This window comes from Watersipora subatra, chromosome 2 (assembly GCF_963576615.1).
Source record: "Watersipora subatra chromosome 2, tzWatSuba1.1, whole genome shotgun sequence".
NCBI lineage: Eukaryota > Metazoa > Bryozoa > Gymnolaemata > Cheilostomatida > Watersiporidae > Watersipora > Watersipora subatra.
In genome coordinates, this window is record NC_088709.1 from 24,841,469 (window position 1) to 24,913,557 (window position 72,089).

The window sequence follows — 72,089 nt, forward strand, 5'->3', positions numbered from 1 at the left end:
ATTCAAGAATATACCAGTGAGAGGTATAGATTCTTTTGTGTTTACACACAATTTGTATATTTACACAAGTAAACGAATGAAAATTTTCAGAAGATTAATGTGGGGGATCACTCCGACCGAAAATGACCAAAAATGCTTTTTTAGCGACTATTCAAAAACAATTATTGCTCCTAACATATAATTTGCCTTTGTTTCTGTTATTATTTCTGAATTTCCCCAAGCCTCAGCTATCCAACACTAGTCTCGTCTTCTCTGTAGATGCATCGGGTCTGCGTATAGAAGCCATAAGCCTGCAAGATTAACGTCTTAGTCGAAATACTGCAATAGCAGAGGTCCAGGTCAACTTGTGGTTTCAACAAAGTCACACATTTTTCTCATGTTTACACCACTTCACATATGCAGATTTTATTAAAACCTTCTAAAGTTTGTGTTTCATACTGTAAACCGCTTAAAATTGAGTTTCAAATGGCCTCCAAACACCTTTTTAAATCGCCTTAATTAAATGAGATGATCCCGCTTGTCAAGCTTTAACTTGGCTGATTATTATCCATTCATTATCAAATTTTCTGTTTTCTTTTGGTTTGTGATTGTGATAGTAATGAAGCTTGAATTATTTTATTAACATATATTCCTAAATGTTATCAATTGTTGTAGCTTCAAATGCATATGTTTTGCCTGAGTTGGTCGCAGGTGGTGGCACCACTGCCAATAAAAAACCGCTCTTGTGGTACCCAGCAGATGTCTTCTCGCTTTGATCATGTGAAATTGTTTGTTGAGCCTTTGCACATGAATCTCACATTAACATCATTGTTCTCTTGATCATAGCCAATTGCCATCCCCATATACTACCGACCATCATATATACAGGCCAGATATTGTCCAGGTTGAGGTGTTAAGGTATTGCTGGTAACATGTGAGTCATCAGTCTTCTCAACTTTATATCTTTGTAGCATACATTTTTTTCAACAAGTGGTGAAAGTTTTCAAACTTCAATGGCTTTCCTACTGAGTGGCTTGAACCAGTGCTGTTTCCTACAAACCAATGACTCGTTATGTTGATTTGAACCTTGGTTCCAAAATCGCTGCTTAATCTGCGGCTTCATCAGTGGGTACATAAAACACCTCCACCCCAGCAATGTTTTCCCTAGCATACTTGTACAGTTGCTCAGTACTGAGCAGTCTTTCTTTTCCTGACTTAAAGGTTGACCTGCAACAAAATTCACATTACAGTTATTTGGTATCAAAAGATTCACCATGTCTTACTCTGTTGTGGTGTAGGTGCCAAATGTGTGAAAATGTAATTACAAGCTCTTAAAAGCTCAAAAACGAAAAGCTGCCGTAGATTCGAATCTCTTTATTTCTTGGACGTAGACATGATATTTGGTTATTGTTTTGTCACGTGATGGTCTCATGTGAATTGAAAGGCCAATAAAAAGCTCAATATAAAACTTATCGTAGAACTGGTTTATGACAAACACTTCGGGTTTTACCGAAGACACCGTATCAAATATAGATGCTTGCTACTTTACCGTTTTCTTTTGGTTTGGTCTAATCGGCAAGTCGTAATCTGATTATGTGACCCAATACTTCGCAAACAATTTTTGCAGCACTTTTAGATTACAATCCAAAGCGTACAATCCGGATAACACATTTTAGATTGTATACATACATTCCAGAGAACGCTCATCAGATTCATTAAAAAAACCTACATCAAGTGACTCATGTGAATTATTTCAGCAATGGATCTGGCGCCCAATACAAGAATTACAAGAACTTTGCCAACTTATGTTACCATGAGCTTGATTTCAATCTTACAGCATCTTGGAGCTTCTTTGCCATCTCTCATGAAAAAGGTCCGTGAGATGGGATTCGCGGGGTGGTCAAGAGACTGGCCACCCGTCACTCCAAGCAGTTAGTTAAGTCAGGAAAAGAAAGACTGCTCAGTGCTAAACCACTGTGCAAGTATGCTAGAGAAAACATTGCTGGGGTGGAGGTGTTTTATGTACTCACTGAAAAAGTCGCAGAACAAGCAGCGAATTAAAAACTAAGGTTCAAGGCAGCACAACGAGTCATTGGTTTTCAGAACCAGCACTGTTTCAAGCCGCTCAGTAGAACAGCCATTGAAGTTTGCAAACTTTCACCACTGGTTGATGAAAAATGTACGCTACAAGAATACAAAGTTGGGAAGACTGATGACTCACATGTTACCAGCAATACCTTAACACCTCAACCTGGACAATATCTGGCCTGTATATATGATGGTCGATGGTATATGAGGATGGCAATTGGCTATGATCGAGAGAACGTTTGTGTTAATGTGAGATTCATGTGCAAAGGCTCAACAAACAATTTCACATGGCCACAGCAAGATGACATCTGCTGGGTACCACAAGAGCATGTTCTATTAGCTGTGGCGCCGCCATCTACCACCAACTCAGGCAAAGCATATGCATTTGAAGCTACAACAATTGATAACATTGAGGAATGTAAGTTAAGAAAATATTTTAGGCTCATTACTACCACAATCACAAATCAAAATTACACGGCATATTTGAACTTGATAGGATAATATTTTAATAATCAGCCAAGTTAAAGCTTGACAAGGGGGGATAACCTCATTTGATTGAGGCAAGTTTTGAAGGAGTTTGGAGGGCATTTGTAACTCAATTTTCAGCATTTTACAGGCTGAAACACAAACTTTTGATAGTTTTAATGAAATCTGCATATGCTAATTGGTGTAAAACATGAGAAAAATGTGCGACTGTTGAAACCGCAGGTTGACCTTGACCTTTCCTTTTGCAGTAATTCGACAAAGACCTTATTCTTGTATGGCTTCCAGACGCTGACCTGTTACATCTACAGAGAAGATGAGACTAGTTTTGGATAGCTGAGGCATAGAGAAATTCAGAAATAATAACAGAAACAAAGGCAAATTATATGATAGGAGGGATAATTGTTTTTGAATAGTCGCTAAAATAGCATTTTCGTTCCTTTTTGGTTTAAGTCATCTATCTCCCCCATTATTTATCCAAAAAATTTCAAACATATTTGTTTGTGTAAATATAGAAACTTTGTGTAGACACAAAAATCTAGATAATTAACTTGTATATTCTTCAGATCATATGAGTCTAAATTCAGCTACATGTAGATGTGCTATGCCCTCAAACTCGGGCTACAAATGGTCAATGTTGAAATCTTCTTAGCACCTGAACCAATGACCCTAGAATATCAAAATTTGGGATATAAGCGCTTTTCAATATGGTCAACAACATATTAAAAAAATCATCAAAATCTGAGACTATGAGGTTTTTTTAGTTAAACTTGGTAAATTATATGGCAAATATATTTTTGCAAAACTCCAATTTTTAAAATAAAGCCAAAACATGTGTGCTTAACTGAAATGGTTGATTTTTACAGTCTCATTTTTATTTAATGAGCTTCCAACATACTTTTAATTTGTCCATGAATGACATTTGAATGAAGATAGCAACAGGGATTCACACAAACATATATTAACAAGGGGACAAAAAGATTCTCACTTTTACCATATATCTGAAAAATATTAGGAAAACTTGGAAATGTTTATAATACAATAAATTCTTTATACTTCAAAGTTTAGTATGTCATAACTCAAATTATTTTAGAGTGTTTTTTATCATGACCATGTCTAATAGTTGTTGAGATGAATTGTTGAAAAAATGCAACTAGATGCAAAAATTCAATTATTATCACAATTTTCTTATTACACACGCTGTCTGTTGGCAAGTAGCAGCCACAAGTAAAAAGGCTTGACCTCAATATTAATTAACATCTATGGAGCCAGGTGCCCTTTTTGAGAACCCGCAAGGTTGGCCTTGGTGTCATGAAAGCAACCAGCATGAAGTTTTGGCCTTCAGTTACCACAGTTCTTAGATAGGTTATTTAAGAGACAGAAGTGGTTTTGAAGTATTTGACGGTGCGATTTATAAGATTTTGAAGCGATGTTGAGGCCTTCACCGTTGGTTTGCACCTTCTTTAAAAACTCCATGTATCAGGAGGGGAGGAGTCTACAAATGCTATAATATAGTTATTTTGATTATACTTCAACATTAGTCATATTGGATGATGTAGCAATGAAAATGTGAGTGAAGCCAAGATTAATTAGTATCATCAGCTTGCATTCAGCTCTGTATTTGGCCAGATCATCAAGCCAGTCCATAAAACAATGTTACCTAATCAACCTCAGAGCTAACCTTTAGAGCTAATTGTGGTGTACCAATTCATTGCCTATAGTTGCTGGGACAGGCACAAATTTCTGTCTGTTACTCCCTTTATTCTTAGCCCTGCCTAATTTAGGTGCAGGTGACCAATGGACTGAGAAATATGGGTCGGAGTGGTCAAGTTTCAGCTGATTGCCGGGTTTATCCTGCGGGCCTATAAATACACCTATTTATGAAGCAAGACTAACATTCACTATGTTTCCATGGTGCGCAGTGCTTCGGAGTTGCGCTATCTCCGAATCATGGAAACGGCGTCTTCCCACTGAAATCACTGCGCACTGATCAGTGCGAAGCCAGTGCAAATTCGCAGCAAAGAAACAGCGACTGCGCAGTGGCTGCGCATAGCTCTCATACCGTGGATAGGGATTCTTCGAAGGCCATAAACTAGTACAAAGGTTGTCCTGCTAATCTTGTTTTTTTTATTCTTCTGATCTTCTTTCACTTAAATTTAATTATGGTCTGCATTCACGAGGATGATGAGGTGATTACATTCCTGGACTTTGTTATCGATGCCAACACATTTCGAAAAATAGGTGGCAAGTCCTAAATTAACGTATAAATAATATATTACTTGAAAATACTTATTAAAAATATACTTAACATACTTTGTAAAAAGTGTGTTAAGGTTTGTAAAACCTTGTGAATGTGTATTGTAAATAAAAGTATAATGACGACAGAATCATAAAAAGACCGTTTATGACGTTCGGTATCCGTGATCGAATCTATTTCTCCATCAGGTGATTCGATTTATACAATTTCTCTTCTCTGTCTAATTTGCTGAAATTCTGAAAACCACTGCGCAGCATGGAAACGTACAATCCTCCCGACTTCGGAGGGGGGCTGCTTCGCAGTACTGCGCACCATGGAAACATAGTGATTAATCGTCACAGTATTTCTAGATGTGACAGATATGTTATTTACGGCTGCTGCAGTCAAAGCAAGGCCAATGTTATTACATCTGCTTATCTAGTATTTTGCAATATTATCACATACTCGTTATATACGCATTATGTGGCTCTCAGCCTGAAGGGCCAGGTTTGTAAGGCAGAGCTAGTTAAAGAGTGGTAGAACACACATGTGAATAATAAAGCCTGCTCTGTAACACTTACTAAAACCAACATGTACATTCAAACATAAAACATTAAAAATACCTATTTTTGTTACGGTATATGCATGCATGCTATATGCTGACCTTAGAGCAAATCAGATGATGCAGTTTACAGAAAGCTGTTTGGAAAATAGAACTGTCTGGGCCCTAGCTTGTATATTATTTATGTTAGCCGTTTGGCCTTGCTGCTAGAATTTTTAAGATAACACAATGGCAGTTTGAACAAGCTAGAATAAATAAATGCAGGGTTAAATCCAGATATATATATATATATATATATATATATATATATATACACAAATCTCAATGTTTGTCTGTCTGTCATTCATTCACCAAATTATAGCGATAAAGCTTTAGCAATGAGAAAATCGCCTTGCAGTATATTGGACTCATGACATTCAGACCGCAAGTCTACTAACAAGAGTGACCAACCACAAGGCTAAGCCATTCTTATCACTCCCATCACTCTTACCATATATAGTAAACGCTTATCTTATAGTAAACCCCATATCTTACCATATACAGTAAACGCTCCTATAACGTAGGCCTATACCTCTTAGAACTAAAGTCTAGACGAAATACATTTCTGTAAAGTTTTTGCTTCCGACTACCATAAAATTCCATATTACATGCTAAGTCGAGTAAGTTCTCAACTTTGATTTAAACGTTAGTTTATATTGATTGCTTCACATGTAAGAGAGAAGACTATGTGAATATAGCATTATACATATTAAGTATATAATTTTTGTAGCAATCTAGTTGGTTGTGACAGATTGCCAGATGTACCGACAAAACAGAGAATAGGGTAATTGTGCAATGTTCATAATTATAAAGGCGATTGATTGGCGCAGGTGTTACAGCGTAAGTCCACCAATGTGGATGTAACGAGTGGGAGTATCATCACTAGTTCTATTTTTTCCTAACCTTGACCTCTGAATACAGATAGGTGATGAGCAGGCAGAACAGCTTTTGTAAAATATTTTGTTGTTTTGTTTCCTTGTAGACATAAAATATTTGTTATTAGTTTTCCTTTGCAGATTATACATTGCTGTTTAGAAAAATTAGTAAATCGTTGTAAATGAACGTCGAAGATGTACGCTCCCCAAGTTATTGTGGAAGTACTGAAAAATGGTAGAAAACAAATGAGGTTGATCAAAAACAGAGAAAAGTTGTCAATGCACCCTGATATTACTGCAGTTACAGTACACCCCACATATTTAAAAAAAATTACGTCAAGTTTTTCCTCTTTGTATGCCCGAAAGGTCAGTTTGGAAAGGTCTTTGAATGGGTTGTGCAATTCACATGTATTTTATTGTTCTTATATTGTACAATCAATATATTGTAAACTTCACTGGAAAAGATTATTTATGCTGCAGGAGCTCGTAATGTAGGCCTACTGTATATTCTTTCAACGATTGGAAAAGCCAAAGTCGCACTTCCTATAGGTAGCTAATTGATATTACCTTTGGTGTTTTGTTTTTTTTTAAATCTAATTTTTACCATTATACATTTTTAGTTGGTAGTTTTCAATGGATTTCAATTTTTTCAATTTTCAATTTCAATTTCAAAGGTCCTGGTACACTCATGTTTCTGGTTTTCCTAAGATTCGATCACTAAATATACATATGACTAACAATATACAGTGTCGTATACGCTTTCACTGCCTTATGCTCATTTATGTGAAATATATGGTCGACTGCGCATTTTCGCGAACTTCCCAGTAATTGCGTAGTAGCCTGATTTTATTATCCGTTGACAACATAACCAATGATATTTAGGACTTTTATGGTATTGACAATGTTGTCCAAAATCTGTTGTATAAAATTAGCATTGAATCACAAGCTAATTTTAAATTTTTGTTTGGACATTTCCAACCGAAAAAACCAACATTATTGTGTAAGTTTTATGTAAGAACCTTCCGAGATACATGTGAATTGGATTACCTATCATAAGCAGAGTAGGATTAAGTCTGTCATTAAATATGTCATTAATATTAGTTTTAGCACTGGCTCACATTCAATCATCTGTTAAAGTATTCATGATGTTTTTCGTCATTAGTTAGTCTTGCCTAAGGTATGTTATGGTATGCTATTATAAAGCAATTATGCTGTGGTTTTTGTATCTGTTTTTGTCGTTGATGAGTTATGCTAGTAGCATTGTTTTGCTGGAGTCAGTGAGCTACGTATGCTTTAACAGTAAAGGAGAGTATCACAACAGAGCTGAAGATGAGAGGCATTTAGTGAATTTTAGTAGACCAAGATACATAACTTACATTAGACAACAGATAATTACTTATGTTGATGATATTATAGCTAATTCAGATTTACTTTTTTTTCATTAAACCGACAAAAAATAGCAGCACTGACTCTGATGGTAGTGAAAGTAATATTTTTGTAAGAGTAAGAAATATTGAGGAGGATTGTTTTAGCTTTGTAGTGATTGTACTTTACATCGCTTTATCAATGCACAAAAAAGTTATAAAAACAAACTGAAATATTGTTTCCAAGTCTATTTATAAAAGCCTTTTATGAAATTTTTTTATATCAAATATTCCAGATTTATAGGTTCATAAAATTATTGTTATGAAAATGAAATACAGATCAACAACAAACTATAGGGCTCAGCAAACGTTCAGAGTATGACATAGCAGAACGGTAGAACCTCAGCACATTTGCTATTACGCAATCTAGACAGAAACTGGTAGCCACTCCCGAATTGATTCATTATACCAACTACCTAACTGTATATGTAGAAGTGAAAGCATTAGCTCTTGCTACTATGCTTTTGAAATGCACAAAATGCCATTTATTTGCGTTGCAATTAAGTAGCTTGGCTATCTATCACAAACAACTCAAGAAAACATGTTTTTCAACTCTTAATGAAATTTTTGCCATAAAATTTGGCCAATATCTTATAATTGAGTTATACAACGTCTATAATAGATATATATATAACATCTATTATAGATGTTATATAACCTAATAATAAGATATTGGCCAAATTTTCTGGTACAATAATAATACATTAGTTACTTATTTGGCTTCAGCTGTTAGCCAAACCTAAAAAAACAGCAACCTAAATGGGCTAGGGGCGCTTATCGGATCCAATCATTAGTATTTACAAGTTTGGATTAAACCAAACAATGTTGTTCTGTTTTTTAGGTGTGAGCTGTCATCACAAACTTGGAGAATGATTAAGCTAGGCTCCTTTTTAACTTCCCAACCTTTCATAAGTTTCATTATCTTTTTAGACAGCCGTTGCCTGTTCAATTAGAACTCCTGGCATTCAAACTGTGGTTCATTGTTCAATTCTCAAATAAGCTCCTATGGATGGCCAGATCTACATCAACCCCTGAAATGTTCTCTTAGCCAATGTTCTCTGCTAATAACTGTTACTTGTTATTGCTATAATAGTTCAAACAGATTGTGTTGGCAGAAGATTGTTCCATCATAAGGTAGTTTTCAATTATTATCATGTATGTTTTAATAGGAGTTGCATAATTTCCAATTAGGGATTTTAAATGTTTTTCAATTTGATGAATCCAAACATCTATGTTTAGAATAATTGTGATTAGAAATAATCACTGCCAGAGCAACGAGCTATGGGGATCAGTGAATGTCCAATTTGGCGCAGCAGACCCTCAATGCGAGAGTAATTACGTAATACCTATGAAGTGTCTCCAGCTGGACAAAGGATGAGAGAAATTAACAGCAAATGACACAGCAAAAGTGTAGCAGTGCCCGGCTTTGATAGAGACACACTAATTAAGGCAATGCCATTTAACTGTCACTCTGAACTTTGACGTTCTTACTTACTCCAATGCTTTTAGTAAAAGGCTTTCAATAAATTTTAAAGATCTTGTATTTACTCAGATATCAAATATATTAAACTGAAAAAGAAAAGATTTAACAAAAGTTTTTACTGCCGCCTAATGTAGCAGTGTTTTTAAACTACTGTCATTGACAATCAGTTAGCCATGATGGATTAAGCATGCCGATAGCTTGTGAAAGGTATACTGTTTTAAAGCATTGCAGAAAGCCCTGCAGTCTTAAAATAAATTTCATAGACATACCAGATAGGTGAGCCTTCCAGAAAGCATTTAAAAAGCATTAAAAGGCACCTATATGCTTCAAATGAATTTTTTTCTAAAGCATTTTATGCACTATGCAAATATTGTTTTTTAAATTTGTGCTCAAATTCATCCCCGCTTTCATCATTGCCTTTTGAACTAATGATTTGGCAAGTCTCTTGCAGTTATTGTTTTAAAAATATAATGATATATTGTATATATATACATATATATATTATTGTGCACGTGGTAGCGTATAAATTAAAACCATCAAAAATTTACAAATCCTGTAGTGAAGTTTATCTTATTTTGAAATTATCAGTGTGGCACTCCTTTGTCTGCGCATGCTAAGGTGAGGCCGGGTTCAGACCTGGGGACAGCTCCGTAATCTCGACTCATTATGTATCCAACAGCAGGAAAGCAAACAAATTGTGTAGCTGCGTATGGGCATCAGATTAATTTAATTGCGCAAATGACGACATTTCTTTCTGTAGGACATAATAGTCGCGCACTCTGAGCTTGTAGTCCATGAGCGATCGCTTGCATAACAGGTACTCTGTCACACGTGTCTTAGATGCCATATTGGTTCGAACCAGGCCTAAGTAAGGCTGTAAATCTAACCCATTCCATCTCGTTACAGTCAGGCTTTTAGCTTTAGTTTCTGATTTAGACGAACAAGGATAGGCTAAAACTCTATTTAAGAAATAGGACAGATAGTGGAGGTAGCAGGTATGTGTGCTTATGCTTTAGCTCTGGCTTACCATGTACTTTGGAGATTACATTGAACTAAAGAATTTATGGTTGTCACTCATCCAAAGTAACAAAAAATTAGGACTTTTATTAGAAGCCTGAATGATTGTAGCCTAACATTTATTTCATATTCATGTTTTTAACGCAGTCATTCTGACTTTATATATGTGTTAGTCGTATAACAACTGAAAAGCAGAAAATCAAAGAAGAGAAAGGATGTTATGAATGCTTAGATATAAAGTTATAGGGAGCAAAAATATGCAGGTACAAAAACCCACCTGACCGCGCAGGCCAAGACAACATATGTAGTTTTAAAAGCTGAAGATAACTGTAGAAATGTCAAGTGATTTGTAAGAATTGAGAGTCGCTATCCTTGGTAATGTTTCCGTAGATATGGATTACAGAAAAATGTTGTCTTGCTAACTGGTTGCTAGATGCATGCTTTACATTAAAGCTTCAAGGTCGCGAATGATAAGTTTTTCAACTTTTTAAAGATTTCAAGGGATTCAAAAATGTACAGCAACTGTTTCAATAATATGGTTTACAGAAGGATGTTTAAGAACTGAATAGTGAAATGGTATATAATTTATATTGTAATATTCATACAAAAATTATTTCCGTACCATATGCTTATCAAAGCTTCCATTGCAAGGCAAAAGTTAGCAGTAGTTCATTTTTCAGTATAGAAATTTAGGACGAAAAATGGATGTAAAATGAGCAACATTGTATAATGCTAGAACTACATGTAGCATCAGCTTTGCTAACAAGGCTTTGTGAAGAATATTAGATACGCATGACATGAGAAAAATCTTTTACCATGGATGTTTATATTATTGAATGATATTATTAATATTCCCAGTTGCAGATATTACTTAAGAGAAAATGACTATTTTGCCATAAGCTTAGCTTTTGAACATTTTTTTGATTGGCTAATCAACCATGATACAGATACATGCAAAATAATTAAGCTCTCTGTATACACATTAATATGCTAGTTAGCAACAAATTTGTGTGTAGCATTAGCAAAATCAATGGCTAAAATTTGCTTTATAGTTTTCCAGTGTGCTGCAGGACACTTTTTGTCTCTTGTGAGCTTTAGCTTTCAGAGCCAGACATTACCCAGTTCAAGAACTGAAGGTCATAATCTAGTAGCTAGCATTATTTAAACATCCATTTGTGTATAGCTGAGTGTATGGCATTATGTAATAGCGTGGCTGGTGATTGTTTAGTTCAGAGAAATGGCTAATCCCATCAGCCACTGTCAACACCTCGCTGGCACTTGTTTACATGCGTTACTCGTGTGTCTTTGTCTAACTTGTGATGTACTGTCTAACTTATCTCGGTCAACATGAATGCATGGTCACCATCAATTGTCTTTTTTTCTGTAGATTCTGCAATCGTGTTTCGTAATGATGCTATGATGCCTGACTTGCTTTTGGTTGCAGGTATGTACTGACAAGATAAAACAGTGTGACTCTTTTTTCAATTTTATTTTCAGGGTTTAATTATATGGTCTATAATTTTGATAACAACTGTGTCTTAGTCTTTAGCTGAACGCCCTCTTTTCTTGTTATTTTGTTACTGTTACTCATGCCAACAAGAAATTTAAAAATCATATTGTTTTAACTAATTATAATAAGAAAGGGTGGAGTACTATTTAAGATAGCGTTTTTCTGTAGACCCACATTACAAAAATCATAATTAGCAATCAATATAGCTCTGGTCATGACATTAAAATTAACATTTTTGTGGTTTAGTGTCATGCTTAGCCTCTGAACATTGATTTCAATGTTTTCCAATGTTTCTAACTTGAAAGTTTTGAACTCTTGAGATTACACTATACTGACCCTCTTATAAAGCTTAACCCTGTCTATAACAAATATGATTTCATCTAGTTCTTAATAGCCTAGCCGACTAACCTTACCCATACTGTGTAGTACTGTCCTGATTGTATTGTGGCTGATTTTTGTTAGTACAAATTAGGGTTTGGCACTAGCAGTGAAACTCACTGAAAATTCATGGGGTTATCTTCTCTCAAATCTTGTAATTAGAAAGTTTGAGTATTTTTATCTTGTTGGCTAGAATTTAGACTGCTGCGTGTGAGATTTGGCGCTTGAATTATTTGAACAGAATGGATTTATGCTGGGTTTACTGGGACTGAAAGATGTGTGATATTCAACAACCAGGCTTGCTACGAACTAATGCAACTATGGAAATAATTATAATTGCATTTCAATATCATGATGACTAAGCTGGTGTCTTGTAATAATTTAGGTTGTACACATAAAACACCATAGATATAGCATGTTTCAGTCAGTTCTACTAGTACAATTGAATATGACATGGAGTCGTGTAGTGTTTTTATAATTTTAGTCTCCATTCTTCTTATTTGAGATTCTGACGCTTGTCGCCAATGTTTTTGTAGTTCTACCTGCAAAATGATAAAAAGTTATTTTCACCTGTAAAATTACAATTTAAGTATATATATTGAACAATACTAAATTGTTCTATGTACTCGAAGAAGAGATAGAGATAAGGTTTGAGTGATCAAAAAAGATATATGTGTATGCAGGGACAAGAACACTCCAGATGACCTAATCGCAAACCAAGAAAACCTCTGTAGTCATAAAAGCCGAAGAAACTGTAGAAATGTCAAGCGATTGGCAGTAGTCGAGAGTTGCTATAATTCATACTGCTTTGGTAGATATGAATTACTAAATAATTTTTCAGCAAGCTTAGCTTTTGAACCATGATACAGATACATGCAAAATAATTAAGCTCTCTGTATACACATTAATATGCTAGTTAGCAACAAATTTGTGTGCAGCATTAGCAAAATCAATGACTAAATTTGCTTGATAGTTCTCCAATGTGCTGTGGGACACCTTTTGTATCTTGCAAGCTTTAGCTTTCAGAGCCAGACATTACCCAGTTCAAGAACTGAAGGTCATAATCCAGTAGCTAGCATTATTTAAACATCCATTTTTGTATAGCTGAGTGTATGGCATTATGTAATAGCATGGCTGGTGATTGTTTAGTTCAGAGAAATGGCTAATCCCATCAGCCACTGTCAACACCTCGCTGGCACTTGTTTACATGCGTTACTCGTGTGTCTTTGTCTAACTTGTGATGTACTGTCTAACTTATCTCGGTCAACATGAATGCATGCTCACCATCAATTGTCTTCTTTTTCTGTAGATTCTGCAATCGTGTTTCGTAATGATGCTATGATGCCTGACTTGCTTTTGGTTGCAGGTATGTACTGACAAGATAAAACAGTGCGACTCCTTTTTCAATTTTATTTTCAGGGTTTAATTATATGGTCTATAACTTTGATAACAACTGTGTCTTAGTCTTTAGCTGAACGCCCTCTTTTCTTGTTATTTTGTTACTGTTACTCATGCCAACAAGAAATTTAAAAATCATATTGTTTTAACTAATTATAATAGGAAAGGGTGGAGTACTATTTAAGATAGCTTTTTCTGTAGGCCCACATAACAAAAATCATAATTAGCAATCAATATAGCTCTGGTCATGACATTAAAATGAACATTTTTGTGGTTTAGTGTCATGCTTAGCCTCTGAAGATTGATTTCAATGTTTTCCAATGTTTCTAACTTGAAAGTTTTGAACTCTTGAGATTACACCATACTGACCCTCTTATAAAGCTAAACCCTGTCTATAACAAATATGATTTCATCTAGTTCTTAATAGCCTAGCCGACTAACCTTACCCACACTGTGTATTACTGTTCTCATGGTATTTTGGTTGACTTTTGTTAGTAAAAAGTAGTATTATACTCACTGGAAATTCGGGAATTATATTCTCTCAAATCTTGATATTTAAAAGTTTGAGTATTTTTATCTTGTTGGCTAGAATTTTGACTGCTGAGTTTGAGATTTGGCACAAGAACTCTTTGAGCAGATTGTATAAGTGCTGGGTTTACTCCACTTGAAATATGTGCAATATTCAGCAACTATGCTTGCTATGGACTAATGCAACTCGGGAAATAATTATAGTTGCATTTAAATATCACACTGACTATGCTGGTGTCATGTATTAGGTTAGGTTTTACAAAAAAAAACACCGGAGATGTAGCATGTTTCAGTCAGTTCAACTTGTTCAATTAAAATGACGTAGAATGGTGTAGTGTTTTTATAATTTTAGTCTCCAATCTTCTGATTTGAGATTATCACGCTTGTTGTCAATGTTTTTGTAGTTGTACCTGCAAAACAAAAGAAAATTATTTTTCATTTGTTTTTACAATTTAGGTATAAGGAACAATACTAACCAAAACAGTAAATAATGCAGTATCTCATCAATGTTAGCCCTCTGAACCCTCACAGCTGGTATTACGGAATTGCGTAGGCTGTGGCAGAAACCTTAATGGCGGAATACAGGCTTCCATATGGTTCTGTTTACAAAATATGTTTTTAAGCAACAGCAAAAACTAATAAAATTAATTCTTGCGCAGGATGTTAGATTCTAAATTTCACTTCCATTTTTAACATTTTTCACTTATCTTTATCTACTTCTTTCATTATAATAACACATTTTATTAGAATGATATCGCGAAACAATCAATATGACTCATTCGTTGGTAGGTCATAAATGACTGTGATACAAATGTGGAATTTTATGATAATAAATATAAATTTCCAGTATATTTTGAGTCATGAAAAGATGATGAGTGTGCTATGGATGAATATTATCTGTAAATGTTTAATGAGTGTTTAAAATCATGCGAACTTTTATAGTTTTAGCCCGAATAATGGTGACATACTGTTTTTTTCTGTTTGATGACATCTGCTGTAGGTTGTCCGACTTTTTGTACTGCTGTTTCACCAAATATCATTGCATTGTTAGCACGTTTAGATATATTTGGTAAAAAATTAATAACTTCGGATTGCTGGACATATTGTCTAGGTTTACTGACAATCATTGATTAGATCGAGCAAGGATCAACGGGTTAAAACTCGGTTTCGTATCATGGATTTTTACAAGTTTGTATTTATATTTAACAACTATGATATTATCTTACATGTATTTACATAGCATTGTCTAATTTATTTGAAAATTAGAGCTTTAACTAGCAAATGTGGTTGCTGTCTAATGACACAGGCTTGGGTAATATTTCATACCAAGGGTTAGTACAAAGCCATTTGCATAGCTATTCATCCATAACATCTCGTGTATTGCTTTTCATTTGACCAGCACTTTATGTATTTCTATATCAAATTCATTGACATACAAACCGGTGGTGACTCACGGTTCTTTCATTTATATAGGCCTGGGCGGTCATCAAGGTCCTCTTCCTTGCATTGTCTTCCGGAAGATTTTGGCGATGAGTAGATCATAAATGTCAGTTGAACGCTTCTTCCCTGTCATTAGACACGTACCCAACCTAATTTTGAACAGCTGGTAAGTCATCATTGACTACTTGACTTGATGGGCTTTGTACTTAATGACCTCCCATATACTCTCAACACATTAGTCATAACTTATAATAAACTTTCATGGGTAGCAAAATCGTAAATGATACAGAATTTGAAGCGAACACTAGTCAATACCCAAACCGAACACTAGTCAATACCCAAACCGGCTATAGGAAGTCAATTGATTCTTCAGAAGATTGTGTCAGTCTACCCCAAACCTTCAAAATAAATATATTGTTATATATATATATAACAATAACCAACGAATAGATTTAAGAATTCAAGCAATTTATGTTTACACAAATTCTGTACCGTTCACTATCTCACTACCCACTTTCGCCTTGAAATTCTAGAAAATTAGAGATGCGAGCTTGCAAGGTGGTTTTTGATGTATCACTAAATGCCCAAAGATGCGAAAGGCCAGTTACGGAAACTACATCACTTGGCTTTCCCGTCAGGTCTGCTTCAGATTTGTTTTAAAAAGTTTGGCTGGAAATGAGAGTATAAGCAAATCGAGAAGTTTCCAGCCAGGAAGAGATGATTTAAAAATTAAAATGAAGAAAAAATAGAATTAGCTCTAATATAAGATCAGAACATTTTTTTCAAGAATTTTTTATTAAGCTGAATTCAGTTATATTAAATTTATACTTTAAGTTTTTTTATGCGATGCCACAAAAGTGTAGCGTACCAAGCGTGTTGCATCAGGTCTCTCTCTCACAATCATTAGTGCTATGATTCTCTGAAAGGTAAGAACTCCATACGGTATGCTACTGTATGGACTGCTGCATACTGCCACTACTCAAAATTATGTTGTGCATAATACTGCTACATTTTAATGCAGACCATAACCTTTACATAGGTATTTGTAGCCTTGGGGGCATGGGTATAGAGCATGAATAGATAAAATCATGTATTTTTTCATTGTAATATCTCTTATTGGTAGTTTTTTAGAGGATGGCAACACAATAATTTATCTTTAGTTAATTTATATAAAAAACATTTTTGAGATAGGACTTTAAGAAAATTAACTTGCGAGCTTTTGTCCCAGAATGCATTTTGCTCTCATATCAGACATGACTGTACAGTAGGCGCTGCTAAAATGAGATGATCAGTTCTAGGAACGTTTACATGATAAGGATTTTTCATTATAAGAATGTTAACATACATGTAAATTGTCTAAACCATTTCAGGACCTTTCCAAACTCACTCATGTGAGAATCCGACTTACATTCTTTTGAATGTATTGGCGGTGCCTTAACTGTATTATTGGTTTTCATCGACAACTTTTCATGATCAACCTCATTGGTTTAATAGACCATGATTGTGGTAATTTGACAATAATTTGATGAAGAGCGCATAGTTTGACGCGACAGCGACTTACAACAATTGACTAAGAAAAAATAGTTTCACTATAAAAAAGCGATAGTACCTTTTCGTCATCTATTCGTTCTTAAGAGCTCAAGATTGCAACTCCAACTCGTGACATTCAGATGCACCGACCAATAGCCTTAAAGTATTTATCAACAATTGCACTGCTATATGTACCTATTTTCTGTTCCGTTGTCACTTCAGACAAATTATCACAAGAGTCAGAATGTTATGGAAATTGTATGTATTATATGTATAATGCTTTATGTACAGTGTTGGGAAAAAATCTTTGTCTGCCTGTTTAAGTAAGTGTAGCACTGCAATAAATTCATCATAATTTGGAAATATTTTGCACTGCATACATAAAACCCTGTATCAAAACAATCCTAATGAGCTGAAAAATAGAAATAACTAGATTTTAAAATTGCCAAATATCTTCTATTGTATCAACCGCTGCCTACTAATTCACACTGCATACCAGAAAATATGTCATCGCAAATTTTGTTATTATCTCTTCTTTAATTATTTTCTAAATTGAAAATAACGGTCTTGTACTGTTATGGGCCCAGAAAAAAGCCATTGGTGTTGTTTTGCATTTTAATATTTTATCTGGTAGCCTTTGCAGACTATAACCATTCTGCAGCCTTAGGCATGCTGTGAACAAGCCTCACGAGCGCTAGAGTGTTCATAATCTGAAACCAGCAATCATGTTGGACAGCTGGTTTTTTCAAACGCCTTGATCATGGTAGATCTTTGGTGGTTTGATGCTGCATTCATTTCTTTACCACTTAATTTTCTTTAGATTGAAATACTCTAAGCTTCTTCGCTATTTTTCTATTGCTCAGATTGCCCATCGTATGCAGGCGAATGATGAGGTCGTTGACACATTTCTTATCCATGGTTGATGTTGACGCTGGTATGAATTCTGGGATCTCTAGCTGTTCCTCTTTTAACAAGCAAAACTGTAAACCTTTGCTGCACATGCTGTCCAACATGATCTCTATTGTTGTGATAATATTCCACTTGAAAATTAATAATGTCATATTGCGTTTGAAAATGAGTTAATAAGCACTGATTCACATTGATTGGCCTAAAAATGATTATTGATCCCTGATTAACCGTAATTTTATTACTGATGGTGTCAAAAAGATCTAATGTTAATTTACTTTTAAATGATGCATGGTTTGTCAGGAATCAATCCCTCTACATGACTACTACAACAAATTTACCTAAAATGGGCAGTGAGGTTTGAGGTGGACAAATACTTTCTGACACCGCTGTATGTCGCTTTCTTTTCTCGCAGGTGTGGCGAGACAGACTAACACTCAAATCAAACTTTAGAACTCGCCCGATGATACACTTTAAGTTATATGGAGATTTTTACGCGGTACGAAGCAAAAACTTCACAAAATTGCCCGACTTTTTCTAGAATTTATGCTATAGGAGGTATACGTTATAGGAGCATCTACTTTACTCTAAAAGACCATGTGAGTTTGTGAGGTACAAATATCATGTTTAAAGTGTGCAATAGCTCCCATGTAGGATACTTTTGCTCCCTCATCACTAATTGAACTTGAAAGTTTATTGTGTATTATCTAATTTTTATCACTTTTAGCCTTGCTTGTCCTCTAGCGCAAAGCCGACCTATTGCTTCTAGATGTGACTCTGGCACTTAATGGTATAAAAGTGCAAGCTGAGTTATCAGTAAAGATTTTGACAGAACTGTTCATGAAGTGAGTGTGAGAGTGCTTTAATTTCAATGCTGTAGTTGATCCCATTTTCTTTCCACTTAAAGAATAGAGAAAACATAGTATTATTATGCTTTATTATTCATCTTGAGGTGTTGACTGATGTTCTAAAAAAAGAATTAAGGAGATTGACCAACCAGAAGCTGAGATATAGCCAGCCAAACACAGGTCTACCAAAAACAAAAGTGTTTTGGTAATCATCAATATATGACGTATGAAATCGACTTGTGTGCCATTGGTCAATTAAGCCAACTAATGCGCTCTCCTATAACAATCACAGCGTTTTAATTGGTTTAATCCCTGGAAGTATAGAACAATCAAATTGGGCCTAACAATCATCGCTCCTAGAATTCCGAACCAGTCCCTCTGACGTGTAGATTAGTTTTAGCATAAAATAATTACACGCATCTATTATTTCGCAACATTTCGCTATCTTGCTAGTTCAGCTCAGTTTTGTTGTTCTCCTACTTAGCTTCCATATCCAGACTCATCTTTAGCGTTGTTCAGATTTTTTAACTATAGCTATAGCTAATAAATATAATCAATCATCAATCTCGGTTATCATTTGGAATTTTCTACAAATTATATTAGTTACATCATTTATTCTATACGCAGTTATATTATTATTTTGTATAATATGCATTATGAATATTATATAAATCATAAAAAATAATCATAGATAAGATAATAGATCAATAGAAAAATCAAAGCATAAGTTATCGTTTTCTTTTCTTATAGCAAGAGCAGCACGGTCAAGTTAGTCTTTTTAAGATTATGGCTGTAGTGAACTTCCAGTCTGTTAATAGTGACGATAATCATGAAAATCAACTGAATGCTGCAGTAGATACACAGTAGAAAAATGATGAAGGAACAAAAAGTCCCATTCCTATTTCTTATTCTAAACAAACTGCAATCGCGGATATCGCATATAGACTATAAACGTGCCGTTCGTTGAACAGATGATCTTTGGAGCATATCCGTGGAGATCGAGTTAAAATTTGAAGCTCAATAGTCAAAATCTGCTCTTCTGCTTTAAAAAATCATGGCGAGGGGTTGTGGGCAAATGCCTTTACCACACAATGTTTGGATGATTTTCCTGAGAAACCAGAGCTAGTATGTAAATTATTTACTATCGCGAGAAGCGTTTCACATCTCGTAGCCAAAACAATCCTTATACATAACGGCGGTAAGGGTGCGCAACTCCGGCTCATGACCATTAAGTCGATTTTATACGTCACAGTTTTCGGGATTTTCGAAGGGTTTTCCTCTGATTCTTTATTAGGTAGACCTGTGTTTGGCTGTCTATATCTCAGCTTCTAGGGGGTCAATCTCCTTGATTCCTTTTTTAGAACATCAGTCAACACCTCAAGATAACTAATAAAGCATAATAATATTATGCTTTCTCTATTCTTTAACATGGAATGTTTGATTAGTACGATATTTTAGGCAGTTTGAGGCCGCTTGTTTTTGGGACAATGTTTAATTATGACTGCTGATGTACTGGCGGTTAAGACATTTAAAAAGCTGATAATGGTGTTTTTATAAAACCCCGACAACAAATTCAGAGTAATTTTTTGCTTTGTTGCATATTTGACTCAATAGAACAAGTGTTATCGCTGAAGCATTCTCTTAAGGTGAAAACAAATTAGGCGATATTTAGAGCGATATTGCGTTAGAGCTAATCTGCGTTAAAATTCACTCAGCGTGTTCATGCAGAGCGATAAAGCTAGAATTTCTCTACACAATTTTATTGCTAACGAGATGCATTTCGATTGGTTAGTTCTTACCAGAATGTAATTTTACGGCGGGTAATTATTTCTTACCGATGTTCAACAACGTACATCAGCTCCAATTTTCTATTTTGTTACGAAACATCTTCAGAACGAACACTCAAATGTTCATGAATTTAATAATAGCACTCCCAGTTCTGTCCATCATAACAAAATTAAAAAAAATCCGAGTTGAAAACCAACATCCGGAGTCAATCGTTGCGCCGGTTGACCATTTTGCGAATGGTAAATATTTAATATATTAAATATGAAAAACCACTACAAAATAAAATATGTATAAAAAATTGTAAAAAAAATACAGCTAAAAATACAAGAATCGTTTTTCTTTGTCTTCTTGTAGTGTAGGCAGTGTACACTCTCTGAAAGGGAGATAGGTTTAATAACAAATGTGGAGGTTGTTTATGTTGTAGCCTAGACGACGACATTTTGACTGGCCTAAATTTATCAACAACTCCGAAAAAACTAATGATACGGATTTTTATTGGCAGTTTGTGAGCGTGCCCATTATATCATTTGCTAGTAAATCGCTCAAGTGTGTTTATGCACGCACCAGCGATATCTTCGCCCTCATGACGCTTGCAATAAAATCGCCTAGTGTGTTTGGACCTTAAAAGCTCCTTGCTATATTTTCACAAAAGGCAAATATACCTAAACCTATACATATACTGATAAGGTAACTTACCTCCTCAAATAGAGTTGGCGTTCATTAAAAAGATGGCGCTCGATTTTCAAAGCAATCTCCTGATGTGGTCCCAAATAGCGGTGCCAATCAAATCAAGGTGCATTCAAATATAGGTTTAACGGTAGCTCACTTTCAACATTTTTTCCAATACCAAATTGAAGGTGGTCAGAGACTCTGTGCATAAAGTCCTCATCAACTTATTTTTTATACAATGTTAAAATCTTTGTTCTTTTGTAGAAGTTGTTTAATCTGGAGAACGAAGATGAGCTCACCACGCAGAACTATTGTTCTTTAATCATGTTCTCACAGAACTAATCATATTGGCCTACAAGTGTTTTGAAAAACTGAAGGGTAAGTTGATGAGTCCTCTACTTTTTGTAGTCCTAATCTTCTGATAATTAAATTGGGCTTTGATGACTAAAGTGAGCTCTGGAGACTGCAGTCATTTCATTGGGTAGTTGGCTACACTAAAATACTATAGCACTGACAATCCGCAAAAACAGTAAAACTATAGTTATGAAGCAAAATAACCATGTACGGAGTTGCATGTACAATTGATATTTAAATTGTACAAATACAATATCAAAGTATTAAAATATTAACCATTTTTTAAAGATTGAATGTATTTCTTAATGAGTGTAGCCTGGGTTTTCCGAATGGAAAAAGTCTAAAACACAATCAGATTTTGGTCTAGTCCATTAACTGAGTGCGTACAACAGGCTGCGCAGTGCAGCTCAGCACAATGTACGCTTATAACCAAGAGCAATGCGCTAAAAAATCTTTGTACAAAACATTTCTTATTAGTGAGTAGGCAATTAGTTAGCCGGTCATATGTGTACCTAATAGGAAAAAACCAATCGCCATCCTGCATCTAACTAATAGAAAACATGTTAACAGCCAACAGCGACCAAAGTTTTTTGAGAATCATTTTTGTTTTTACAGTTTATTATTGCAATAAACAGCTGTGTTAGACCTTTACAGCTACCAAGGTTTTAGAAATGGGCAATAAATAAACCTTTGGAAAATGGACTACTGATTGCTACCTATTGTATCAGCAAAAGAGGATGAGAACCTGACCAAGCTCATACTGCAACACACTTTTTAGATTTTTTGTCGGTAACATTAGGCGTAAAACCTTCTGCTGATTAATGTGTATGTTAAAAAACTCTGATAGGCAGTGTGGTTCATAAATAAGGTCATCTTAATCTGAGGGCACCTTTTATTGGTGAAAATTAGGTCTTTAATAAGAGCCATCACATGTAGGACAAATTAATGTACCAATGTCTGTTCTATTCTAATAAAAAGTGTATTACGTTATTCAATAGAAAAATGATATGGTAATGATGCTACCACTACCAGGCACAATAACCTTTTGGCTTTTACTTTGAAACAATTTTTATTTACCCTTCATGGCCACAATGTTTGCGCTTTAATTCTGGAATTGTCTGTTTGTGTAATAATGTTCTATCTACCAATCTTTCATACAAATAAAAGTGTCCTCAAGAACCCTGGCCATCATTTTTAGCTGTTTTTATGAAATCTAGAGGCATTTGAAACGTTCTCTCTTCCAACAGCGTCAATAATTTTTTAACCTTGTCTTAGCATTTTACAACATATTGAAGGGTAAAGTAACAATTTGTTCAAAACTTCATGAACTTGTAGTATGGCTCTTACTCTGTTTTTTTTTACACTAAGCCTGCTTATAAAAATGCTGATGAAATGCAGTTGCATTTAAGTTCTGCATAAATTGTCTAAATTGTTTTTTATCACGGCTTCATTAACAAATTAAAGACTTGGTAAATTTTGATCTTGCAGCCATTTTTCCTAATTGTGCACGCAGTATGATGCTCAATTACAACAAGGCATGAAGTAAATGTAATACGAAGCAGTTTTTGCACTGATTTCTTATGTCTTAATTTTATGTTGAAGCTGTTTCAGTGTCAATTCTTAAACTACCAATAGTACAGCTCGTTTGGCAATGTGTTTCTGTATGGCCAAGTGCTGCATGATGCGGCTTTAGCAAGCTTTTGTACAAATTGTTTCCGATTACTGATTAATTAGTAAATTATCTTATTACATCTATACCTGATTGAAAAAAGCTATTATTTGCATATGTTGAGCAAATAAGAATGCGTTTACAACCTGAGCATAGTTTTGCTTTGCAAAAACTTGTTTTATGAAATCTTCTTACTGATGACCAGTAATTTCAGAAGCAATATAGCCATAAATGGTTACTAACTTCAGATCTATAGACTGAGCAACTTTATTGAGCAATAGTACTAATGAGAGTAATTATGTTCATCAGATTAATTAGCATGTAAACTAATAATATTCATAAATCATCCGACTAGAGTTTTGTGCTTACCTCACAGTAATTTCAAAATGGACGAAAAATGGTCCCTCTCACTCGACAACTCGTTTGTAATATTTTTGGGGGCATGAACTAACTTAAAAACTTATGCTGACAAACTTGCTATAAAAATATTGTTAATAAACAATTTGGGTGTAAAGTTATAACCATTTATACACTCTTTTAGAAATTAAGTTTCACGAAACACTTATGTCGCGGTAGAGAGATCCATTTGGTAGTAAAGGAGTTGAAGTTATCAGCAGGTAGATCATATGGGTTGCGGTCACAGAAACCATGGTTAAGTCGCAAATCACGAAGTTGAATTATTCGACTTTGAAGTTGCACCAACTGAACTTATAATATTGGTAACAAATTTTGTAACCTGTAGGTCTGGACCAATCAAAGAGTGATTTTTCTGAATCTGAAGTCAGTTTAGCCAATAAAAGTATTTTACCATCGAAAAAAAACTTAAAACCGTTGCTATGCTAAACAAGAAGTACTGAAAAATGGTGTCCGCTAAAAATAATTGTTTCTTTTTTGCCGATTTTGGACGCTTGTAATGAGTACTTTGGTATTCTAACTGATGTCAAGAGCAGTGAAAGTAAAGGGAGTTGTGGTGATATTTTCCTAACGATTCTTACAAGATTACTACAATATTTAATAATAAGAATAATTATTCAATTTTTATGAAATTATAATCAGATTTAGTTATGAGAATAATTATTCGAGTTTGCAAGGTCGAAGTATATAGTGACCGATGGTGTGCAATATGTTACTGTTGTTAATTTTCTAAAGATTTGGTTGATGATTTGGGTGTGCCCAATATCGCGATACAATCAAGCTGTTTTTAATATCTGCAAAAATAAGTAATACACTTTCTTATAAATATACAGCTATTTCTTTGACAACCAGCTAAAATCTGTTTAGATTTTTAAATTCAGCATAGTTTTTTGGATCCAAGTACAGAAATCTAGATAAATATCACAATATCTTGATATTGGTTGCTATGTCGTTTTGAAATATAAACAAAACTTTACATTGGTTTTCGTTTCTAAAACTTTAATACCAGTTTTCTTGGATCTATGTTTTTGCACTAATGGTAAACGTGCTTCAGTTTTTTGACCATATAATCTGCTGTAATTAGGCTAGAATCAAAATTTTGTTTGCTAAATCTTGTAATCCCGACTTACCATGAATTCTGTGATCATGACACATATTAATAGTTAATGCACTGTTTGGAACTTATAGTGCTATTGTAGAACTACAATAAAAAATATGTCATCACTAACAGAAATTAACTACCAGTTTTGATTTTGTATAGGTGTCTTGTTTTCTATTACAGATTTTAATGTGTTTGCAGGACAAAATGAAGCAACTGCAAGAAGTTTATTATATAATTTATTTCAAATTATGTTCTTATGATAGAACTTTCCGTAACAAACTTTCATTTGGCTAATACTTGTATCCATTTTTGACTAAAATAAGTCGAACCAATTTGTTTCACTCCTACTACCTGCCCTAAATTAGTGCAAATGGTCATCAGAAATGTGCTTTCTTTGCGCTGCTAAAATGGCCCATTAAATGTACTTTAATTTGATGAAAACTCAAATATTGGTTAATTATTGGCCTTTCCAAAATACCGTAAAATACTCATCTAATTTGCATGTACGACTTAGCTGCCCAAGTTGTCAATGCATGGTACTAGAGCTTGTTATCATTTTGCTTGTTGAAGGTTGACTTGCAACAAAATTTCATTACGGTTATTTGGTATCAAAAGATTCACCATGGCTTACTCTGCTGTGTTGTGGGTGCAAAATATGGAAAACTGTGATTACAAGCTCTTAAAAGCTAAAAAAGAAACAGTTAATCTCCGCGATCCCGAAACCGCCGTAGATTGGAATCAATTCATTTCTCTGACATAGTAAAATGATTTGGTTATTGTTTTGACACGTGATCTTCTCACATGAATTGTAAGTTCCGTAAAAGGCTCAATATGAAACTTCTTGTAGCACTAGTTTATGACATAAACTTTGGGTTTCGCCAAAGAGCTCTTACCAAATATAGATGCTCGCTAGTTTACAATTTTGTTTTGGGTTGATCTAATCGTCTAGTCGCAATCTGATCATGTGACCCATGCTTCTTGCCAAACAGCGCGCATAATTTTCGCAGCATTTTTTGACTATCACAGGTGACCAACAGGTTTGTCATGCTTATCAGATGATGATATGCATTCCTTCGAGCTAAGGTTAAAAATTAAACCATTTTTTACGGTAGGTTTTGAGATATCAGTGCTCAAAGTGACATCAATACAGTGATGAGGAAACAGATGCTTGAGGACAATAGACATCGTTTCATTGAATGCGTGAAGCGTAATTGTGAAAATATTTGAATGAATGAGGTTGCATGAAAGTGTAAACAGAAGCCATCTTGTCGAGCTACGTTCCATTTGACCCATTTTTGGAACGGGATTCTAATCTTCGGCAATTTCGTGATGGCGGCGATTAACTTTTCGCTTTTGAGCTTTTAAGAGCATGTTATCACATTTCTACATATAATGCACATGCAACACAACAGAGTAACACATATGAATCTTTTGATACCAAATAACTGTAGCGTGAATTTTGTTGCATGTCAACCTTTAAGCATTAGTAATCTTTTAGAAAAATGACAAGATTTTCTTTTGGAAACATACCTTTCAAGCAACAACGGTATGCGAGTGCCACTGTACGTAATTTTGATTAATATTCTTAAACTTCGTAATCATTGTTAGTATTGACTAAGTATTATTGCTTTTTAGTTTGTGTATTTTCTTATGTAATTATTATCTGTGAATGTTTAGCTGAAGCTTGTGCAGAGCTGTCATCAACAACAATTTAGTTGAATGTCATTTACTAGTTTTTCCGTTTTACAAATTGGACTATAGGTGTATACAGCTCCTATTCACCCTTGCATGTTTATAGTTGTCATGTTCTTGCATTCTGGTTGCCTGTCCACTGACGATAGCACTTGTACAGACTATATGTAAGCATAGTGTCTGGGATAGGAACTGAAACTCACAGTTAAAACCTATGGTGACCAGCTCTAAACTTTACTTTGCAATAATATCTAAAAGCCAAGTCCAGATCAGGGTCAGACTACTGACTATGAATTTTACGAATGAGTAATTGCTTTTGAAATACCACTTCAATATTTGAAGTCCTTTTTTTTTAATAGGATATGAATAAGTTTTTACATTGCTTAACTCGCGTTCTTCTATTGCCTACAAATCACAATGGTGACAAATATCAAAGCTGGGATTGAGAGTCATAAGCTAAAATATCAGATGCACTTCTGCTTTCTCAGTTTTTTCCTTTTTTTGCAGCAAGCAATGAGCTTTCAATTGATTAGCTATGAAAAGAGTTTAATTTAAATCGGAAAATCATTCATTCAAAAAATGTGATATTTCTATTTTGTTATTACTAATTGCAGGGTGTTGCTATAACATGTTCTGCACCGACTCTGGTGCTAGACAAGTTATCTAAAGAATTGGCGATTCAAGGTTACAAAAGCTTACATATTTGGGGAGGTTTCTGGTCAGAGGAGAGCGGACAAAGGAACTTAGTGAAGGTAAATTAGGGTGTCAAAACACCAAAATATTGAGTGACATAGAATGAACCTTGGTGAAAAACAATATTTTTTTAGATGTATTTTACAAATATTGAGATGAAAAATTTTGTGCTAGTCCGAAAATTTCAATAATATGTATTAGGACGATGTATCTAATAGTATGCAACAAGCTATAGCTTTTTTTAACTCTGAATGACACTCGTATTGCTTAACTTGCATTTTTGTACCATTTACAATCTCTGTTTGTGAGAAATGTACCTTTTGTTCCAAATCCTGTTCGGCCTGTCATAGCTGTTTTCTGCAGTAACCATTCAATTTTCGGGATAAACGGGGACCAGGGTCTTTTGTGGACAGTGAAAACCCACAAAATAAAAAGTAATGTTTTTAAGTTTATACATAAATAAGCCAAACTTTAAGGCCAAAACACTTGCATTGTTTCATAAGCATAATGTATTTGTTTCCTATGTGAAAAGTAAACTTAAGTTCCTTTCATTGACTTTTAGGTCATATTCTAACTTAAATCCAAGTATTTTAACTCAAATTATGAATTTTTTGTAGTGTGGGCATAGGTCAGATTTTTATCTGGTTGGAATAGCTGTACAGCAAATTTTGCTATAATGTACATGTAGGCCTATACCTATTATAACGCAAATTCCTCTCAATGTAAAGAATTTATGTAAAGCTTTTGTTTGACCAACATAAGTAATGCCATATAGGGTAAAGTGTCAAGTTGGTGAAAGTTCCCAAAATTATTAACAAAATTTTCATAGTTGTCCTTAAAAATATCGCTTACATTCTTGCCAAACTTGAGCAATGATAAGATGCATATGGTTCGCTATTATAGATACCAATACATTGTTAAACTAGTTTGTCATTAGAGATTGTCATTTTTGTCAAAAATATGTAAAATGATTCGCCTCGCAAGAAATCAGAAATATTTGAAGGGGATCTATCAGTGAAAGCTTTGGAGTGTTAATACAGACGGTTTCCTACTTACGAACATTCGAGTTACAAACAACGGTACATACGAACAGGTCTGCGCGTATATTCATCGATTATACCGACGGTATTACCGACTTATTAGCGGCAGAAAGAGGCGCTACATAGAAGCATCACCCAGCATCCACCTTCCTCTGCCCAGTTCGTTGCAGTGCATAAGTGCGTGAACGTATCTCCAGTGCGCAAAGAACTTTTTTTATTTTTCCTGTATGTATTGTAAAGGAGTTTGCCGACCTTTACTTGGCACGATCTAGACTAATAAATAAAAAGAAGAGAGTGTGTGTAGTCCCATTCAGCTTTTTTATTAGCGAAGGAAATTTCACTATTCGAGGAGCGTACATCTATCTGCTCTGCTCAAATAAATGAGAGCGCTCCGTTGTATTCAGTAATATCAACTGTTCCGTCCTAACGGCAAACGGTGAGAACACCGGCTAACAAGGTGAATAAATAGGACCGCTAGCGAGTTGGTATGACAACAATAAAAGTGACGATAAATGATAGTGTTATAACATGATATCAGATATAACAATAGCATAACGAGTGAAACAACGGTATAATAAAAGGACAACACATAAAAAAGGACAACAAAGATAAGTTCTAGCATAACGATTAAAACAACGATATAATAAAAAAGGACAACACATACGATCAATAAGAAATGCTGTGTCATGGCCCGGCGTCCACCACAGTATTCTCTCCATTTTATTAAAAAGATTTTTCAGTACAAACCAATTTACAGGTTACTTATACAAGCCTTAAACATACTAATATAATCCTTCAATATACTTATATACATGTAGGCCTTAAGCATAAGTTATAATACAAAATATAGCACTGAAGCAACTTACGAACAAATTCACTGTACAAACAATTGTTCGGAACGTAACTCGTTCGTAGGTTGGGGACCGTCTGTATACCAAGCTGAATGTCATGATATCTAGTCTCATCAAAATCTATCTTGCTCCCAAGCTCTTCCCGACGATGGATAAATGATAAGTCATACAGACACTGATTTTACTTTGTTAGCTAGCCGCAACAAGTAGCAGTCTGTCTCTTGTGGCTTTTATTCACCTCACCTTCTGTTTGATCTCCAAATTCATGTTTACTACCTTCAAAACTGAATGTTTTTTAATTGTCAAATCAATTGATATGAGCATCAGAGTTAAATTTTTTGCTGAGCTAGAATTTATTCTGGTCATCTCAAATAGTCTACGAAAATGAACTGTTATAAACGAGCGCATTTGCACAGACATGCTAATGGCAAAGAGTAGCTTTATCATATAAGCAGAGACTAAATGGTGTAAACAAAAGCTGAAACTCTGTTTTAATAGAAACTTCTAAACTATTTAAAGAATTTCAATAATGTCTATATAATTAATGATTAATGTATAATCCTAAATATTTAGGATTTGTTTGGAGTGCACGAGAGGACAACTCTGCTTTGCAGAGTAACCTGGCAGTAACCCTATGCTTAATTTGTACACGTATGCATTGCAGTGAAAGGCATATTCATACACATAAACCTTACAGTGTTAAAGGCCAACTGAATGAAAAGGGACTTTTATACAATTCATAGTCAATCTGTGCATGGAAAAAATTGACCGTGTAGACAGTTAGGAATTTTACTCAGCTTAAGAAGTTTTGAATCAACTTGGCTTGTACCAACAAATACCCTGGCAGTGTAGAGTGCTGTAAAAGATTATCAGTTGCAATAATTATGCATTCAAATATTGCAAATTATTACAAGGTTAATTAGCATAGTTTTTGTAGTGTCAGTCTAGCAAGGTAAATGTTGCAAGTTCAAATCCAGCGGGATGCAATATTTTTCCATTATCCAACGCTGGCTTTATATGGACAGACACGGTTCTCATCACAGTACAGGCTGAATGTGTAAAATTTTGTAGATTTTGGTGCATTTTGCTTAGAAATAAGAGGAATGGAAACGCTGTAATTATTAGTTTGTAAAATAAAGCTTTTCTTAACCCAACTATTCATTACATTTTATATTTAAAAGATACCATTCTTACCTAATAGTTTGACAAAAAAGCTTTAGCTTAAAAGAAAGCATTAATGATAATGTTTGTTGTTTTTTACTTTTATTGAGTTAACTTGTGTTAACAACATCGAAACAATAATTTTTTAAGGCTTACTAGGTTAATTTTTTTTTAGGCAAAACATCAACATAGTGAGAACTGCAATCTCTTTAGGGCAAACATAATTATGCAGAGTTTCAGTAGGAAAGCATCTTCTGTGTGACCTACATTTAGTACAGCCACCAATATAGCTAGCTGCCAAAGCCTACTCTTCAAGTTTCTGGCCAATCTCCTAAGCGTTCTAAAACAACATGATGGAGCACACTTTTTAGTCAGTATTGTTTTAAAGCTGGTTTGATATCTTGGGAAAGTCTGTAAAATGAGTAGTGTTCAACATTCTCCTAATTTTTAACTATACTAACAGGTTAATAAATGGTTTCTTTGCAGGTAGAGCAGCATATTTACCAGTGGAGGCAAAGTGGTCTAGATTGCCTAACCTTCAAACAACAAGTTGATGTTCAATTTCCAAAAAGGCATCCAGTGACTGGAATGACATCCAACCTTAAAGTTCTTTCTGTAGCTGGGCGTGTCTACAGTCAGCAAAGTTCTCTTGCGAATCGCTTCTAAGATCTCTAGCTAAAATCATATTTAAACGTTGTGCAGAGCCATTAGTTACAGCTACCACAACTTCACACATTATACTCGAGGTGCCAGGAGATGGTCACACAATTTGCAAGACAATTATAGAGCTCAGTGTTTTGAAGCTCTACAGCTTTATTTGACAGAAATAAAATATTCCACTTTTGTTGATAAATGTTTTATGGTATTCTTGTGAATGCTTTGATTTTTAATCTTTTGGTAATGTAACAGCTGTTTGGCCTGCTTTTGATAGGTTGCTCCATTTGCACTAAAGACTTTTAGATTTATACAAACTCATTGTGTTTTAAGAATAATTTATTTGTCACCGTTGCACTCACTTGAGCAATTTGTTTGACGTACTTATATTGAGCTTTCCTTTTCTGTAAACTCAACTCCTTGACGGGGTTGCTTAAAGAGTCAATTTTTTTCCTTTTGAGTAAGTTTGGGCTTTTTTTAAAGAAATATGCTGACCAATGTTGATAAATGCGAGTTAGATATACATGCATGAAATCTGCACAGTGTGTTCAATGTTACTGCATGGTTTCATCGAAAGCTCTTATCTGAAACCTTTTATAATCCAAAGGGCCCCACATATGCTATATTTCCCAGTTTTGCCTCAGTAGCAATGACTTGACTAAATCGAATTGTATAAGTAATAAATGTGGCCACAGGTATGCAAATCTCCCATGTTTGACATTTATGTTTTAAAAATTGGGTGTCTCTGACTCTACCAGGCATATTTGGCAGCATGAATGTATGCACTGTTTTAATTAATATACGTTTTAAAAGTTTTCTATTTGACAACTAGGATGGTTTCAATACCAATTACTTGATGTCAATACCATCCTAGCTTTTATTGCAACTTATTACAACTTTTTTTAAATGGACAAAATGCTTGTTTTTGCCATGCATGCCCACTAACAAGCTATTAAGGGAAAGCATAAGTTTTCAATTTTATGAATAATATGTATGATAAACTTTAGATCAAAGCACACACAGATGTGCCTGCAAATCGGTTTTCTTAGTTTCTGTTGACAAAATCTCTGAAATGGGGTTTCAGGAATTAGTTCGCCTTTTTAACCAATTGATAGAAAATTAAATGATGCAATAAAGGTTCATTACAAGTAAAAAGAACCAATCTAAATATCATAGTTAGCTAAATTTATATAAAAAGAAAAGAAGTAGAGCTTGGAACTAGGACTATCTAATTCAAGATATAAAAACATAATAGGAGGCCCTGAATTTAATGAGAGGATAACTTCTCTTGCAAAAGAGAAGACAACTCAGAATTTTGTATAAAAATTTTCAAATTTTACGCTAATGGGAGGTCCTCCATTTCAAACTACAAAGCCTCCTAACCTGCAAAATTTTTCAAAATGTTGAACTCTCCGGCAAAATTTATGCAAAATGCAAAATAGATACGTATGCGATCAGCATGACGAGTAGAGTTGTTTAAGCATGTTTTTAGCGAAGCCTCCTATCAGAAGCCTCCTATTATCCGAAAGCCCTATATCGTGGATATATTTTCCAAAGTGGCCTCCTATTCAATCTAATTTGACTATATATATATATATATATATATATATATATATATATATATATATATATATATATTTGTATGTATATATATATGTATATATATATACATACATAAATAGATATATAAATAGATACATATATAGATATATAAATATCTCCCTTTCTGGAGAAGAAATTGAAAAATGCTGGAATGTAAGAACAACTGTAATCCCAGTAGTCATTGGGGCACTGGGCACAATAACACCGGCGCATAAAATGTGGCTTGCCCAAATACCAACAGCAATCAACTATCTGGGGTGTGGAAACAATTTTTTTTATATATATATCGTGGAGGACTAGACAAATGTATTAACTATGCTCTTATCCTTAGATATCAATGTTCTGTATTACAACCTTATGTGTGCTTTTCTATTATACCCTATTATGTAACACTGCATATCTAGGCCTGCCTCACAGTCCTGCCGCAACGTAATTAGGTGTTATGTAATCATTATGTAAGTGGGCGACGCTGTGCAACATGTATTCATGATTATATATAATAAATAGGCTAAATTCACTCACACCGACTGATCACGTTTATGCCTGCCTGGGTGGCTTAGTCAGGACCATTCTACCAAAACTGATCTAGCTTCAAGTAAGGACTGCTTGGGAGATACCTAAGGAAGGCTAAGGGTTGGCTACGCTACAACAGGACCTGATCAGAAATGCCATAGCATTAGAGATCAGGCCCTACAGTAAGCTAGCCCGGAACCTAGACTAGCCTAGATAGGGTCTCAGAGAGCAGGCTGTGTTAGCGTTCCAAGTGAGCCTGAGATTGGGGCAACCAGCCGTGGCCTGATCAGACCACTAGGTGTGTCAGGCAGGCCGACGAGGGGAAGGCCCAGAGTTCAGGCTGCACCGGCTTGTTAGGATAGTAAGGCTGGCTCAGCTACCAGGCCAAGCCTTACAATATATATATATATATATATATATATATATATATGTATATATATATATATATATATATATATATATATATATATATAAATCTGTGTCTAAGTGTAGTCCTGTTATAGCAATGATAATAATTACCATCTAGCTTCAGGGCTCATAGCCTCACTAGCTGAATGCCTGGCATTGCAGGGGTAATAAAACAACTTATAAACAGTTGCAGATAATGTACTGTAATTGTAATGTAGTAGGTAATGTAGTGTTTATAAGCAGTTCTATTACCCTTGCAACGCAGGGCATTCACCTAGTAATAAATGAAGCATTGTGCATGTCTTGACAATGTTCTAATGAACTGGAATGTTTTGCAGAGATAAATTAATCATATTAGCAATGAGCATATTAGTCTTATTAGCAATGAACAAGATGAATGTTTGAAATATGTGACATATTATCTGAAAACCTACCTCAAAGAAGAATAATGGCTAATTTTGTGAATACTTTTTACAGAAGCAGCGGACCATTTTAACCTTAGCTCAAGTGTTGTTTTTGTAGGCCCAAATTTATTTTGGCTTAGTTTAACTTTAACTTAAGTGACCTCATAACACCTTTCAGAGGTACATGTATATGGTTTCATTTGATACCATGCCTTCAAAGTTTGCTCCATAATCAAATTAAGGGCAAGTCAGTTAATGTCAACTCATGCATACCTCAGATGTTTAGATTTGTCACTCTGTAGCTTTTAAATGAAGTAGACGTATTGAAAGTGATTGTTAAGTATCCCTACCATAACTTTGCTAGTAGATGAACTAGGAAGCCTCATACTAAGTCATACACTGTGAAAAGAAGAAAAGCGATGAGACATGATCAAAGTGAACTAGCATTTGCAATGGTTGGTAAAACATGTTTATTCATATAGAAGAGCAATAAAGGTGAAAAATTCAAACAGCAAGCAGTAAGCGCTGTAAAATAGTCAGCTTGTCTGAGGTTGGGTGAACAAAATCCTCCATAACATGACAAAAGCAATCACAAAGATTCTGTTATAAATTCTGCTGATGTTCCAAGCTTTAGCTGCGGGTAACAACATCTGTAAGGGCAAAAGCTTACAAAGATGTTTGATGTCAAAGATAGTCAATGACTCCGCCCAATGCACTCGTGCAACTGCATCAAGCTTCGAAAATATAAATTCTAACTGTTTACATGTTTCAAAAAACAAATAAGTCTGGTAAATCTAAAATTTTACTGTGCAATCATCGGTGGAGTTGTAGGAAGTTGCAGCTATGTGATTGCAGCCAATTTCATGTGCAACTAAAATTGATAGTAGTTGCTGCAGTGTAAACACACCGTAAGACATTTCCACTGTAAGCCTATTGAGTGATGTCATAGCGAAGAGGCAAACTGGTAAGCATGACTAAAATAGTAAACTTTTGATTGATTACTGCTCATGCAGTCATAGAGCTTACTCCATGAATAATACCTACTTTGGGACAGCCATAGCATTGCTCAATGAGCGAATGATGGAGATGCGATGCACATGAGACTGGTGGGTTTAAATATACCATAGTCATCTATTTTGGCAGCACAACTAAATGTCTGGCCAGGTGTTTAGTTGTTAAATGTTGACTTGCAACAAAATTCACATTACCGTTATTTGATATGAAAATATTCACTATGTCTTACTCTGTTGTGTTGTAGGTGCAAAAGATGTGGAAATGTGATTACAAGCTCTTAAAAGCTCAAAAACGAACATAAAATCGCAGCCCCACGAGACCGCCGTAGTTTGGATTCTCTTTCCAAAGCGACTCAAACGTGATGTAGTTGTGAGAGATGGATTCTGTTTACACTTTCATGCAATCTTATTCGTCAAAATGTTTTCACAAATATACTTCACGCATTCAATCAAACTATGTCTATTGTTCTTACGCGTCAGTTTTATCATCATTGTAATGCTGTCACTTTTAGCACTGATATCTTATAACTTATCGCAAAAGTTCATTAAATATTTTAACCTTACCCCGAAGGAGTACATATCATTGTCTGATAATCATGACGAGCCTGTTGGTCACCTTTGATGATCGAAAAGCGCTGCAAAATTTATTTGCGAAGTGTTGGGTCACATTATCAGATTATGACTTGCCAATTAGACCAGGCCGAAGCAAAACTGTAAAGTAGTGAGCATCTATATTTGATATGCGGTCTTTGGTAAAACCCAAAGTGTTTGTCATAAACTAATACTACGATAAGTTTTATATTGAGCTTTGTATTGGCCTTTCAATTCGCGTGAGAACATTCGTGACAAGACAATAACCAAACTTCATGGTTACGTCATCGAAACAAAGTGATTCTAAGCTATGGCGGCTTTTCGTTTTTGAGCTTTTAAGAGCTTGTAATCCCTTTTCACATATTTTGCACCTACAACATAACAGAGTAAGACAAGGTGAATCTTTTAATACCAAATAACTGTAATGTGAATTTTATTGCAAGCCAACCTTTGACACAGCTGCAACTATAATGGAAGACAGCTTCAAAACAGTGCCATTATAGGTTGTAGCCACAATAAGTATCAAAATGATTAATAAAAATTTGTGTGTATTTCTATTTTCAGAATGGCTGTAACATATATGCAACATTCCAAAACATTATGGTTAGGATGATGGCCCATGCGCCGCACGGTGAGATGGCATAGATAGTCAACGCAAAGATAGTCAACGGACTGAGCTCGTGTTAGCAGTCAGACATCCTCAGCCTGTGTAACAGCAAAAATTTTATTGTTTGCATGCAAAACTTTAGCACAGAATAGAAAACCATTTTAATATTTAACAATGCTCTTTAAAACACAAACAAAATTATTATTAATGAAGTATCCTTATTCAGCTTTAGTCTTGCTTCATGCAATGAAAACAACTTCTCTACAAGATATCACTGTTTTCTGCAACAATGCTTTATTCAGTTGCAGAATTAAAAAAAAACTTTAGATAGGTTATTTTAAAATCTAAGCAAAAATCTTTAGCTGTTTTATGGTTATAAAATACCTGCAAATTTTCCAAATGTATAAAAGGAAACCTTATTGCAAATATCGTTCACAATAAACGAGCTGCTCTGTTTAAAGATCGGTCTATTGTTAGGGCAATGTTAAAAGGGCTATAACTATGTTTCCATGGTGCACAGTACTGCGATGCAGCCCCCTCCGAAGTCGAAGGGATTGACACGTTACCATGCTGCGCAGCGGTTTTCAGCAAATTAGCCAGGGAAGAGACATTGTATAAATCGAATCGCCTGATGGAGAAATTGAATCGATCATGGATACCGAACATCAGAAAAGGTCTTTTTATGCTTCTGTCATCATTATACTTTTATTTACAGTACACAATGACAATGTTTTACAAAACTTAACACAATTTTTGCAAAGTAATATATTTTTAATAAGAATTTTTTAAGCAATATATTATTTAAACGTTATTTAGGACGTGCCTCCTGTTTCTCGAGAGGTGTTGGCATCGATAACAAAGTCTGGGAAAGTAATCACCTCATCCTTGTGAGGGCAGACCATAATTAAATATAGGTGAAAGAAAATCAGATTAGAAAAAAACAAGATTAGCAGGATAGCTTTTGTACTATTTCATGGCCCTCGAAGAATCCGTTTTCATGGCATGGGAGATATGTGCAGCCACTGCGCAGTTGCTGTTTCCTTGTTGCAAATTTGCACAGACTTCGCACTGATCAGTGCGCAGTGATTTCAGTGCGAAGACGCCGTTTCCATGATTCGGAAAGGGCGCAACTCCGAAGCACTGCCCATCATGGGAAAATAGTGTATGTCAAAAACCCTCCTAAGAAGGTTGAACTGGCTAATTTTGAGCACCTAATATTACTGCTGCAATATTTGGGTAGCCCTTTCGCTAGATTAATTAAACGCTCATGCTCTAATATTGTTCGATTCATTTTGGTTCAGTAAATGTTTGTTCCAGCTGTCTCAAGCCATTTTTAGTCCTAATAGTCAAAATAGTCCTATAAAACCACGGGTACGCTGTAAGCCTCATAAGGACACAACAGAGAGCATTTAAATCCAAATTGCTGATTACAGCTGATGTCTGATCAGAACTTTGTAGGATAAAAATAAACTAACTTGAATTGCATAAAATTTGCAAAGTTCTCACAATTGTATTCACATAGTTAAACAGCTGCAAAATGGCTGAAGACTGTTTTGCCATAGATATGTTGGAGATTATATTCATGACCAGGGGAGTGTCCTACTACATGACTGACCCTGACACTATATTGAACTCATAAGTGATGTTACCACTTATACCCCATACAGAGTGAAGTAGCAGGGATAGCTCAATATGTATGTGTGCCTGTGTGTGTTGGTCTGCGTACTGCTACTCATGTTTAATTCTCAGCTTGACCTTTGGTGTATTTTAAATGCCAATGCGCTGGCTGAAGCTCACTACCCTTTCTTGAAGGTGACATTTACGAGCCTATTAGCTATAGGAGACTGGGCAATGCAAAGCCGTGATGTCCTACATAAATAGCCGCATGCTTTGTGACAGAAGGGCAATGCCTTGTTCACTTGCAGCTGGTCAGGCAAGTGAGTCATCATTGTTTACACTGAAAGAATCAAGAGACATTTTTGTTGCTACATGTGATTCGATATAACTACTAAAGCACACAAAATATTTGTTTCAAATTTTAGATACAACGCTTATACACTATGTATTTCCTACCCTGCAAATTTATAAACATAAAGTTGAATATTTCATATAAAAAGTGCGAGTCAAAGTGTATATTGATGCACATGTATTCCAAAAGATATTGCAAAATTATCAATGTTGCCATATGCTATGGGCTAACATGTCAGATAGCTAGGTGTACAAACTGATTTCAAATGCATACACACTGGTATATCGTACGCTGATTGCAGTCTGCCATGAATATAAATGTTGGGTCTTGGGTGTTATGCAAACAGCATCAGCAAACTTGTAGAAAACAAACGACAAATGGTACACTTTTCTAGACATACTGTGAAAGGCTACACATGACTAAAGACAACCAGTCGGCTGAGCCTTGATCTGAGATTCCCTTGTTAGCTGCTACCTTTGTAGCCTCCTGATGAATTATAATCCTGAAATATCTGGAGGTGATATTTTAACTAACGTTGCGCTGTGCAGTGGAACGAGCATGGAAATCCCTGATGCAAATTGCTTTGTAAAACCGATGAAAGAGTTTTAGTGACCACCAGCTTGTGTATGTCTGCAGTGATTCCTTGTAAGTCGACACCCTGCCGTATGCTCAGTTCTGAGCCTAGACATATCTTTGTGATGACAGGATGAGGTGTAAACAGACCACCTCTATCTTTTACACTGATTAGTATCGCATCATCCCCTGATGCGTAAACCTGGACAGGAGGCTATAAAGCTGGTGCAGTCATTGCAGTTGAGTTTTAAGCTCTGTACCTCATAACCTGCTAAATAAATATCATATGCTAATATTATTATAAAAAGCATATGTATCAACCATAAAATAAATTTAACTACATATCGCTGATCTGCTGCAGTATTATTTCAAAACACTCTGCTTTCTGTATATCTGCTTTATACACTAACAATAAGTGAAAGTAGCTAATACCAAAAGACATTTATATACCCTAATTATGCGCCACAATATGAGCAGCCATGCAGTTTAGCATATGCAGCAAGGCTGCAATGTGTGCCAGATATTTTGTTTTGTAGAAAACCTGGATATATTGGTCATATTTACCTACCGATGCACTCCACTATGTTCGAGCCAGACCTTGACAGTTCGATTTCCAGCTGTTCGCTTGATTCCAAATCATCATGGAAGTCATCGTCACCTTCTACATGACTCTTTCTTGGTTTAGATGAGAGAAGTAGGGGCAGGAGCCATCTGTGTCATTAAAATCAAGTTTTAATTGCATAACACAATTGCAAAGAATGCTATTTTTAATAAATTTCGGTAGGTCTCAGGATCTTTTCATGAGTGACATCGGAATACTGTGCCAAAATTTTCCAAACCAGCCATTGTACCTACCACTTAGATTTAATAGCAATTAATTTTAAAAATATTATTAAATTCACATAAAAGCTTTGCATCCATAAAGCTGGTTGCCGTATGACATTAAATAATACTCAGCATTTAGGTGGCTGAATGGCATGTAGTAGAGTCGCAAGTGGTGATAAGTGAGCATGCTAGTCACAGTAAATGTAATTAACATGGGCTAGTTAAGTTGAATCAAAAAGCACTAGAAACAGTATTGCTGTTTTTCTAGCAAAAAAGCCATTTTAAAGCTGATCCAAAAAATAGGTGCGAGCTTAGCAACAAGGGTAGTTACCATTTTTAGAACACATTCTCCTATTCTGTAAAATATTTGATTGTTAATGTGTTTGCTTGCAGATTTCGATGCCATCTACCAAGTCCAGCATACTAATAAGTTAAGATGAAGAATCATAGTGCTATACTATTAAAATTATAAAATAAAACACATTTGTCTACCTTTGGGTTGTTATGTATAGAGTTCCATTATAACATGTTTTATAGAGAAAACAAATAAAGCAATTGAGGATTTCAGGCCTATGCCAACAATAATAAGTCTGACAAATATACTAATGCTCAGCAAACCAAGCCAATCAATGATTAACCAGATTTTTGAGAATACAATAGAAACACTCATGAAGAGATCTGCCATCTTACAATATTCAGTTATGAGATACACAGTTTTACAAGCAACTTGTGTGGAGTATAGTATGGAAGTTAGTGATGTACTTGCGGTTATTATACAATGTATATAGTTAAAATCAATACACTCAGATTTTCAACAGTTTTGCTGGAAACAATTTGCTGTTAGAAAGTTGCTGGCAGCAAAATCACAAACTACTATCTACAACCACCACAAACATGCTGCTTCAGTAATGAACTTGTCAATTGAATAGTTGACTGATGACATAGAAATTGTAATGACCCTCTGTTTAAAGGATTATTAACTATAAGTGCTGGATTGGTGGTTCAAGTAGTTGGTTTATGATTTGCGAATTTATAAAGGACTGTATTTTAGGTGTAGATTTAATGTCAAGAATTAGACTGGTTTGTTTTAGTTAAAAAACTTTAAAACAGAATATATTTATTAAAAATTCAAACTTTCAATTGCAAAAACATAAAATATATGAAGGCTAATCAAGTCAATGGCCGATGCTCATTGCGCAAGTCTAAAAATATAAAGAGTGATACAAGAGCAGAGTGATACGTAGAGCGTGAGTAAAATATGGAGTTCGAATTGTTTCTGATCTACACAGGCTTATATATGTTTGCCTAATCAGTCAGGCAATCGTCACATCCGTAGATCACAGACGACTGGGCGCTGCAAAGCTTCCTAGACAGTAAGGCTAGCAAGTAGCCTGGGCATGGCTCTCGTGGGGATTGGGAGAGAGAGCCTGAGACACATCGCAACACGCGGAGAAGACAACTCTAAAAGCCGACTTCTGAAGTCGCTAATATCACAATCGTTATTTCCGAAGGAGTATCATGTGACGGTCTTATTTATGATCTACGCGAGTATTATGTATTATTTTTAATCTGAATTGGCAGCAAACAAATGCTGGTTAGTAAGTATGAAATGTTGGTTGCATAATAAATCAATAACGACAGTTATATTATTTCATATGTTCAATTCATTATGTTTTGATTTAATTATAATAAAAAATTGAATCAATTGAATAAAAAAAATTCACAATAACAATACAAACATAGCAAACGAATAGCAATAGAACAACAAAAATGAATTGCACGCTGCTAGTAAAGAAAAGTTTATCTAGTAAAAAGTAATCTCAGTTTTATTTTACTCACGAGTATTATTATTCGCGACAGTTATTATGAACAACTCGGATCTACCACTGCAAAACGGTGCCATCTGAAAGCAAATACTCTTTCCGAAGCCAGTAGGAAGAACTATAAATTGGTCAAGACCTGCGATAATATGTTTAGCTTGAGACTGATAATATTGTAAAGCTTGAGACTGTTTTGGTCTCAGTGTGACTATGCCTAGCTTTGATAGTAACTTTTGAATCGCTTCATTTTTATCAGTATAGGAAATGAAACTGCTAACGTGAAAACGCAAGAGAATAGTGGCCTATGGTTCCTATCGTTTTATTATCAAACGAGGTATTTCGTAACCACCCAGCCTATCAAAAAAATAGCGCTTTTTACTAGATCAAGTCACGTTACCGTGACAATAGGCTTTTAAACGCGCCACATCTAATACATCGTGAGATACGAATCTAACGACACGCTTCCATTAGTATCAGTCTGAGCGTCATATGTAACATATGTCGCTCGTTTTGCAGAAGTTATCTTACCTTTTTTTCGCTATGTGTCCCAGGCTCTCTCTCCATATCCACCACGAGAGCCATGCCCCGGCTAGCTAGCAAGAGTCCAGAAAGCTGTTTCCTAATCACATCAGAAATGGTTAAATAAAAGGGGATGAGTGGTTATGTAAGAGGTGTATAATACTCTTAAGACAGGATGCATAAATACTAATATAGAAGTTGAATAACATGATGAGTTCCTTTTTTCACAATGACAAGTATTCATGGGGTGTGTAACTAAAGATTACAAATGCTGGTCGCTTCACAAAATGGCACCACAATGCACGATTATATTAGCTCAAAATTCAAAGGCAGACACTACCACTGAAGCTGCAATAAATTGTGATTACAAGCTCTTGAAAGCTCAAAAACGAAAAGCCGCCGTAAATTGGAATCTGTTTATTTCTCTGACGTAGTTCTGACAGTTTGGTTATTGTCTTGTTACGTGATGTTCTCATGTGAATTGAAAGGCCAATAAAAAGCTCCATATAAAACTTATCGTAGCACTAGTTTATGACAAACACTTCGGGTTTTACCGAAGACCCCATATCAAATATAGATGCTCGCTACTTTCAATTTTGTTTTGGCTAGATCTAATCGTCAAGTCGTAATCTGATCATGTGACCCAATACTTCGCAAATAATTTTTGCAGCAATTTTCGAATATCACATGTGACCAACAGGCTCGTCATGATTATCAGACAATGATATGTACGCCTTCGAACTAAGGATAGAAAGTTTAACGACTTTTTACGGTAAGTTATAATATATCAGAGCTAAAAGTGACTGCATTACAATGACGATAAAATAGACGCGTAAGAACAATAGACCTAGTTTTATTGAACGTGTGAAATATATTTGTGAAAATATTTCGACGAATGAGGTTGCATGAAAGTGTAAACAGAAACCATCCTGTAACAACTACGTCCCATTTGAGCCGCTTTGGAAAGAGAATTCAAACTACGGTGGTCTCATGTGGCTGCGATTAACTGTTGGTTTTTTTAGCTTTTAAAAGCCTTTAATCACATTCCCATATAATTTGCACCTACAACACAACAGAATAAGACATGGTGAATCTTTTGATATCGAATAACTGTAATGTGAATTTTGTTGCAAGTCAACCTTTAACAATAGGTCATATATAACAATCTTATTTTTTGTTCATGAAATGACGAGAACACCTATTGTAGGTTTTCGTAAACAGTGTTAAATAATACAGTGTGATATTCACTGTTCTTTTGAAACCTTTGGCTCAATTTTTGTCGTTGCTTGTCACAGTAGATATTACAAATAATTAACAAAACAATGAAGTGTTCAGTTATTGTTATTAGCTTGCTTATATGACATTGTCAATTTACTAAACAAATCTTCCTTTTGCAATTACAAAATAGTTTGCGCCCATCTGGGGCATTGGTCAGTAATGACACAAGAAACAACCATCGTAACCGAGCCTGTCAACTTGCAGAAAATTCTCACATAGATGATTTATACAGCTTGAAGGCAATTACACGGCTATATCAAACAGTCAGTTCACATACCCGTTGAAATGATTGTAGTATTGTCAGATTTGCTCTTTACAAAATAAGAAAAAGGGGGATGCACCTTCAAAAAAATTTCCAAACCTTTATGCAATCTTGTTGTTGAATTTAACTCGAAGAGAGATTATCTCATTTATATCAAATTGTAAAAATCACAATTAGATAAATTACAGAAATTAAAAATTACAGTTACTACATGGTCATGTCATAATAATTAGTCTACATGTATCTGCTAGAATAGACCATGGATCCGCATAAAGTTACTTCCCCTTGGCAATGCTTAAATAATTTTGGCAAAGGTAAATTTTCTTAGAATTGTGTAACATATTAGCAGACAAATCACTGAAAATTATGTTTTTTTGCAAGGAATGTTAGAAGTGAAAAGGTTGCTTTGCTTGTTGTCTGATGGATTATTTTTGGACTCAACAAAGTTTCATGCTGTAAATAAAAAATGTTTATTGAGTCTTGACTGACAACTTGCAACTTCGTTTTTCTTTTCAGTCAGTACAATAAATAGTTGTGTAACATAAACATGATGTACTGCTCACAAAAAAATCACCTCAAAATCTCTTTCTCATAAAAGAGTCTTCAACTTATTTACTATGTAATTCATTTTAGGTTGAACATAATTAATTTGTATCAACAAAAGCCATTCAAACAGCTGCTCACAAAATGGGTCAGGCCAAACAAGGCAAGTCTTCGTCAGATGCGATGAAATTCGTATGCTCTCTACGAGCGCGTTTCAGAGCTTTTGTGCTTATAGATGTTGGGAATCATCCGCAATTAACGTTTCACATGAAATGAATACAAATGCTATATATATAATACTTATAAGAATCCTTTACTGTCAGTTTCACATGAGCACACACTACAATAGTCTCCATACTAAGCATTTGAACCAAGAAAATTTGAATCCATTCACTTGTAGCTACAAAAAGAGAACCGAACCACATAATATAAAAAAGCTCCAGTGAGGGGCTTCCGTCTGATTTAAATTGTCTGTAAGCCCCACAGAGGGGCTTATAGTAGTGCATGAGTTAAATCGGTCACCACAAGGCAAATATGGTATTCATTATTCGATATCAAGTTGATTTCAACCCTTCGGGCACCATTTTTGCAGGTCTGCGAGTGTGCAGTGGCTTTGTGTAAGCAATGATATACAGTCCCCCAGGGGGACTGTATATCATTGGTGTAAGGCAGTTTTGTAACTGATCAACAATTTGAGGTTTCTTACCAAATAGCGTCAAATCACGTCCATTAGTAGTGAATAAATCACTCGGCAATATTTATTCAGAACTCTTTTAGCAGTTTTAACACAAAATCATGAGTATAGGCAGCGGTAACCACATCGGTAGTTTCAGAAAAAATCACCAACTTGTCTGAATCTCCAACAGGTATTCGGCGTTAAGTATGACTCGCTTGGTCTTCCATAACCGTGGTTTTACGACGTTTTTTCAGTTTACGTCTATTAAATCTTTACAAAGAGATTAAACGCGTTTTTGTATTACTGTATAATGAACCAAAATATCAACCGAGATTGTTTGTGGGCACATACGTAAAATTTAGTTGAAACTTTTCGGAATTTATGAAGTTCGATGCGTGGGAAAGCTAAAAATCCGCATCGTACTCCTTCGAAAGATTTCGAAGGTATGCATTTACATCGTATTATGCCTGAAAATATCGGACAAGGCAAAACTAGGAGGAGGAAATATCCGCCATACTGATTTATTTTTCCGGTTGTTGTAGTTTAATTAATGATTTAACGATGCTTAACTCATCTGCAATACTTGCAATAAAATTCACAATATAGTAATAAATGATATTGACGCTCTTTGCGATCGTTATTGCTGGTGAGTAAAGTTTTTTGCATTGGTACAAATTCAAGTTTTTCTCCGTAAATAAAACCGAGTGTTAAAGACTGTGTTTCTAAATAATTGCACTCCATGGTGGTAAACTGCAGTGGATTATCGTTCTTGGATGTGTTTGACGTTGGAAAACAGCTTGAAAAGCATTTGCGAGTCATAGAATGGATATAATTTGTCTTTAAAATGTCACGCTTCTGTAAACAGGAATTCATTAAAAAGAGTAGGCCTATGGCACTAAAAGGGTTACATATTGCTTTCGTTCTTTAACTGTACCTCTGTGCTTTAAGAGAAGTACAACTTTTAATATGATTTTTTTCACGTATCACAGCGATGTTATCGAATGTCTTAATAACTGATAAAAACACTTTTGCTGGTTGAGCGAGCTTTTGCTAATAGAATTGAAATGTCTTTGAAGCCATATATGCGTAGAAAAATGGGTAAAGCATGTTACTGAGTAGTAGCATGTATCTTTTGATTTCATTACCTACTTCAGAGGCATTGTTGATAATAAATCTCATTGCGAGTGACTGTGTGTTGTGTACAAACGGAGTAATGGTGAATCATTAATAGTTTTTGACTGCCATAAAATAGAGAAGACAACTCTGATGTGACAAACTCTAATACAAGTTTGAACGCCATTTCCTAAACTTAATTTGAAGAATTCTTTCTTTGCCATTATTTTTGTCTCCAAAATTTCATAAAGATGAAGATCTATACGCATATATCAAATGAGTAAAGACATGTTTGTTAGTCACTGAGCTACTAAACTTGTTATTCAGTTGGAAAATGTTGAGCAATATTAGTAGTGACCAACCAGCAGTTTTTAGTGGCCAGATTTAGGGTTTGCAACTACAAGGTTATCGGTTCAATCTCAGTCCAAGTCCATAATCATTAGATTCTTACCATATAGACAGTTTATCGATTTGTTGTTTGCAAGATCTCTAATGTGGTTTGTTTGCGATTTTTTAGAATGAATCTCACAAGATCTGGCCATTATCCTTGCAACTAATCGTCTAATCGCTATCTAGTCAATCACCACTACTATGGTCAATTTGCCAACCATACACCGGTTCGGCTCAACAGTAAATTCTCCATAACCAATTGAATCGGTATCAATAAATGTGGGACAGGTGAGATTTAGACATATTTCTTGCATTTTTCCATCACCATTGCAAATTTTCCATGTCTGTGTTTTTATTATACATGTTGTAGGCTTACTAATATGTTATCAATATGCTTTAATTCAGCTACATGGAAAGTTTGTTTATTTGTGCCCTAAGCCCTTAACGTCGTGACAACCTAATCAAATTCGATAAACATACCATATAGTATTCAGTACATAAGACCAGTCCTTCTACTGCAATGTCGCCTCGCGCACTGACCAGTGTGTATTTATGCTACACCTACAAGCTTCCAGCTCGCTGCGCTGGAAGATGTTACCATAGAGCATTTGTGTTTGAATCCCAACAGTGACTTCGTTTCTTTCATGAATTTAAATAGTATTGCTGCGGTGTCTGCACAAAATTATGACGGTAACGTAATTCATGGCACGATTTCTAGTAAAATTCAACTTCAAGAAACCGTTGCAAATCAAAATTACATGATATCACATATAGGAATTTATTTATAAAATAGTGAAATACCAGTAATCCTACTCAATGTGAGCTGATTGGAACACCAGGTCCCCATTATTAACCATTCGAAATGTCATCACTAGGATTCTCTTCTGGAATTACGTGATATGTTTTGAATTTGATGTTGGTTTTTGTAGTATCTGCCTACAAGGCCACACCTCAGTAATCCATTTGACACATCCACTATTGGGCATTCACACCTTTTTCTTGTACATGTATCACGATTTCTGACAGAAATCTGTCTTGCGGCATTGCTACTCTGTTGAATACCTATTACCCGAGGTAGCGGTTTTGTTCTTGTATTGAGGTGAACCAGTACGTTGGTTAAGTGCTTGTTTTTTGTTCTCTGTGATCTTCACTATAACATGCTACTCTCAGGCTTTTGTTAATTGTAGTATTCCCGACGGCGCCAAAAAAGGCGTCCTTACTGATGGCGTTTTGAATGCCATTTCTTCAGCTACGCATTGCCCGCCTCTGATCTCGATTGAACTATTAGCGAATAAAAGATTTGGGCCATGGAAGAGGTCACGGTATGTACATGTCAAAACCAGGATTTTCGAACCAAACTTCAGATCTCGACTTGTACTCTTGAATTTACGATAGATCTATAGTTACTCTCCCTTTAACTGTGATTTTTGTTATTGAAAGTTGGAAAAATTAGTTTCAAATTTAGAAATGCTGTAGTACAAAACGTAGATTTTTTTGGCAGATTGGAAGCACATTTCAACACTAACTACCTAGCACATCAGAATTTTAAGCAGAGAAAATATGGAAATCTAAGAGTTGTGTGCACATGTACATAATTAAGAAAGCAACTCTTGAAAGTTTGCATTGTGTTAGATTATGTATAACTTTTCCCAACTAACAATTTTATGTTCCCAGAACGTTCCAGGGATGTTCCAAAAAGTCCCAGAAACGTTTCATCGTAACGTTGTCACAAAATTATTTGTAGACACATTTTCAACGTTCCAGAAACGTTGTGGGAAATACATTGCTGGAACGTAACTCTCACAACGTTCCAGCAATGTTGTGGGAAATACATTGCTGGAACGTATTTCCCACACCATCCCAGCAACGTTGCGGGAAATACATTGCTGGAATGTGCAAATGATCTCGCATAACATTCCCACAATATTGGGAGAACATTGCGTAATATTCCATGAACATTTTTTCCGTAATATTGGCTCAAGGCTATTAGCTAACATCCCAGGAAGGTTACGCCTAGAACATCGATGGGACATTAATGCGTAGGGATTTTCCAACTTATTAGTATATAGTAGTATTCTTAGCTATTACGCATCGCTTTCCTTTCCGCATTGGTTCGTTGAGCTGAAACAAAATTTAAAGGCAAAAAAGTTGTTGACACATGGTTGGGCATTGGGTTCGCTCAACGAAAGTAATGATTTTATACTCATTAGCTAGTCAGATGTAGCTTTAATCTACTGTAAAATAGACTAGTAAATAACACTTGAAACCAACCCAAAAAGTCCCAGAATGTGTTCAGTTGCGGTGCACTCACACTGTCGTGTCATGGTATGACACTTTACTGCACCCAGAAAGCTTAATGGACCCTAGTCATTTTCGCGATACGTCTAATGAAGTGCGAAAATTGAAATTTGTAGTGACTTTTCAATTCATTTACATAAATCTTTCAAAATTATCATTATTGTTTTTCATTATTTTGTTTGTTTCTATATCTGTGATAAAAAATCTATAAAATCTTTGATTTGCATCATTTTAAATAATTTTTTGTTATGAAAGGGTGACAACTTCCAAAAATTAAATCAGAAAGTTAGTGGAAAAGGTTTGCTAACGTTATTATAACGTTGTTACAAAACATTGTTATTGAATGTCCCAGCAATGTTACAGGATTGCTACTTTGAAATTTTTGGGTGTAAACATTCACATAATATTGTTTTCTAATATATTCGGAATAGTATGGAGTTTAACCATTATGTGACATTGAGCAGATGATCTGGTGCAAAATTCCTACGACATGAGGAGAATATGTTACAGAATATTCCACAAGCATGCCTTCCATGATGTTGCCTCAAAGATATTAGCTAACATCCCAGGAACGTTTTCCTCCAGAACATTAGTTGGGTGTAACTGTGTAGACAATTTCTAACATTTTGATGTTTCACAGAATGATCCTCTAATGAATTGCGTACAACGTTACTATAATGTACTGAGCATAACCGTCGACAATATTTTTTCCTTAAGCTATACAAAATTCCACCAACATATAACCTACACAAACACCAACCTAAATATATAAATGTTAACACTCAAACATTCAAAAGTAACATTCCTGAAACATTGCTGGGACAATTATTTGAATGTAAATATGATGTCACCCCATAATATTCCAGTTACATTTCAAGCCAATGTTGCATGAATGTTTGCACTCGAACATTCCAGAGTAACGTTCCTGGGACATTTCTGGAACATTCATTTGGAGTTAAATATGATGTCACACCATAATATTCCAACTACATTGCAAGCCAATGTTGTATGAACGTTAACACTCGAACATTCCAGAGTAACGTTCCTGGGACATTTCTGGAACATTCATTTGAAGTTAAATATGATGTCACACCATAATATTCCAACTACATTGCAAGCCAATGTTATATGAATGTTAACGCTCGAACATTCCAGAGTAACGTTTTTAGGACATTCCTGGAACATTCATTTGAAGTTAAATATGATGTCACACCATAATATTTCAACTACATTGCAAGCCAATGTTATATGAATGTTAACACTCGGACATTCCAGAGTAACGTTCCTGGGACATTTCTGGAACATTCATTTGAAGTTAAATATGATGTCACACCATAATATTCCAACTACATTGCAAGCCAATGTTATATGAATGTTAACACTCGAACATTCCAGAGTAACATTCTTGGGACATTCCTGGAACATTCATTTGAAGTTAAATATGATGTCACACCATAATATTCTAGTTACATTGCAAGCCAATGTTATATGAATGTTTTCACTCGAACATTCCAGAGTAACGTTGCTGGGACATTCCTAGGACATTCATTTGAAGTTAAATATGGTGTCACACCACAATATTCTAGTTACATGGCAAGCCAATGTTATATGAATGTTAACACTCAAACATTAAAAAGTGACATTTCTGAAACATTGCTACAAAATTCATTTGAAGTTAAATATGGTGTCACACCATAAAATTCTAGTTACATTGCAAGCCAATGTTATATGAATGTTAACACTCAAACATTCAAAAGTAACATTCCTGAAACATTGCTAACAAATTCATTTGAAGTTAAATATAGTGTCACACCATAATATTCTAGTTACATTGCAAACCAATAATATATGATTGTTAACCCTTGAACATTCAAAAGTAACATTTCTGTAACATTCCTGGAACATTCATTTGAAGTTAAATATGATGTCACACCATAATATTCCAACTACGTTGCAAGCCAATGTTATATGAACATTAACCCTCGAACATTCAAAAGTAACATTCCTGAAACATTGCTGGGACAATTATTTGAATGTAAATATGATGTCACCCCATAATATTCTAGTTACATTGCAAGCCAATGTTACATGAATGTTTGCACTCGAACATTCCAGAGTAACGTTCCTGGGACATTCCTGGGACATTCATTAACAATTTTCTCTAACGACGTTATGATAACATTAGCAAAGTATATTCCTGTAACATTCTGCTGAACGTTATGATAATATTTTTGCACAAGATTCTATGCAACGTTCCTGCGACATTGTTGGAACATAATTCTACAATGATCATCAAATAACGTTTGTAGAACGTTATGACAATGTTGGTTTGGAACGTTATATCTGCGTAACGTTACGGAACATCCCAGGAATGTCCTTGTTAGTTGGGTTGTGATAAGCATGTTAGGTTGAGAATCGTGCTGCCTTTTACCAAAATGTCAACTTAGAGCTAGTAGTGCGATGTAATTTCTTTTTCTCTTTTTATGGCATGATTTTCAGCTATTTGATTGTGATATAAGATAGGTATGATTGAAGAATTTGACAATATGTAAGAGGCAACAATAGCCGATTGACTATGTATTTTTAAAAGAGTGTACGTGCTAATTCAAACAAGCTTATAAAGGAAATTGAAAAGGCAGGCTGCTCGCATACTTCTAGATCAACTAAAACTTACAAAATCTTATCGTTTAATTTTTCATTAAATATCTGCACGGCGTTTCTTAAAGCTTTGGAACAATCTGCAATAGCATTAGCAGTGCTTCTCATTTACCTGCGTATATAGCTGTTTGCACATATAGCGTCTCATCAGAAAGGTTAACCTCCAAGTAAATAACTCGACTAATGCGGAGTTGTTAGCTTACAGTTTGTTATTATTTTTTAATGGATATGTCCAAGTTCGTGTTTTTTGCTACATGAGATTTACTAATTAATTTACCGCATTGCTATTCTACAACAACTCTTTTTTAAATTTCAAATTATTAAAATGATAATTCAGCATAAGAACAATGCGACTAGGACATTAGTTGCTTCTGAAGAAACTTACTATTAGCGCAACCCTAAATATGATATGCTTGTGCATTTTTCATAATATGCCAATATGAAGTTGCAGCCTTATAGGAAGCTCAGTTATGAAGCCATTAAATAAAAAGCTGATTAGGATGATTTTGAAAATATGGTGGTTGTGCACTCTTGTATCCACCTGTGCCTATTATGAGGAATCGCGATTCCAAAAACTTGAATGAGTGGACAATATTACCTTATTATAGAGTGCCCACAAATAGTGAAAAGAAAAGTATTGCTGGTACTATTTCATGTATCTAGCAAGTGACACTGTGATGTGGCAGATCAACCTCGATGTTCATAATTACTTTGTTAACAGGTTGTTGCCATATTTAGTTTATACTCATATTTGCTTTGTTTGTATTCTGTACTTTTTAGCAGTTCTCATCTGCTAATATAAATGCTTCTTCACATTTCAGGGCTTAAAGAATTGTACTGTAATCTGAATTGTTGGATGAAAGAACAGCCTTCGCCACCACAATCCAAGGACGGACGAGCTGGAAAAACTTTAGTCTAATGTGGTAAAGCATTTGATGGACTGTAGCGTTATTCACAAATATGATCATAGCTTTGCTTGTTTGTCTCTGTGTATCATTGATATATAATTTATTCTGGTGTAAAGGTTGTGGTATTTTTCTGCCATGTTTTGATGATGACAATATATATAGAGTTTAGTCATTTTATAGCTATATTTTTATTGTGTTTCATATTATTTTTTGTTATTATATCATGCAACTGTTTGTACCAAAATATACAGCTTCGGAACCATGCCCTAACTATTGAGATGCTCACAAAGATTATTTTAAGAATAATCTAGTAAAAGTCTTCGTATATATCTAAGGTGCAATATTTGTTGAATGTCCGTCAGCCTTGAGAAGAGATGTTGTGTGAAGGTTAAGCATGGATCATTATAGAAAAATTAGGTTGCTTCGGAGACGTAATGTTGGTGGAATGTTGTATAGCTTAAGGAAAGAATATTGTCGACGGTTATGCTCGGTACATTATAGTAACATTGTACGCAATTCATTAGAGGAACATTCTGTGAAACATCAAATGTTAGAAATTGTCTACACAGTTACACCCCACTAATGTTCTGCACGGAAACGTTCCTGGAATGTTAGCTAATATCTTTGAGGCAACATCATGAAAGGCATGCTTGTGGAATGTTCTGTAACATTCTCCCCATGTCGCAGGAATTTTGCACCAGATCATCTGCTGAATGTTCCATAATGGTGAAATGCCATACTCTTCCGAATATATTAGAAGACAATATTATGTGAATGCTTATACCCAGACATTTCAAAGTAGCAATCCTGTAACATTGCTGGGACATTCGATAACAATGTTTTGTAACAACGTTATAATAACGTTAGCAAACCTTTTCCTCGTTCTAACGTTCTAGCTAGAATGGTACAAAAATGCATGATTCATTTTTTGGAAGTTGTCCCCCTTTCATAACAAAAAATTATTTAAAATGAAACAAATTAAAAATGTTATAGATTTTTCATTACAGATATAAAAACAAACAAAACAATGAAAAGAAAATAATGATAAATTTGAATGATTTATGTAAATAAAATACAAAGTCACTACAAATTTCTATTTTCGCACTTCATTAGACATATCGCAAAAATGACTAGGCTCTATTAGCTCTGTCCATCCGCTAAACGGGTCAATGTAAAACGCGAAAAGGTGAACTCCTCGCAACTGACCAAGTCGCCACATATACATGTTGTGTCAGATATATGGTGATAGTCTATGTTCCGATTGATTAACGCTACGCGTCGTCTGACAAGCCGACGCGTATGTGAATCATTTCGTTAGTAGAGCGAAGCCATTGCCCATTAACTTGCATGCCCTTATAATTATATTTCGTTTTAGCTCAACGAGATTACCGCGGCATTGAAAGCCATGCTCAGTAGCTAGGAATATTGTATAATAAAGATGGAAATCCCTACGCATCAATGTCCCACCAATGTTCTATGCCTAACCTTCCTGGGATGTTAGCTAATAGCCTTGAGACAATATTATGTAAGAAATGTTCGTGGAATATTACGCAATGTTCTCCCAATATTGTGGAAATGTTATGCAGGATCATTTGCTAACATTCCAGCAACGTAATTCCCACAACGTTGCTGGGACGTTGTGGGAAATACGTCCCAGCAACGTATTTCCCACAACGTTGTAGGGACATTATGGGAAATATGTTCCAGCAAAGTAATTCCCACAACATTGATGGAACGTTTTGAGAGTTATGTTCCAGCAATGTTTTTCCCACAACGTTGCTGGAACGTTGAAAATGTGTCTACAAATAATCTTGTGACAACGTTACGATGTAACGTTTCTGGGACTTTTCGGAACGTTCTGGGAACGTAAAATTGTTAGTTGGGAGCAGCATTTAACCAATAGTTGTACTCCTACAACCTAACTCTGCTGCTCTGTTATTGGCCTCATCTTGGAAGATAAAATGATTGATTTATCATTGGGTTTTTACAGTTTATTAGTTGCGGTGTAGTGAATCATAAACTTTTTATGATTTGAGTAAAACAGTACCGAAAGTATTTAGTGCAAATATCAAATAGATATTGACATTAACAGCAAAACACCAATACTACTTTTATGATACATGTATATTTTTGTTTCAATCAGAATGATTTTCTTGGCTCCTAACAGCTTCAGCGTGTTTATTGAACACACAGAAAATATTCAGTTAAAAGATGTTAATTTTTATGACCCAAATTCACATTCCGTATAGAACAACTGCTATGAAGTAATACCAGGTTTAAACAAAACAGAGACATTTATCATGAAACTCTATTTCTGATCTAAATGGTTTTGAACTTTTTCTCGGAGCAGTTATAATACATATAAAACAGATTTCGGCCAAAGTAATATGCTCAATTATAGCTCTGTGATGAAAAGGTGGTTGTTTTACAATGGTCCTAGAAAACCTTTTAGGGCTTGAAGATCTTTCAATTGTTTACCGTTTAAGGTATTTAGTCTAAAGGATTTTCCAGACACATAAACCTGGTAGAAAAATTTCCTATCATTAGATAATTTAAAAATCTAAGAAATAAAATCTAACTAATATAACAAGAAAAAACAACAATGAAAAGATAGTACCAGTACTGCACAGTACATGTACATGATATAAATTAGTGATTTTAACCTTATGACCTTGAGATCCTAGGTCTGGGGAGAAAGTACCAATCAAAATTCTACAAACAGCCACACATCACTCCACACCTCACACATTTCAGCCTACATACACAAAGGTTACAGGTGCTTATCACATGTTTCTTTTACTATTCTTTAATGCTCTGAGTATCGTGTAATTTGTATAATGAAATTTAAATAAAGTTGAATATTGAAAACATTCTTCTTCTGTTGAATGAAATGCTTTGTTATTAATTATATAGTTTATTATAAATATTTTTAAAGAGAGTTTGTAGGTTCATAAAAATGTTCGTTATCTTCTGCATATACTGTATATTACGTTTTAACTGTTTGGTATGACATGCACTACCATACAGGCTCATGCATTTATACCTATCTAATAGGATAAATTCTTATGGCAACTATTACATTGTATGTGAAGGATGGTTAACATTGTAAATTATAAAGTTATGTTTACATCTCTGTTTACAATACTTATATTGAATATTATACATTCTTTTGTAATATCTCCTAACATGCTGTAAACCTAAAATTGCAAGATATTTTATGGGCTTAGGCAGTAAGATGAGATCTCCATTGAATGATTGGATGTAAAATATGCTGCGCAGTGACGCTATCTGTCACTGCGCAATTAATATGACATTTATTAAAATAATGAATGTATACTGTTTTGCTCTGGCCATTGGATTGTTCACTAGCTTTACTGTTTACATGTCTTATATACTTATTAATTACAATCATGGTAAGACAACTACTCCGCAATAAGTGAGCAATGATAGAGAGTCTTTCCTCAGGCAAATCCTGGAGCAGATCTCGAAATGGACTATCACTTGCCTGTTTATAAATTTATACACCCACATTTTGCACAATCATGTCTTGCTTTCTTTAATATCAAAGATGATTCTTTGGAAACCAAAATTGAATCATTTATATAAACTAGGTATTTCTATAATATATAGACCTGTGATCATGTACTGGCAGTAGACACTAAAGCTATAGAGCTAAAGTTATTGTTTCCATAAAAAAATATTAAGTTTTTGTTCATTTTACTATTTCTATATTATTCAGTTATAGATTATAATTCAAGTATATCATCAAAGAATTTTAGGAAATGACGGAATATTTTCTACTTGACAGATGGCAAGAAATGATGTTCATCTGAAGTACTAGAAATCCATAATATTTTTATCCGTTCAGTTTCAAACGACTACCATTTTGTTTCAGCTGATTTAAACAGTATAATAATTTGAGTGAAATAATTCATTCTTGTACAGCTGAATATCGAAATGGAATTTGCCTTGGTTAGGGGCAGATGATTCACACTTCAGTGATTGGGTGCTTTTCCCAGTAAGTATCTAATCTTGTTGTCTTATTAGCCCACTTTAAAGATTCAGTAGCAATAATCAAATTATAAGACCACAATTATGATCAAGGCAGCTTTAATTAATAGTAAACACCATAAGAATATAAATATTATTTTACCAATGTTGTCATAACCACCAAATATCTGTTAAATTACAGTACAGAAATAAGTTAATACAAAAAAAAGATACCAAGTCACAGTATAAAGTAAATGTGCACTTCCGGTCAATAAGAAAACATTTATTCAACTGCCAAGCTCTTCAAAAATATATCCTGATCCTAATAACAATAAATTGGTCCTAGCTTTTGTGAGACTTTCTTTAGAAAGCTAATCTTAGAGCAAAAGCAGACTACTGCGGGGACATAGTAACCAACCAGTGGTTGCGAGTTCACGGCTGGCCAGAAAGCTACAAAACTGAATCTCATTGACTCGCTAAATCCGGAAATTTATGGCAACATCTTTTTTCGTTGGACCGGCTTAAAAGAACTGTTGTGAACCACAAAGATTGCTTAATACAAATAGCATTATCTATGTTTTGCAGTTTGGTTGCAATGCTGTTAATGTCACTTTTTGTTTGATATTTGGTTTGAACCCTTTCAATACTGTTATTTTGCATCAATCAAAACCTCATTGGACATCACATTACCACTCTACTAGTAAAATAATTAATTGTAAATACTTAGCAATAAATTTATTATGCAATATTATTTTTAGATAAGCATGTGCAACATGGAGAAGGAATACGCGACATTCTCAGCCTTGTTGTGTTGAATCCTAATTTTAATAAAACTTCAAACTGAGAAAATAATGATCCAATCCGGAAGCACATCGTTTTAATTGCGTTTTTGTAGTTTTCAAGCCAATAGAAGAGTAGCAGCGGACATTTGTAGCTAATCTTTTGTTTTCTTCTTGCATCTTGTTAGTACAAGACGGAACATTTTAAAACAAAACTTTCTTATATAAATACTTCTTCACCTTATTGGCTATAGCAAAAACAATAGATGGTTTTTGTTGCTCAACATATTGGTAATTCATGCACACCTAAGTCATTGTTCAGGAAGGTTGAAGCGCGGCATGGAAGACCATGTCAACCAATATAATGATCGAGGCTCTTGGGGATAAAACTTCCTTCCCATGAGTGAATTATTTACACAGAGATGCTGTAAGCTGTTGTCCCGACAGGTAAACAATATTCAATGAACCAATGAGTATAGAGTTATATTCTTAGTGAATCGTTTAAGCATTGACAAAAGAATTTATGATAGTTGTATTGGGTTTGACTGAAGTTCAAATTCATGTTTTATTGTATTACTGTAATATCTTTAAACATCGTTAGCCATTGTATCTAAATAAGCATTTTAAGATAAATACAGCGTTCCTCATGAGGAACTGATATACAATCAAGCAATATCTAAAAGCATTGACAGGAGAACCTATGTTAACTCTGCTACATTTATAAATTTAATTGCCACGTTTACACGGTAGCGTCTGCTACAGTTTAGTCTAAAAGGTAGAATAAGAAACTCTATACAGAATTTAACAACTATTGATTTATGCTCATATAGCTTTCACCCTTTATTTTTAAGTATGAAGTTATATTCCAAAAGTGTAGTTTCACATTGGCAGAAAACCTATAACAAGTGTCTTACATTTGTTTAAAATTGTAACCATTTCTGAATGCAAATACATTCTTCTAGAAGGTTAGATAGATAAATCTACCCAGAAATTGATAGGTGTTTATTTAATCCAAATTGGTCATTACCCTTATAGTCAGTATTATGTATTTAAAGTCAGAATAGGGTAAACATGGTGATTCCATCCTAAAGCTAAAGGATGATATTACATGCACTGGGTGTCTATGCTTTGAATAGATTCGAAGTAGACCTCTGCCAAAAAATTTGTTCTTCTTCAATGACTCAGAGTTGTACTTTATCGGGTTTTCCAAGACTAGTGATGGGCTGCTCAAAGCAACATGTTACAGTGAACTTGCTTTTTGGTCCCAATTGCATTTCAATTCACGCTACATAAACTTTCTGCACTAGTTCAACCAAGATACTTGATCAGAGGTTTCTTTATTAAAAATAATGTAATATCTCTCTATGTTACCAAACAGCAGCTGAATTCACTACTGCTATAAAATTATTACTTCAGAAATCACATGAACCACAATAGCTTTTAGTAAGGAAAGCTTTCCTAATACTAGAAGAACTAAACATCGGAAGAGGTCAGCACTAGTGCAGTGGGAATCTGTACAATCAGTAGGATCAGTTATTTTATGGTAATAAAAAAGTAAAAAAGATAATTATCTCATTATTGTCATATGACCAACCTATCATTGGCAATAGTAGTTACAATATACCTATGTAGTTGTGTGATGAGATGCACTGAATTTTTTAGCCTCAATGGAAAGAGCTTAACTGGCTATTATCGATTCTAATCCATCTGCAGTGATCGTTTTTGTGATGTCAAATAGTAGTCTCACTGAGAATGCGTTCGCACATATTTTGCAAAATGAAATGCTATCAAATCTTTTCAGATTTTACTATTTCTATGAGTTGGAGTAGAAAACTCCAAATCCATTCCAAGCATGGAAACCCAGTAATAGTAAAATTTACTCAATCCTAGCATCATATAGTGCTATGAAGGTAACACATGACGTTGGTGTGTAGTCTTGCTACACTACAGAATTTATTCATGGTAAGCTGTAACTATTCTTACTCTACATATTTTACTTCTGTAACCCCAGTAGATAAATCTACACGATTGATTTGGCAGCTTAAGTTTAGATTGTCTTTCCTCTAAATAATAAAACTCAACTAGTTGTCAGCAGAGCAAACACTCTAGACTACTTTACCATGGCAGCTTTCTATTAGGTAATTATTATAGTTGTGCTATAATGTACTTCATTTAAATATTACCTGATCAGATCACTACAATGTACAATTTTACTTATTTACTGTTTGATTCATGCAAGGTTACTACTTCATTATCATAAAAACAATCTTCAAAATATATGTGACATCTAGTTGTTTAATAGTAGTTATTCAGCTTGATGAAGAAATTTAGTTATATTACAATCTCCACCGTACTGGTTATTTTCGCCTGAGCCAAAAGATTTTTTTAATCTCTTAGGTGCAGTGTCTAAAAATTATTTTTAGTATTTCCATTGTTGCCAAAGGTTTGACTAATTACATATCAAAAACTACCACCACAAGAGGCTATTATTCAAATCAAGACAGTAGTGTAGCTTTACTACCTATTACGGCTGTAGAAGCCCCTAGAGCATCATCTCGCAAAACCTCTCCATGTTTTGATGGAGGGTCCAACACATCTTACGTAACTCATAAAGCCGCAATGAAAGTTCCTTTCAATCAATATCATTCCAATACTAGTGACGCCCGTTCACGCGAATCTTGGAATTCTATAGAGTGTCTACATTAATACCGACCAGGGACAGTACACATCTTGACACGTCAATAGCAGCCGTGTGCGCTGACGATGCTCATGAGCATGCTCATAACGTCACCCTTACTAGCAACGTAGACCCCACCTCTAGTTCAAATTCTTACAAAACTAAATTTTAAAAAGGTTACTTTTTTGCAAGACTATTTGTTCATTGCATTATTTCACCAAATCATTTAGAAAACTTTCTTAAAGGCTTTGCCTGTTAGGATCTATTAACCAATCATTAATTGGTTTATATGAAACTCATTACAGTTGGCACTCATTTAAACCTACTAGCGGGGTGAGTAGGTGGGCCTATTTAACTAATTGTCTGGCTTAACTGGTACACCTATATATACTCCTAAATATGAAAAAAACATGCATTATATGGATTAATGTTTTAACGAGGGTTGACAGTACTTTTACAGAAGTTCTTTCTTTTTATTTTCTGACTAGAGAAAGAATTGGAATGGTTTCTAAATATTCTGTTTGGTGAATCAACATTCAATAAAGTAATAAAAGTAAATTTTTTATTTTCATTGTATTTCAGTTATGAAGTCAGATCAATGGTTGTACTATATAATAATTCTATTGTATTTATTTAATTGTGTGTCTAACAATGTTTCATCATTTTATCTTCCAAATAAAAGCTAATTTGAATACCAGCAATTTAATATGATTACCAGACTAGAAAATAATTATCTAATCAAGATGCGCATTAGATGTTGTATTATTGGTTAAAACTTCTAGATATCTATCTTTTTTATATTTAAATCCCTTTAGAGTAAAACAGAAACTTTTGAGAAAAGCTTTTCTTATGTACATGTACATAGCCTATTCAGCTTAGTGACAGTAGCAAAAGCAAAGAAAACCTTTTTCTTCGGTCCGCACAGCAACAATTTACACATATGTGGGTTATTGATAAAAGGATCACTAAATTGTATTGATGAATTATTCTAAATTGAGACTAATGTTTTTGGCCTTTATTTTCATTACTGACATTAACCGACAAATTTCAAAGAAGACAAATTAAAATTGAGAAATGATCTTTATTAGAATATCAGGCATATTTAGGTTACAGAAAATTTGAGAAAAAATTATATGATAAATTATGCTGGCATCTATAGCTAGCCTTTGTAACTGTTATGAGAAGTTTTAACAAATTGAGAATAGAACTAGTAAAAATAGTGGAACAATATTTAAAATTTGTCAAAACACCAAATATAATGATATTATATAGCGGGGTTAAGTGAATAACAAAGTTTACATATTGATTACATATTACTAAAAAAGAAAATTATATTAGTTTTGATTTAAAGATCTTCTCAACACATTTCACTGATTAGTCACTTACATGACTTATACAGAGAGTACACAAAAATAGTAAAATATAATAGAGTAACTGTCAACTAATGAGTCACGAAGAAGTAGAGTTAGCTGTAACTCAACATGAAGAGAGTTCCTGGCAAAACAGAAGGGCTCTCAGGGTTCTTACACTCATCACCAACTTCAGATGATGTCTTCAGTAGTTTCATCTTTATTTGACCTCTCCTATTATGAACAGCATGAAGAAGAGATCGATGGTAACTTCCTCCATCTCTCTCAACCAGCATCATCTGCACAAACTGTGGTTTCTCAACTACCTCTATGCCTCCACACATTGGAGGGTATCGCTTAAGCATAAAATGAGAGGATGTCTTCTCATCAACTGCCTAAAAAAGTTTAAAGATTTAGTAGACTCTATGAAATTATTTTCTAAATTATTTAAAAAAATATTTTGATTCGGTTTTATGGCCAATTAAATTCGTACCTTTGCAACAAGCTCATCATCTTGACGAACCAGCCTTTCAACCTCATTTAAAGAATACCAATTTCCAGCGTTGGCTTTGATTCCACGGCGAGTGATAAAGGTTACAAGAGAGTCATAATCAGACATAGCGCGAACTAGAAGATCTGAAAATGCAATCAACGGCAAATTATGAATAACTCATAATAATGCTTGAGTTCTACAGTAAGCTATTATAGATAGTATATAATCAATTATTCACTAGAATCAACTTACTGTCAGCAATGCTCTGTCTGTTTCTGATCTGTAGGAGGCGTACACCAGTACTTCCACCTTTGACATTCAAAAACCCATTTCCGAGGTAGCTGAAGATAGTCAAGTTGCTTCCATATGCAGGCTATAAAGTACAAGTTAGAATAATATTCAAATATTGCAACTTATTGCTATTAATAACCGGAAATCACAAATTATTGTGGTAATATATAACCGATTAAAACCCTCATTATTGTTTAAAATTTCAAATAGCACACATTCTCATTCAGTATATTTTACTTCTGTTAAACAACTTTGTATAATGATATTACCTCAAAATAGGGCTAAAATATTTTATTTTGGTTTTTGCAAGGTTGTTCTAAAAGTGATTATTGGTGTTGGTAATAAATTTTTATAAAACACCAATCTCGAAGTTTATTTTTCCCAACTCACTTTTCGTATCATTTGTTGATGAGCCTCAGCATTGATGTCTTTCAGAGAGATATTATAACTGCCTGATAGCTGTTGTGTAGGTGTTGCCTCTACCATGGAAATCACAATTCCACATGATAAAATTGTGACGATTAGCTACAACAGAGCCATATTAAAAGTATAAAGTTATTGAACGACCGATAAATGTTTTAATACGTAGAAATTGTCAACAATTGTTTTGGTACATTGAGAGCAGTTTCGTTACAACACTATTTTTTAAAGATTTTCACACGATGTTATATTCTATATGTGATTACATAATATCATTACAAAGTACAAGACAGTATTTGTACTCAAATATAGAGATACTGACCTTCATAAGATCCATTTTTATGAACAGTAATGTCTGAAGTCAAGACACTCTTGCATGTAGATATGTTCACTACAAGGTACTCTTAATTTGTGAGTTGGCTGCTTCACAATTCCATCTATTTATACTGTCAGGATGAGGAAGAAAAATCATAAAGCTGAAACTGTTTGGGAATTTTCAGAGATTTTGGATTGAGAAACCATAAAACAAGACTTTTTAGAATGCTGTGAACCCAGAGGGGAAAACATCAGTGGGTTTAAGTTTTGACCAATCAAATCACCGCCGACTTCAATGTTGTCGTATAGGAACTGCTAGAGTAGAGCGTTATTGTCTGATAGACTAAACTTTAAACACGAAACAATACACTAAAGAATTCTTCTGAAGCATACAAAAGAAGGTGACTAACGTCAATACATTAACACGCTTGATTAAAGACGCATGGGGAATTCTTATATGGCAAACAGGGAGGAGTTTTTCTGATATTTTTTACTGCGGTTTTAGAAGCCCTTTGTTAATTAATAGAAAGAAAAAGTTTAGCAAGTAGTCCTGGTCGGTTTTCCTTGCACTAGACAGACTTATGGCGACTTCTTGAATGACAGACTAATGATGACTCGTATATGTAAACTTTACCTACTTGTAATTTTTGTATAAACATCAAAATTATTATGGTGGTCTTAAGGCAACAGAGCGTAGAATAGCTAATCTGTAGATTCTAATATGATAATTAATGCCATAAGCTGCACTTTCAACACTTGAATGCCTCAGTTCTAACATCTTACTTACATTTTTTTTTGCAATCTGAGAACTTACCAGAACAAAAACCAGTTCAATGGCATGTCAGGCTTTTGAGCCATTATGTTAAATAAAATATAAAACTTGTGACAACAAGGCTACACTTTAGGTATGAATATATTGACTACACAAGGGTTACTTGTTGTAAGAGTTTTTTTAGTTAGTTGAAGTAAACAATGCTTTGAAAATACCTAATAATAGTATTTAAGTCTTATTTAAAGCTCTTAAAGTAGTAGGTGACTCACAAAGTTAAATTAGAAGTAACCCGCTTTCTGCAACAATAATTTTTAGTTGATGACATCCTCAGACTTTCTTTGCCCAAATTTTATGAGTTTAAAGTATCAATGTATTTTTAAACATTTCAGGTATCATTACAGTTTCAGTGTAGTCTGCAGAATAGTGATGCAATGCTAGATGTAATTTTACTCTCCGAGTTGAAATCTCCAATATTTGATACACTCTTCTTCAACTCTCAGCCGCTGTATTTTTCTAGCCAACATTATATGAATTTATTTTCACTTATTCATGACATTTGCTAGAAGAAAAGAACATATTTTTAAATTGAAGGTAAATATAAAAGTGTTTTACTAAAAACAGGTAGCAATGGTTGAGAAAATAAAAGTATCAGTGTTGTTACTGGTCAGTATAATTGGCCTCTTCAAAATAAAAGGGAAATTAATATTTCTGTACGTAATTATTTCTGCTGTTTTAACCTATAGCAAAGGCTGATAGATTTGTCCATGGAATGATAAACTTTTACATTTGTTTGTTAGTGCAAGGTGAACTTTGCACTTTTTTAGTAAGAAGTTGATTGGCCACTTCATAGAGTTGCCTAAATTGACACTGGTCTGTTGGTATAAGTAATGAAAGACAAAGGACAAAAATACTTCTATAGATAATCATTCAATGCATTCCTTCATCTTGTTCAAACCATCAAAAAGGTGATCGCAGATTGCCACTAAGATTAACAGTTTGTTTACATAGGGAAAATATTATTTATAACGTTGTCTATGCTAAAGAGATTCAAGTGTCACAAAGGATGGCAAGAGTTTCAACCAATAATTGAACACCTGCAGCATTTCTTATTAAGAGTGGAAGATATGAGTATTCAGCATAAGAGTGACTGACTACTTTAATGAATTGAGAAAATTCCTGATTGGATAATAATTTTCCCAGTTTTTAAATTTGTTAAATTGCCAGTCCATGTAGCAAATTTAATAATAGTTATACTATCTGTTTTATGATTACACAACTTCAGTTAGGAAGATGAAATGATGAAGATATAGCTATATGCACAATGCCATAGATACAATAGAGTTATTATATAGTATGACTACTGACCTCATTACTCGAATACAATTAAGATAAATAATTTAATTTGAATACTCTATTCAATGTTGACTCACTACATAAAAGATCTCAAAGGTACTCAGATAGATGATATTGTCAGCCAAGAAAAACAATGGACTGGTTGCTGAGTTTTATCCAACGTGAGCAAAAAAAGTCTGCAACAAGCGGGAGCCTTCAAGAAAACTTTTTAAACATTCAAATAAAATTACATAATAGACAAATAGTATTTGCAAAATAATATGATGTATAATTAGTAAAACTTTTGGCAGCAAAAGTGATACTAAAAGGAATATTGAAGCAGGGTGCATAACAAATTTCAAAACAAACATTTTGGTTTACAATAAAATGAAAGTATTTAAAGAAATTAAGTTATAGTACAGGTATGAATTTACCATGTTCCAGGGATCTAGAGTTTTAGATCGTTAAACAACTTTTTTAGTTTGATTCGTGAAAAGCACAAGAATTCAGCCTCAATATGCTCTCCTCTTAATCAACCGCATAGATTATCCTGTTTTGAATATCCAAGTAATGCAAATATAGAGCCTTAACAAATTTCAAATAGGGTTTTTAAAATTTATCAATAGTAATGTTATGGTAGATTGAACTACGGTAGCATCTTGCTCTTACCAAGTGTTAATTTCAATACAATATTTACCTTTAAGTCATGCTTCTTTTAAGGGGTCTGACTACATTTATTACACACTATATGTTGCTATATAATGCTTAAATTAGGCTGAGTTTTAATTAAACTGTTTTGACTCATTTAGTGGCCACAATAATTTATTATTTGAACACTTACTCTTTGTAATAGCTATGCAAAGTAATACATAGATTATTACACAGACCATAGTTATGATTACTTTTATTACAATACTATTACTACCCTGTCTTTTTACTTTATATTTCAAGGTAATTTTTTGGTAGTTGAATTATTTTTTTTTAAATTTTGGTGATTGACATAATGAAATATTGAATAGACTTTGTTATGATAGCACAAATGTTGAGGTTACAGAAATGCTGGATAGGAAAGAATAAAATAAAATATACCAGCTTTCACAGCTAGCATTTATAAAAATTATGTAAAAATTATGTGAAAAAATGCAATGGATTAAAAAAAAAAGCAGCAAAATCATGGCAAAATATTAACAAGTTGACAAAACTCAAAGTATAATAATATTATACATTAAAAGGAAATGAATAACATGTGTTAAGGTGTGCATCATGATTTTACGTTGGTATAAGACCAGCCCCTATCATGTTTGATTTGAGCTTTTCTCAAAACATCTCATTGATCAGTCACATACATGACCTATACAGAGAGTACATAAAACAATATAATAGAATAACTGTCAACTAATTGATCATTAAGTAGGAAAATTAGTTATAACTCAGCATGAATAGAGTTCCAGGTAAAACAGAACGACTTTCAGGGTTCATACACTCGTCAACATCTTCAGATGATGTCTTCAGAAGTTTCATCTCTATTTGACCTTTCCTGTTATGAACAGCATGAAGAAGAGATCTATGGTAACTTCCTCCATCTCTCTCAACAAGCATCATCTGTACATACTGTGGTTTCTCAACTACCTCCATGTTTCCACACAATGAAAGGGAATGCTTGAGCATAAAATGAGAGGCTATCATCTAATCAACTGCCTAAAATGTTTACAGATTTAATAGGCTTACACAAAGTTATTTCTTAAAATTTTTTAAGAAGGAAAATTAGACATGCCTCTTATGTCACTTAAATAAAAATAAAGCAGGAAAATCTTATATGTTGTAGCAAAATAATAGCTCACCTTTGCAACCAGCTGATCATCTTGACGAACAAGATGATGAGAATGAATGATGATATAGATGAGAATGAAGAGAATGATGATCTAGAATGAATTTTGACATTCACAGCAGAGTAGCCATACTATGATAGCATGTAGCTATTTCAATAAAATTGGTTTTGTTGAATAAAAAAAAACTGCCGGTGGGTTAATCACCCACACAAATAACTACCCTATAGCTGTTCTGATTGCACTATCTTTATTTATTGTGCAATATTTTTACAGTTTTCTTCTGACAGTTAGCTGTCACAAAAATAAACTAAATATAATCTTTTTGACAATGTACAACTAATTTATTACCTTGTCATAGTAAAAGCATTGAATCTTTAAACACCCTTTAGACTATTTTAAACATGTACATCGTATAAAGCGTTACTACACTGCAATTAGAGCCTTATCAAAAACAAGTTAACATAAGAAGCGAGTTGATACAAGCATTTGATACCAACAAAATAAAATTGGTACCATAGAAACGTCGCAAAGTAATTTGGATGTGGTGAAAATAGTAAAAAAAACATCAGAATGACAAAAATCAGTTTATGTGATGTAAATTATTTATATTCGGTAATTACGATTATTTAATAGTTGTAGTTAGTAGTCATTTGTAAGTAGTTCGATAAAAGATCAGGATATGAAGCTGATTGATTTAATGACTCAGGGATCTTTTTTGTAAAAATACAGAAACTGATAAATTATAATAACCAAAATGAATTAAAATAAATGAACTTACTAGCTTTAACTATGTATGTATTCAACATAATTTAAATTTATGAATTTATGTATACTTTATAATTTTAATAGTTATATATAGCTGTGCTGCCCAGCGTTGCCCGGGTAATAAAAAAGCCTTTGGACAGAAAATTGATTAGTATTTAACATATATATAACAACATTTGTCATTCTAACTTACAAACTACATATCACGAGAGAAGTGTTTTGTATAGTTGAAATAAATTAAGAAAAAAAATGAAAACAACTTCAAAGGGTTTAAAACTTTGCCAAACAACTGTAACTTTCAAACTTCATATCATGAAGAAAAGGTTTTTGTGCAAGACAACTAAATTAAAAATAAATAAAACGACTGTAAAGGTTTTCAAACAACTGTAAGTTTAAAATTTTATAACTTAAAAGAAGTGTTTGGTTGAAATAAATTAGAAAGAAAGATAAAAATTTAAATGTGTTTAAGTGTAAATGTGTTAAAGTGTAAATAGTCTATTTTGCTAAAACTACAATCCAAAATTATTTGGTATAAGATTATATGATTTCAGTTCGTTTCAGTTTTGTCATGCAAAAACTTTCACGTCAATTTTTGCATGCGAGTCTTGGCACACAAACGATTATACGAATACACATACCACAAACTTTGAGAAATATATATATATGTAGATACACGGTGGTAATTTATAACTTTTGATATCTAAAGTACCAATAATAGATTATGATCTACTGATGAATAGAATTTTACTGAACTGATCTGAAGGCAGGAACAGAATTGAAGATATGAACTGAGTTGAAGGTATAAACCAAGCTAATTATATGAGGTGACTTGAAATAATTCTGAAAAGAGTAAAATACTCAACAATATGCCTTATCTAGCTAAGGAACTTTAGGATCCGATTTCTACAATAAAGTTGAAAAAACTAACCCTCCTATTTATCTGCCGATAAACTTCAGCATTGATGTTCTTTATATAAACACTGCGGATTCTAAGTAATGGTTTCTTATGTGTTGCTGCAGATATAGAGAAAACAACTCTATATAAAAAAGCCTCAAAGCCGACTACAATACAAAGAATATAGTAATACTAAAAATACACGTATATAACTAAAAATTCTGAAGTACACTTTGGGGTACAAAGATGGATTATTGGCAGTAAGAACTTCATTTATACATACATGTGTTTTAAATAGTATGTTATTCTATGCAGTATATTTTATTATATACTATGTAGTATGCTAAATGAGCGCTTCATATTCACAACAACTGTTGTTTCTTTTATAAAAAAACACTAGAGATCACAGAGTTACCTTCTACAAAACGAAAAAGATAATACAAAAGAACTAATAGAGTAAATCTTGAGTTTTACTGTTTGAGATAAAGATTATTACTTGTCTATCACTAAAATATCTTAGTATACTATTAATTTTGTTAGAATTGTGATGCCTGCCATGTTTTCTTTTCAATTTTTATACTATTTTTTAGATATTTACAATTCAGTCAGTTCATATGAATTGACTGAATTGTAAATATCTAAAATAAAATAGGTTTTGCATGTTCATGAGACCATAACTTCTTCTATGTTTACACAAAGCTATTTCGGCATTGACTCAAAGGTTTACTATTATCCGAACTAAGCAAATGCTATTTTTTAACTAAATTATACACACAAAATCATTTCACATCAAAGGGAATCGTTGCACCTAAACTGTCGTCATCAAATATGGGAAAGTACATAAATGAAAGTTGGAAAATAAATTTCCGCTCTAGGATTAAAAGTGAAGGGTATGGGCAAGGAATTTTGTTTAGCTAGGAAACCTCTTTGAATTTTCATAAACCAAATACTCTAAGGTAATATTTCTATTCACACAAAAGTTTTGTCATTGTAAAGCATAACTTTGCTTATTTCCATTCAAGCTTTACAATAAGACTCCTTTGTTAAACTTTGAATAAATGCTTTACTTTTCAATTGAGCTGGGGGCCTTCCCCGTCTTAACTCAACACTTATTTAATAAAGCTACTGTTCACACATGAGAGTGAGAGATCTTTATAAATGGCAAGACTGTGACTAGGTTTAACTTATTTCAGTGTATGTTGATATAGAAGATCAATATGCATTAACATCATCTCATATTTAGCAGACTAAAAAACCCACTAGAAATATTCTGACCATTTACTAGTCAAGAACCATGCTTTAGTTCATACATACCTTAGAGGTAACCAACTAAGCATAATTCAATAGATAACTGAATATGAAATAATTATAGTAGTGATGTATTTCAATATTGTTAGAAGAGTTTATGATAACTATATTATAATTGTCTGTGAATATAATTTATTTAATATTGCTTTTATGCCTAATTCTACTTTTTCTTTTACAACCAACATAGTACAGAAATATTTCTGGTAACCTCGTCAATCTTTTTTGACAAGCACATTTGTGCAAGCTAACTTCCACCTCCACCTTTTTCAACGGAGTTATGTTTTGACTATCTTCATCTGTTTTAAGATTTGAAAACTAATCAGGCAGTAATTTCAAAGATTTTCATGGAAAGCTCATTCAATGGCTAGATAATGATTATTAACGAATTGCAATAGATGTTGTGCTAAATGAAGCTAGTATATCTTTAAACTTAGAACCATATTGGTGGAAGGTAGCATGAGTTCGATCTTCAGAATGCACCTTCATTTGTTTTGTACACCAAAATTTATTTTGATGTTATGGGGAAATAGAACATATGCCCTAGTATGAACATAGAACCTGGTATGAGGTTTGTGTGTTGCAAAAGTTCTTTTGAATTGTTTTTTTTATAATCAAAATTTTATTATGAAATTTTCCATTAAAATGATTATGAGCATTGTAGAGGCTCCAGACTTAGAAGATTGATTTGTATGCATAAAGTAAACAATTAGTTTGTTAATTGGTTGGTTTTCTATCATAACAGTTAAATATGTTGCGTTTAGTAGACTAAACATACAAGCCATTTTTGCTTGAGAGCTCATTACCAGAATTGGATATAAAATAAAAGTCTGATAAGACTTCAAAGCTAATAATTGAGGATTTTCATAAACATCAGAATGTAAATGTACATACATAGACCTGCATTGTAAATAATTTCAAAAACCTTTTTGAAAAGCCAGTAAAAGTTCTGGCAGTTTTTCAGTAAACCAAACAAAGCTATATTAGTTGTAGCTTGTTGATTTTACTGATATTTGTAAAGGTTTTTTAATATTATTAATAAAATTTGTTTGCAGAAGTTTCTTTTAAAAATTTTAAAAGCTAAGATAACATACGATTTAGCTTATCCCACAACCAATTACGAGCGAAGCGAATGTTTGGGAACTTTATGATAAATGCATATGCGCACACAGCTCCCAAAAACTTATCCATCAATGGCCATTACCAAACCCTTGCACAATATTCCCATCAAAAAATTTAACCTTTTTTGTATAGAGTCGTTTAAGTATAATAATGATACAAAACACATATAAATATTTTTAAATATGTTACCGAGTCTTTGAAAATTTGACACAATATCTAAAAACTAACCCATCTGATCGGATTATACATAAAAAGACAGATTAGTTTGGCCTAAAATCGTGATAATAACTTGACAAGCTTTTTTTAATCAAAATTAGGACTGGCCGACGAAACGCCGATAAGGCTGTGCGACAAAGAGTAGAACCATTAGGTCATGCGCACTTCACGAGAAAAAGGCACACATTTCACCAGTCTATGGCATTGTCCAATTACCGAAGGTTTCTGTAATTAACGTAAATGTACTGAAACGTGATCGTTTCTTTTTTGCCGATTCTACCGAACTCTGACATTTTGGACACTTATAACAAGTACTTTGGTATTCCAACTGGAGTCCAAAGCAGTGAAAGTAAAGAAAATTATGATATTTTTCTAACGATTTTAGCAATATTTAATTATTAGAATAATTATTTGGTTTTATAAGATTATTATAAGATTTAATTATAAGAATATTCTTTCGAATTTACAAAATCAAAGTGTATAGTGACCGGTGGTGTGCAGTATGCTTCTATTTCTATGATGACCAGCTAAAATCTGTTTAGATTTTTCAATTCAGTATATTTTCTTAGATAAAAATACAAAAATCTAGATAAATATCACAACTCTTTGATATTGGTTGCTATGACCAATGATATACAGCCCCTCTCAGCCTGTGTATATTACACAGCAGCTTGCTATTTTAATTCTAATATTGCATTTCTCCTATTGCAGGGAGAGATATAGACATATTGTAAAGGTCTGGCCCCGGTAGCTGAGCCAGCTTTACTTTTCCTAGCAAGGCAGTGCAGTCTGAACACTGGGCCTTCCCCTCGTCGGCCTGCCTGACACACCTAGTGGTCGGATCAGGCCGCGGCGGGCTATCCTCAGTTCAGGCTCACTTGGAAGGCTAGCACGGCCTGCTCTCTGAGACCCTATCTTGGCTAGTTTAGGTCCCGACTACTTACTGGAGGGCCTGATCTCCAATGCTATCGCGTTTCTGATCAGGTCCGATTGTAACGTAGCCCACCCCTAGCCTTCCTTAGGTGTCTCCCCCAAGCAGTTCATGTTTCGAAGCCAGAGCAGTTCTGGCGGAAGGATCCTCCTTATGCCAACCATGCAGGCATCAAACGTAGGCAGTTTATAAGAATAAGTATAGTGTATTTAGCGTATATGTATAACTTCGTCTTGACAGTATAAAATCCGTTCACAGAATCCCAAAGAGTTGGCTTATGCCTTCTCCTTTTATACTATTTGCTCCACCCACAATTATATAACATTCATTGTTTCACATCAGGCCTGTGAGGCAGGCCCAGACAATAAGCATAATGGTTTCCTAGCAGGCCTGTGAAGCAGGCCCAAAAAATGTAGTGTTATATAACAGTTTTACCAGGGTATTACATAATCGGTTCAGAAATATACATAAGTGACTAGGCATAATGTGGTCTCACGCACAAACATATGGTTTAGTATAGTCCCGTTCTCCACACACTCCCCCCAATTGTTTAGCCTGGGGTCAACAATTTACCCGAGGTGGAGTCATAGATGCTTAGTGATATTGGTCTGCACAGCTACGTAAGCGCTGTACCTCTTGGTAGCTAGCTCGGGCTAAGCTTTGATATCGCCGATACTCCTTTTCCTCACGGTCGGCCCGGTGGAGATAGCTGTCCCTCTTGCTGGAGTGGTGAGGCTTTTTCTCTCCGCTGGTTGGCCTTGGGATTTGTTGAAGATACGCTGACACGGCGCTCTGGCTCTATGCCTGTCTGTGTGGCTGTTGTCCCC

General features: G+C 34.3%; 3 long non-coding RNA genes across 5 annotated transcripts; 2 read left to right on the forward strand and 1 right to left on the reverse strand.

Annotated features, from left to right (window-relative positions):
• The first annotated feature begins 10,024 nt into the window (after positions 1-10,024).
• LOC137387649 (uncharacterized) lies at positions 10,025-31,349 on the forward strand. 3 transcript variants are annotated; one of them, XR_010977931.1, is made up of 8 exons: positions 10,025-10,164; positions 11,574-11,630; positions 13,384-13,440; positions 15,474-15,606; positions 18,604-18,721; positions 21,446-21,559; positions 27,027-27,164; positions 30,644-31,349. It is a non-coding gene; the product is annotated as an uncharacterized lncRNA (long non-coding RNA). The 3 variants fall into 3 exon arrangements; XR_010977932.1 differs by having other exon boundaries at positions 18,621-18,721; XR_010977933.1 differs by lacking the exons at positions 11,574-11,630; positions 13,384-13,440 and having other exon boundaries at positions 10,102-10,164.
• A 7,007-nt stretch (positions 31,350-38,356) lies between these two features.
• Positions 38,357-44,600, reverse strand: LOC137388645 (uncharacterized). Its single transcript, XR_010977980.1, has 4 exons — positions 44,445-44,600; positions 41,665-41,755; positions 39,060-39,202; positions 38,357-38,762 (listed from the first exon to the last, which is right to left on the reverse strand). It is a non-coding gene; the product is annotated as an uncharacterized lncRNA (long non-coding RNA).
• A 298-nt stretch (positions 44,601-44,898) lies between these two features.
• LOC137388652 (uncharacterized) lies at positions 44,899-47,496 on the forward strand. The gene is made up of 3 exons (XR_010977982.1): positions 44,899-45,060; positions 46,045-46,205; positions 47,105-47,496. It is a non-coding gene; the product is annotated as an uncharacterized lncRNA (long non-coding RNA).
• Positions 47,497-72,089: the final 24,593 nt, after the last annotated feature.